The 72,089-nt window shown below is 37.7% G+C and overlaps 11 non-coding genes across 11 annotated transcripts; 2 read left to right on the forward strand and 9 right to left on the reverse strand.

The window, feature by feature from the left end:
• Positions 1-5,993: 5,993 nt before the first annotated feature.
• Trnaq-uug (transfer RNA glutamine (anticodon UUG)) lies at positions 5,994-6,065 on the forward strand. Its single transcript has one exon. It is a non-coding gene; the product is annotated as a tRNA-Gln (tRNA).
• Positions 6,066-16,003: 9,938 nt separating this feature from the next.
• Trnaq-uug (transfer RNA glutamine (anticodon UUG)) lies at positions 16,004-16,075 on the reverse strand. The gene has a single exon. It is a non-coding gene; the product is annotated as a tRNA-Gln (tRNA).
• A 212-nt stretch (positions 16,076-16,287) lies between these two features.
• On the reverse strand, positions 16,288-16,359 carry Trnaq-uug (transfer RNA glutamine (anticodon UUG)). Its single transcript has one exon. It is a non-coding gene; the product is annotated as a tRNA-Gln (tRNA).
• Positions 16,360-20,306: 3,947 nt separating this feature from the next.
• Trnaq-uug (transfer RNA glutamine (anticodon UUG)) lies at positions 20,307-20,378 on the reverse strand. The gene has a single exon. It is a non-coding gene; the product is annotated as a tRNA-Gln (tRNA).
• An 881-nt stretch (positions 20,379-21,259) lies between these two features.
• On the reverse strand, positions 21,260-21,331 carry Trnaq-uug (transfer RNA glutamine (anticodon UUG)). Its single transcript has one exon. It is a non-coding gene; the product is annotated as a tRNA-Gln (tRNA).
• A 4,196-nt stretch (positions 21,332-25,527) lies between these two features.
• Positions 25,528-25,599, reverse strand: Trnaq-uug (transfer RNA glutamine (anticodon UUG)). Its single transcript has one exon. It is a non-coding gene; the product is annotated as a tRNA-Gln (tRNA).
• A 2,223-nt stretch (positions 25,600-27,822) lies between these two features.
• On the reverse strand, positions 27,823-27,894 carry Trnaq-cug (transfer RNA glutamine (anticodon CUG)). The gene has a single exon. It is a non-coding gene; the product is annotated as a tRNA-Gln (tRNA).
• A 519-nt stretch (positions 27,895-28,413) lies between these two features.
• On the reverse strand, positions 28,414-28,485 carry Trnaq-cug (transfer RNA glutamine (anticodon CUG)). The gene has a single exon. It is a non-coding gene; the product is annotated as a tRNA-Gln (tRNA).
• Positions 28,486-34,357: 5,872 nt separating this feature from the next.
• Positions 34,358-34,429, forward strand: Trnaq-uug (transfer RNA glutamine (anticodon UUG)). Its single transcript has one exon. It is a non-coding gene; the product is annotated as a tRNA-Gln (tRNA).
• A 286-nt stretch (positions 34,430-34,715) lies between these two features.
• Trnaq-uug (transfer RNA glutamine (anticodon UUG)) lies at positions 34,716-34,787 on the reverse strand. Its single transcript has one exon. It is a non-coding gene; the product is annotated as a tRNA-Gln (tRNA).
• A 15,046-nt stretch (positions 34,788-49,833) lies between these two features.
• Trnaq-uug (transfer RNA glutamine (anticodon UUG)) lies at positions 49,834-49,905 on the reverse strand. Its single transcript has one exon. It is a non-coding gene; the product is annotated as a tRNA-Gln (tRNA).
• Between the last annotated feature and the right edge of the window lie 22,184 nt (positions 49,906-72,089).

A 72,089-nucleotide genomic window follows, 5' to 3' on the forward strand; every position in this document is an offset into this window, starting at 1 on the left:
TATAGACTGATCCACCGATTTAGGGTCTTAGGCCAAAAACCAACATTTATAATCCGATTTTGGCGCATTTATTGTCCGATGTCGCCTAAATTTGGGTCAGTGAGTTTAGTTAAGCTCCTCGACATACTTCTGCAATATGCAACAGATCTGTCCAGTTTTTTATATAGCTGCCATATAGACCAATCTCTCGATTAAAGGTTTTGGGGGCATAAAAGGCGCATTTATTGTCCGATTTGGCCGGAATTGGGGACAGTGTGTTGTGTTAGACTCTTCGACATTTTTTTGCACCTTGGCTCAAATCGGTCCAGGTTTTGATAAAGCTGTCATATAGCCGTCCCGGCCGAATTTAATGTCTTTTTACTTGTTTTTTGACTAAAATTCCAAGACGATTCACATCGTTAGATATGTTGTGTTGATCATAGAGTATCGCTCACATCTACAGACGTCGTACAGTGGGATAGACACGAAAAAAGCTTGTAAAAAACAAATAAGTTACATCGAATGCAATCGAATCTGACGGTATTGATCCAAGTATCGTTCGAATATTTCTCCCTCGCCTGCTGCCTCTTTTTATACCCACCACCATAGGATTGGATATACTAATCTAGTCATTCCGTTTGTTACACCTCGAAATATTCATCTGAGACCCCATAATGTATATATTTTCTGGATCGACTCGATATTCTGATTCGATCTAGCCATGCCCGTTCTTCCGTCCGTCCGTCTGTCAAAATCACGATGGTGGTCGAACGCATTAAGCTAGCCACTTGAAATTTTGCACAGATTATTGATGTAGGTCATTGAGGATTGCATATGGGCCATATCGGTTCAGATTTAGATATAGCTCCTATATAAACCGATCTCCCGATTTTACTTCTTGAACCCCTGAAACCCACATTTTTCGTTCGATTTGGCTGAAATTTTGCACATAGTGTTCTATTATGACTTCCAATAACTGTGTTAAGTACGGTTCAAATCGGTCTATAACCTGAAATAGCTCCTATATAAACCGATCTCCCGATTTGACTTCTTGAGCCCTTACAAGCCGAAATTTTTATCCGATTTAGCTTAAATTGCATGCGGTGTTCTATTACGACTTTCAAAAACTGTGCCAAATACCGTACAAATCAGTCTATAACCTGATATAGCTCCAATGTAAACCGGTCTCTCGGTCATCATTGTTCGGTTCCAAGAAGCTTTAATTTTGCTGGTTTGTCAGAAGTTTGGTAAGTAGAATAAAATTATGCTTCTTCAACTAACTATACTTCGTATAAATTTTTAGCAGGATCTATGGTGGTGGGTTCCCAAGATTCGACCCGTTTTGGTATGACTTGCAACAACTGTGCCAAGTGTGGTATAAATTAGTTGATAACCTGATATAGCTGCCACATAAACCGATCTTCCAATTTGACACTCTGAGCCACTGGAGCGCACAATTTTTACTCGATTTGCCTGAAATTTTGGTCAATAACTTAATGTAGCGCATAGATACATTGAAAAAGTCTTTCAAATAACTTGACAAATTCGATCCATAGTGATGGGTTCCCAAGATTTGGCCCGGCCGAACTTAGCACTCTTTTACTTCTTGTTTGTAGTTTCTATCCCACTGTGCATCTTGTCTAACTATCACTTAAGCTCTTTTATGATTGCAGTAACCGCTTCAACCTTCTTTTAATAAAATTTCTTTTATAGCCTTGTTGATGTTCGACATCACCGAATGTTTCAATTCAAATCGAAACACAATGACAACTTAAAATGGTTGCAAATTTCCACTCAATTTCATATGAAGGAAGTTTTCAGTGTTTAGACAAACAAAGTTGTTTATTTACATTTTAAAACTCCATTGAGAACTTTTATGGGAGTTTTTGGTAAGTACAAACATTGACGTTTTTCTCAAAGCTATGCTTTTGGAATTGAATAAAAATTGATGATGCAGAGATACTCTTCTTTTACGACAAGTTTGCAAATTTACCAAAATATTGGGTGATATCATTGGTGGTTCTTTCTGTGGATGTCGGATATGGAGATTGTGGAGGTACACAAGAAACAAGAAGTTTTTATACCCACCACCATAGAATGGGGGTATACTAATCTAGTCATTTCGTTTGTAACACCTCGAAGTATTCGTCTTACTTTACTTTAATTGGCTATGACAGAATATTTGTTCCACTAGCCGAACGTAGAATAGCGTTCCAAGCGCCTCGATCTTCTGCGCTCATTTTAAAATCTCTGACACAAAGTTTCGAGGTGTCTCCCACAACTTGATCTTTCCATCGGGCTTTTGGGCTTCCCGGGTTGCGTGTACCACCGTGTTTGCCTTCAAAAGACTTCTTTGCTGGAGCTTCTTCATCCATTCTGACAACATGACCTAGCCAACGCAGCCGTTGTATTTTGATGCGTGTAACTATGCTATCGTCGTCATACAACTCGTGGTTCATACGTCGCCTATATTCTCCGTTAACGCAAACTGGTCCATATATTTTACGAAGAATCTTTCTCTCAAATACTCCAAGCACTGCCTCATCTGCTTTCACAAGTACCCAAGCTTCAGAACCGTATAACAGCACGGGTAGTATCAGTGTCTTGTATAGTGTAACCTTCGTCAGTCGAGAGGTGGCCTTGTTTCTAAACTGCTTACTTAGTCCAAAGTAGCATCTGTTTGCCAGTATTATTCTTCGCTTTATCTCAAAACTGGTGTCATTCATTTCGCTTACGGCGGTGCCGATGTAGATAAAGTTACTGACTGTCTCAAAGTTGTGGTTCCCAACTTTCTCCATTTTCTTTATCTGCTCGGTTGTGCAAGGCCGAAATATTCGTCTAAGACCCCATAAAGTGAATATATTCATGATTATCTCGACGTTCTGCATTGATCTAGCCATGTCCGTCGTCCGTCTGCCGAAATCACGATAAATGTCAAACGCGTAAAGCTAGCCGCATGAAATTTAGCACAGATACTTAATATTGATGTAGGTCGTTGGTGATTGCAAATGGGCCATATCGGTACAGATTTAGATATAGCTCCCATATAAACCGGTCTCCCGATTTGAATTCTTGAGCCCTTACAAGCCATAAATTTTCTCCGATTTGTCTGAAATTTTGCACGTAGTATTCCGTTATGACTTCCAACAGCTGAACTAAGTACAGTTTAAATCGGTCTATAACCTGATATAGCTCGCATATAAACCGATCTCTCGAATTGACTTCTTGATTCCATATAAGCCGTTCTTCGACGTCCTTCTTCAATTTGGCCCAGATCGGTTCAGATTTGAATATAGCTGCCATATAGACCGATCTCTCGAATTGAGGTAAAAGGCGCATTTATTGTCCAATGTCGCCGAAAATTGGGTTATCCTTCTGCAATTTGACCCAGATCGGTCCATATTTGGATATAACTGCGATATATACCGATGTTCCGATTTAAGGTCTATGGCCCATAAATTGCGCATTTGTTGTCCGATTTCGCTGAAATTCAGGACTGTAAGTATTGTTAAGCCTTTCGACAACCTTTTTTTAATTTGACCCAGATCGGAGCAGATTTGTATATAGCTGTCATATAGACAGATCTCTCGATTTAAAGTTTTGGCCCCATAAAAGGCACATGTATTGTCCGATTTTGCTGAAATTCGTAGCTTTGAGTTGTGTTAAGCACTTCGACAACCTTTTTTTAATATGGCCCAAAACGGAGCAGATTTGTATATAGCTACCGATATAAACCGATCTCTCGATTTAAAGTCTTGGCGCATTTATTATCTGATTTCGCTGAAATTTGACACAGGCTTTTCGACATCCGAGTCCTATATGGTTCAGATCTATATTTCTATATATTATTTGGATATATTGGGTTGCCCAAAAAGTAATTGCGGATTTTTTAAAACAAAGTAAATGCATTTTTAATAAAACTTAGAATGAACTTTAATCAAATATACTTTTTTACACTTTTTTTCTAAAGCAAGCTAAAAGTAACAGCTGATAACTGACAGAAGAAAGAATGCAATTACAGAGTCACAAGCTGTGCAAAAATTTGTCAACGCCGACTATATGAAAAATTCGCTATTACTTTTTGGACAACCCAATAGCTACCAAAAAGACCAATATTTTGTTCTACAAAATTGAACAGTGGATTGTATTTATAAGACCACTCAATGTCAAGGCTGAAATTGGTTCAAATCGGACCATGTTTCGATATAGCTGTGAATTATTATAATTTTCAACAACTGTGCTAAGTATGGTTAAAATCGGTCCATAACCTGATAAAGCTGTCATATAAACCATTCGGGGGTCTCGAATTCTTGAGCCTCTAGAGGGCGCAATTTCTATCCGATTTAGGTGAATGGCTGTCATATAAACCGATCTTAAATGACTTGACTTCTTGAGCCGCTAGAGGGCGCAATTCTGCTCCTATTGAGCTGAAATTTGCACAATGTGTTCTGTTATGAATTTCAACAACTATGCTAAGTATTGTTCAAATCGGTTCAAAACCTGATATAGCTGCCATATAAATCGTTTTGTTATGACTTTTAACAAGTGTACCAAATATGGTTTAAATTGGTCGGTAACCTGATATAGCTGCCATATAAACCGATCTGGGATCTTGATTCCTTGAGCCATTAGAGGGCGCAATTCTCCTCCGATTTAGCAGAATTTTTCCAAGATATGTTTTGTTATGACTTCCAACAACAGTGCTCAGTATGGTACCAATCGATCCCTAACCTGATATAGCTGCCATATAATCCGATCTGGGAACTTGACTTCTTGAGCCGCTAGAGGGCGCAATTCATGACTTCTTGAGCCGCTAAAGGGCGCAATTCCTATCCGATTTGGCTGAAATTTTGCAAGAAGTATTTTGTTATGTCTTCTAACAACTGATATAGCTGCCATATAAACCAATCTTTAATCTTGATTTCTTGAGCCTCTAGATGGCGCAATTATTATCCGATTTGGCTGAAATTTTGTTCAACGGCTTCTCCCATGACCTTCAATATACGCGTCAAATAAGATCTGAATCGGTCCATAGCCATATAAACCGATCTCCCTATTTTACTTCTTAAGCCTTTAAAGGGCGCAATTCTCATTCATATTGGAAGAAATTTTACACAATGACTTCTACTATGGTCTCTAACATTAATTTCATTTATGGTTCAAATCGAGCCATAATTTAATACAATATAACTCCAATAGCATAGCATTTCTTTTCTTTTAACCCTTTTGTGCCTAAAAAAAGATACCGGGAAAAGAGCTCAACAAATGCGATCCATGGTGGGGGGTATATAAGATTCGGCGCGGCCGAACTCAGCACGCTTTTACTTGTTGCAGTTTTAAATTTTGTATTTTAATATTTATTTGTTTTTTTTGGTTTCTTTTCAATTATTGTAATACTAAGTAAAAATTCAATTCATTTTGTTTTTTATTTTTTTAAATAGCAAATTTATGGTTCTCATATCAAAATTTATTTTTTTTTTTTTTTGAGTTTTCTTAATATTATTTTTTTTATCTGATTTGCATTTACGATGGAAAATTAAATATTTAGTTTCAATTATTAAATTTAATTTTGCTATTAATTTTTTGTTTAATTATATATTTTTAACATTTTTGTTTTGATCATACACTTTTACGGTCTTATACACAAAACTTAATGAAGCCTTAAAATAGGTTTATTTGAAAGTTCCATAAAGGAAATTTCTCAAATAAACCTATTTTAAATCTACATTAAATTTTGTTAATAAGGCCGTTAGTGTTATAAATATTTCAACGTACCAAATTCAAAATTAAAAAAATAAATCCCCTACTCAGTAATGCCTCAGGCAACATCCCTTGTCTATAAAAAAGACAACTGCCTCATAAGTACCCACAGAGAAGACGCACATTTTATGATCACGGCATATTATTTTTAGACCAGCTACAGCTACTAAGTCTTCTGACTGGGGCATTTATTTGGGAGCTTTTGTTTGGGGGGTTTCTGTTTGGGGATATTTTTTTATTTTAAGTTGCATTACGGTTCTATGGTGTAATGGTTAGCACTCTGGACTTTGAATCCAGCGATCCGAGTTCAAATCTCGGTAGAACCTTTCTACCACTAAACCTTATATGATATTTTGAAGGTATTCTAAACTCTTTGCCTCCCATCCCATAAATCCTTTACAAATTTCATAAAATCTCCATGCTACCATTTAGATTTTCTCCTTCTCTGGCTCATAAAATGTCATCATTATTATATTACAACGTGATAAATTAGCATTTCATTGTTTATTTTAAAACTCAACTGAATGCTCTTTGCCCTCCTCCTCCTCCTCCTACCCTTTTCAAATGGTTGACAATGTGAAAAGGATATGGGCATGATACTCATGTCCTTGTTGCAGCTAGTATATCGAATTCTGTGAGAGAGATTGTGGTGTAGTTTACTGGAAGTGCAACATGTTGCTGGAAGCTTTCATACACAAGCAGGACACTCATAATACAATGTATTTAATTTCATTTATTGCTATAGTAGCCTAATTAATGCATAAATTGTTAGAGTTACTAAAAGAAGGAAGTTGTGTAAGCCGGTCAGAGGAGGAGTGATGATGAATTTTTAAAAGTTGGAGTCTGTGGGGAGTTTAAGAAATAATTTTTTTGCTAGAAGATGTGCATCGATACTTTTCTGGAAGGCCATCGTGGCGCAGAAGTTAGCAAGTCCGTCTATGACTCCTGGCGAGAACATCAGAAAGAAGTAAAAAGGCGTTAAGTTCGGCCGGGCTGAACTTTGGATACCCTCCACCTAGGGTATATGTGTAAGCCACCTTTCGCTATAATACGTTGAAAAAGTACATAATTTATACCCCCATTGCAGCTACATCGAAATATGATCCGATTTGGACTAAATCCGGCACGGACATTGAGCACGAGCATTGAGTGGTCCAATAAGTCAAAGGGCCTAACACCGCTCTCTGTCCCAATTTTCAGCGAAATCGGACAATAAATGCGCCTTTTACAGACCCAAACCCTTAAATCGAGAGATCGGTCTATATGACAGCTATATTCAAACCTGAACCTATTTGGGCCAAATTAAAAAAGTATGAAAAAGTCCCAAACTTCGGCGACATTGGACAAACAATAAGCCTTTTATGGACTCAAAAACTTCAATCGAGAGTTAGGTTTATATGTCAGCTATATCCAAATCTGGACCGATCTGTGCCAAATTGAAGAAGCATATCAAAGGATCTAACACAACTCTCCGTCCCAAATATCGGCGAAATCGGACAATAAATGCCCCTTTTATTGGCCCAAGACCTTACATCGAGAGATCGGTCTATATGGCAGCTATATCCAAATCTGGACCGATCTGGGCGAAATTGAAGAAAGATGTCGAAAGGCATAACGCAACTCACTGTCCCACATTTCAGCAAAATCGGATAATAAATGTGGCTTTTATGGGCCTAAGACCCTAAATCGGCAGATCGGTCTATATGGCAGCTATATCTAAATCTGGACCGATCTGGGCCAAATTAAAAAAGGATGTCGAAGGGCCTAACACAACTTACTATCCCAAATTTCAGCGAAATCGGACAATAAATGTGGCTTTTATGGGCCTAAGACCCTAAATCGGCAGATCGGTCTATATGGGGTTTATATTAAGATATAGTCCGATATAGCCCATCTTCGAACTTAACCTGCTTATGAACAAAAAAAGAATCTATGCAAAGTTTCTACTCAATATGTATATTTTTAAAGACTGTAGCGTGATTTCAACAGACAGACGGACGGACATGGCTAGATGGTCTGAGATTTTTACGCTTACCCCAACCTTTGGTGGTGGGTATAAAAATCGAATCAGTCCAGGCAGTACAAGTGAGGAATAGCAGTCAGCCGCTTAAAAACAACAAATAGGAGGAGTCAAATGGTTACCAGAAGGACTATTTAAGAATGGAGACGACAAGCTCAAGAGTAGAATAGTTGAGAAGTCCGACTTAAAAATAATAAAACAACCGGATTCGAAGGGTTACCAACTGAACTAGTGGATAATGGTGGCAACACTATAACAAGATATATGAACTAACCAACTTATATGCACTATCTGCCTTCAAGACAACAAATCTTATAAACACAACCTACGTTATATATATCCGCCCATATAATTTATTTCCTCCATATGACTTTTTGTTTAAATTAAATTTTTGTATAATTTTTCTTTGCCCGTTTGCTTAAATTATCCTTGATAAAAACCAATACAAGTCATTGCTCAACTTTCCGCAACTTGAAGTGTCTGCTCAACTCGTTTTTTCCTCCCCTATATGGAAAATCATGCAGCATTAGATGATAGATAACATCATCAATCATCTGTTCTGAACTTATGAATTTTAAATGATGCCATACTGTATTTACTTACTAAATTAACTTTGTATACAAAAATGAAATGATAAGTGTATTAAGGTGGAACGAAAATGATGTGTGGATATTGGTGGAAAATGAATAAAGCAAAATTAAATCTTTTAAAGAGAGCTCATTGGGCTACAGCTGCCAAAATATCGATGACACTATCAATATTATCGATATTTTATTTTTTGTCTGAATATCGATCGAGGGTTTTCATATCGATAGTCAATCCGATACTGAATGTAGCTTATAAGATACAATGCACCTATAGAGGGCGCAATTTTCATCCGTTTCGGCTAAATTTTGTACCGTAATTTCTCTAATGACTTCCAGCTGACTTTATTAAATTTGTTTTTTTTTTGTCTGTGAATTGATATTGCTTCCATATAAACTGATCTCCTGATTCTCATACCCTCCACCATAGGATGGGGTTATACTAATTTCTTCATACTGTTTGTAACCTCTTGAAATATTAGTCTTTTCGAAATATTCGTCGACATTTTAAGACGATCTAGCCATGTCCGTCCATCGGTCTGTCGAAAGTACGCTAACTTTCGAAGCAGTAAAACTAGCCGTTTCAAATTTTACTCAAGTATTTCTTATTAGTGTAGGTCGGTTGGGATTGTAAATGGTCCATGTTTTAATATAGCTGTCATATAAACCGATCTTGGATCTTGACTTCTTGAGCCACTAGAAGGCGCAATTCTTATCCGATTTGTCTGAAATTTTTCACGACGTGTTTTGTTATGCCTTCCAAAAACTGTGTTAAGTATGGTGGAAATCGATTCATAACCTGATATAACTGCCATATAAACCGATCTGGGGTCTTGACTTCTTGAGCCACTAGAGGCCGCAATTATTATCCGATTCAGCTGAAATTTTGCATGAGATGTTTTGATATGACTTTCAATAGCTTTGCTATGTATGGTTCGAATCGGTCCATAACCTGATATAGCTGCTATATAAACCGATCTGGAGTCTTGACTTCTTGAGCCACTAGAGGCCGCAATTATTATCCGATTCAGCTGAAATTTTGCATGAGGTGTTTTGATATGGCTTTCATTAGCTGTGCTAAGTATGGTTCAAATCGGTCCATAACCTGATATAGCTGTCATATACACCGATCTGGGGTCTTGACTTCTTGAGCCACTAGAGGCCGCAATTATTATCCGATTCAGCTGAAATTTTGCATGAAGTGTTTTGATATGACTTCCAACAACTGAGCAAAGTATGGTTTAAATCGGCCCATAACCTGATATAGCTGCTATATAAACCGATCTGGAGTCTTGACTTCTTGAGCCACTAGAGGCCGCAATTATTATCCGATTCAGCTGAAATTTTGTACAACGGCTTCTCCCATGACCTTCAACATACGTGTTGAATATAGTCTGAATGAAGAATTGGGCCCTCTAGAGGCTGTATTAGGCTTTAAACCTAATACAGCCTCTAGAGGGCGCAATTCTTGCTAGATTTGGCAGACATTTTACACAATGACTGTTACTATAGTCTCCAATATTCAATTCAGTTATGGTCAGAAATGAACCATAACTTGTTTTATTTTATCCTTTGTTTGCCTAAAACGAGATATCCGGAGAAGAACTCGACAAATGCGATCCATGGTGGAGGGTATATAAGATTCTGCTCGGCTGAACTCAGCACGCTTTTAGTTGTTACGTCTCATTTTCGTTTCAAATATAGATGATGGGAAATTAACCATAGTATCGATATTATCGATATTTATTTTTAAAAATGTCGAAAATATCGAATGTAACGATTACCGATAGTTCGCCAGTTCTACTTTGGGCTCTTAAATAGGGACAATTTTTTAGGGAGCTTTAGCGTATGCGGCCAGATTTAGCACATTTCGTAGTTGTATAAAGTTTGGAAGTGGTAGCTTTCAAAGATATGTTAGACTTCTTTCCACTAACGGAAGGACGAGTGGTCAGCGATTAAGCATATCAAAGCCATTACATCAATATTTCGAAATGTCTGAAAAGGAATGGCGAAGTTTGTATCCTCCAGCCACTTTTACGAGCGTTTAGGCCTACGTTTCTCGTACAATATGTATTATGTTATACTCTAAGGCTTAAATAGTTTTTAGCTTGTCCACCTAGACCAACGACTTTACATAACCCAACAAGAAATAGTCAAGGGGCATCAAATTACATGATCTTGACGGCAAACTCAAAGGGCCAAAAACTGCTCACCAAATTCATACTTCAATATGGTCATTGTTTCACGAGCTGTGTGGCACCATATATTAACTAAGTCCAACTCAGCCATTTGAGTCAAAAAAGTCGGTTATCACGGATCGATTTAGTTCTCCGTTGATAGCACCGTTTGTTCCGCGGTCCGTAAACAAAGCCACAGAGCACCCATTTCGATTATAAATTTCATCGATGTGTAGTCATTGCTCGTTTGTGGAACTCTCAAAGATGAAATGGCAGAGTATACTGAACAATTTTCACTTTAACACAAGACGTTTGGACACAACTATCAACTTGTCACCCTGTAAAATTTGGCCCATAAAAAATCACCATTTAAGTATGTCAATTCTCTCATTCTAAACCAACCTAATAAACATCTTTTTCCCCCATTTAGATGTCTTAAGCAGTTATTTAAACATAAATATCAACAACTTTTCTGAAAAACTCTTGCAATGAAAAAAGGAGGAGGACATCCTCTCATCCTCTTTTAGCACCCACCCTATTAAACCACTTTTTCCCCCATATAGATGTCTTAAACAGTTATTTAAACATAAATACCAACAACTTTTCTGAAAAACTCTTGCAATGAAAAAAGGAGGAGGACATCCTCTCATCCTTTTTTAGCATATTGTAATTGACACGAAATGAATGCTTTAAGTTCGTCCTTTTTGTTTTTGTAACCAAACATGAATGTAAACAAATCGAAAGTGGAAGCAAAAGGCCAAAGGGACATGCACAACAAATTGTGATAGCTGAGATAAATGTTGGCATGGCATCATGGTTGTCCAGAAAATCACGTCCGTCCCACACCAGAGAAAGGACGAAAAGCAAAAACACACATAAAAAGCTTAAGTTTCATTATAAATACATTTGAATAGTCACAAGGAATTATAGGGAGGAATTTTTAAAAGTTATTTTGCTTAACAAACAAATGGAACATACAATTTCGAGTAATAGTTAATAAAAAACAAGTACATTTTTTTGTAAGTGCGGCCTTGGGAACCCACCACCTTGAATTCTGTTAAAAATTCACACAAAATAAATTTAGTAAATAAGTACCAAATTTCTGCCAAACCAGTCAAAAACTAAACCTGATCTGATTAGAGCTATGTCAGGCTATAAACCGATTCGAGCCTTACTTGACTTGTATGATGGAGACCATAGTAGATGGCATTGTGCAAAATTTCAGCAAAATCGTATAAGAATTACGCCCTCTAGAGGCTCAAGAGGTAAATCAGGAGAGCGCGATTTATATGGGAACAATATCTGGTTTTAGACGATTCGGACTATATTTGGCAAATATGTTAAGGTCATAGAAAAATCACTGTGCAAAATGTCAGCCAAATTGAGTAAGAATTACGCCCTCTAGAGGCTAAAGATAAAGGTAAAATCGGGAGATCGGTTTATATGGAAGCCATATAAGGTTATGGACTGGTGAAAATTTTGGTCTCAAGAGGATGAAGAAGTCAAAACCGGGTATCGGAAGCCACAATTTTTGTTCGATTTGGCTGAAATTTTGCACATAGTGTTCTGTTATGACTCCCAACAAGTGTGCCAAGTACGGTTTGAATCGTATATCTCTGAGAGAGGATATCACTATCCTATGATTTAGCACCACCTTGTGACTGCTCTCTTTGGGCCACTTGAAAGATAAAGTGTACGGGAACTGCCGGGAGTTGATTCAAGACCTGAAATATAGAATTCGTGAGGCTACCGAGGACACAGGGCTGCAACGTAACCCAATTGCAAGGTTACGGAACTTTTCATTAAATGGATATGGTCCTCAAAGCGTGATCGTGGTGACCATTTGGTTGAAATTTTTTTTTATTATTATTATTAACGGCATACCTTCCTCTTTAGTATGAACTGAATTTCCGATAATTTATCTCAAAAAAAAATATTTTTTCTTTGTATACCTAAATAATACCCTTTATTGCAAAACCGTATATATATCTTAACCTGAACCGATTTCATATGTTTACAATACCAAGCTAACAATGCCAATAAGTAGTAAATTTCAAGCTGCTAGATTTACTGTTTTGAAGGTTATAGTGCGTTCGGCAGACAGATGGACGGACAGAGCTAGATCGAATTCAAATGTTATGACGATTATCAAGAATTCTTGAACCCTATAGGGTCTTAGACCAACACTAGGAGGTCTTACAAACCAAAAGACCTACTTATTATATACACCATTCAATAGCGGATAGGGAAAGAAATTGTTAAATTAGATGATTTACTATATTCCAAAACTGTTTAAGGTATAATTTGTATAGCCTAAAAGTATGCTCCATTAATTGACTTTTTCAGCATAAGTCATTATGGTGCATGGTATGTTGTTGTACATAACCATGGTTGCCGTTTCAATTTGAAATTGTCATCTACTTAATATTTATAAAATCTCAAAATCAATCTTTTTTGGAAACATGGTAACCCTTTAATATATAAAATATTGGGTTGCCCAAAAAGTAATTGCTGATTTTTTAAAAGAAAGTAAATGCATTTTTAATAAATATTTCAAATTTAATCAAATATACTTTTTTTACACTTTTTTTCTAAAACAAGCTAAAAGTAACAGCTGATAACTGACAGAAGAAAGAATGCAATTACAGAGTCACAAGCTGTGAAAAAATTTGTCAACGCCGACTATATGAAAAATCCGCAATTACTTTTTGGGCAACCAAGTTGAACGCTCAGTCAATTAAATTAGTCTATGCTACATTAAAAATAAATGAAATATAAATGAATTAAAAATCATTTTTCCATTTAAACTCATCTAATTCAAAGGGTTTATTTAGTTTTGCTTTTTATTCGGCAAAACAAAAAAACATGAAATTAAATTAAGAAATAAACACCAGTATTCACAAAACTTAATAGCTGTGTTCTATTTTAGTACTCTAAAGTGTAGTGCTGCGAAAATTGTATGGAAGTGACATCCATCCAACGAAGTTCTGCATAAATTACCGGTGCAGGCCAGGATTCACTAATAGAAGGTTAGGTCACTTGTTCAAATATTAAGTGAATAGGCACCATGAATATCATTAAGCATGTCAAATCTGCCGATTAAAAATGTCATCAAAAAGGAGTAAACGTAAACCAAGAATAAATGTAAAAAATGAATAAGTTGACATCTTCAATGCCAAGTACTGCCAAAAATTAAAAAAATTGTATGTCGGCTGATCACTTGGCTAAACCTTATTCAGTGAATCCTGGGTGCAGGCTTAAGCAGAGTATTCCGATCAGCTTTTCAAACTCCACACAAAAAAAATCGGCGAAACGTTGGAGAAAAATAGGCGAAAAAGTAGTACTTTGCTTATAACAGGGATCCGGAGCGGGTACCACATTTCCGCTCCGACAAAAAATTTTCCTCTCCGCTCCCACTCCCTTACATTGAAATTGACTATTTTCCAATTTTCTTCTTATACACATCATGCCCTATGGACTGATATATTAATTTTGTCATTACGTTTATCATCAAGTTAATTAACATGCTTAACAAGTAAAAGCGTGCTAAGTTCGGCCGGGCCGAATCTTATATACCCTCCACCATGGATCGCATTTGTCGAGTTCTTTTCCCGGCATCTCTTCTTAGGCAAAAAAGATATAAGAGAAGATTTGCTCTGCTATTAGAGCGATATTAAGATATGGTCCGGTTTGGACCACAATTAAATTATATGTTGGAGACCTGTGTAAAATGTCAGCCAATTCGAATAAGAATTGCGCCGTTTGGGGGCTCAAGAAGTAAAATAGAGAGATGGATTTATATGGGTGATGTATCGGGCTATAGACCGATTCAGACCATAATAAACACGTATGTTGATGGTCATGGGAGAATCCGTCGTACAAAATTTCAGGCAAATCGGATAAGAATTGCGCACTCTAGAGGCTCAAGAAGTTCGGTTTATATGGCAGCTATATCAGGTTATGGACCGATTTGAACCATACTTGGTACAGTTGTTGGATATCATAACAAAACACGTCGTGCAAAGTTTCATTCCGATCGGATAAGAATTGCGCACGCTAGAGGCTCAAGAAGTCAAGACCGAAGATCGGTTTATATGGCAGCTATATCAGGTTATGGACCGATTTGAACCATACTTGGCACAGTTGTTGGATATCATAACGAAATACTTCGCGCAAAAATTCATTCAAATCGGATAGGAATTGCGCCCTCTAGAAGCTCAAGAAGTCAAATCCCCAGATCTGTTTATATGACAGCTATATCAGTTTATGGACCGATTTGAACCATACTTGGCACAGTTGTTGGATATCATAACGAAATACTTCGTGCAAAAATTCATTCAAATCGGATAAGAATTGTGCCCTCTAGAGGCTCAAGAAGTCAAGTCCCAAGATCGGTTTATATGGCAGCTATATCAGGTTATGAACCGATTTGAGCCATACTTGGCGCAAGTGTTGGATATCATAACAAAACACGTCGTGCAAAATTTCATTCTGATCGGATAAGAATTGCGCACGCTAGAGGCTCAAGAAGTCAAGACCCAAGATCGGTTTATATGGCAGCTATATCAGGTTATGGACCGATTTGAACCATACTTGGCACAGTTGTTGGATATCATAAGAAAACACGTCGTGCAAAATTTCATTAAAATCGGATAAGAAGTGCGCGCTCTAGAGGCTCAAGAAGTCAAGACCCTAGATCGGTTTATATGGCAGCTATATCAAAACATGGACCGATATGGCCCATTTACAATACCAACCGACCTACACTAATAAGAAGTATTTGTGCAAAATTTCAAGCGGCTAGCTTTACTCCTTCGGAAGTTAGCGTGCTTTCGACAGACAGACGGACGGACATGGCTAGATCGACATAAAATGTCGCGACGATCAAGAATATATATACTTTATGGGGTCTCAGACGAATATTTCGAGTAGTTACAAACAGAATGACGAAATTAGTATACCCCCCATCTTATGGTGGAGGGTATAATAAAAATTGAAGAATATACATTTATTGAAATAAAAATAAGTATTAAAAAATATTTATTTAAAAATCGATTTTACCCACGTTTCGAACCTGCGTCCTCTTCAACGACGATCCTGTTCTCTATCCACTAGGCTAAGAAGTAGCATAAAACTCCGTTGGCAACATTCACATGATATACTTATACACAGAACATTTTTGTGTGTATCACTTAGGCCCATAAGTATGTATACACATAAATATATATGCCTATTGGCCATGCTTAACACAGCAGGCCAAGTGAATGAAAATGTTTTGAAACTGCCGATGACTGTTTAAAAATAAACTCAACGCCAGTCAACATCTGGGAAATATACGCACAACCACCACCACCTCAATATCTTCACCACTATGAAGCCACCGATAGAAGGTAGTGAATGACAGTTGGTTGGGTTATCTTTGAAATAAAAATATTTCGATTATTAGCGAAATCAATAAAACGAAGGAAACTCTTCTTTTATGTAGGTTCTACCGAGATTTGAACTCGGATCGCTGGATTCAAAGTCCAGAGTGCTAACCATTACACCATAGAACCGGGTAATGCAAGGGGAAATGTATAGCTCATAAGAAGGGAAGTGAGATAAGAGTATAAAAATAATTATGAAAAATTCAATGAATTATTTAAAAAAAAAGTATATAAAAAATATTAAAAAAAAATGTAAGAGAATTGAATTCAGTTTTCTTTTTTAACTATCAATTTAATTTTTAAACAAAAAATATGTACCGATGTATATAAAAAAGTCATTTAGGTTCTACCGAGATTTGAACTCGGATCGCTGGATTCAAAGTCCAGAGTGCTAACCATTACACCATAGAACCAGATATTGAATGCGAAAATCCTAAAAAACTTGGTATTGAAATTAAGCAAAGTCTTGGGATTTAAAGATATTTTGATATATGAGAATATCAAAATTTGTTTAAAAAATTGCTTAAAAAAATATGTTTCAACCTTTTATGTCAAAATTAAAAATAAAAAAACCCAGGTCCGAGGATCAGCAAAAATATGAAGCTTTTCACGCAGTAGAAAACTAATCGGGTGATCTGTTCATATGGTAGGTATAGGTTATACACCAATTTGGATTATACTTACTTACCTCTGTTGTTGGAAGTCATAATTGAACACTACGTTCATAGTTTGAGCCAAATAAGTTTTTTGCTCTTGAAAGTGGCCTAAGATATCAAATCAAAGGGCCATATTCAAATATAAACCGATTTGGTCCAATTGCTATCCCCAACGACATAAGGTTCATCAATAACAAGCAACTGTGCTAAATTTCAAACTCACAGCTGATTGTGATTTCCATGACACATGGACATGGCTAGATCGACTTAGAATACTGAGCCGATCAAGAATCAAACGGTTTACAAACGGAATTACTAGATTAGTATACCCGCCATCCTATGGTGATATGTATAAAAATGAGTTAAGTTCCGCCGGCCCGAAATTTTTAACGTAAAGGCTATCAAAAACGGCTTCCTAATCAACGAAAAGATTGTATCGCTCTCTCTTTCATTGGTATTTTCCATGGTACAACCAAGAGGTAGGGTCATAAGCACAACAACAAAAATCTACCACCAACGAATCTACCTTGAGGGCCAAATGCCGTAAATTGAAATGTCAAAGTGGTTTTAGAAATAAACTTTATTTTACAACCTATCTTCTTGAAATGTGTTTTATATATGTATTTTCATCATTATAATACCGTTTTGTTGGTTATGTGTGGAATATCGGATCAATGGAACATCTTTTTAAGATTTTAGAAAAATATCCCAGCTGTGATATCAAGCCTTTGACATTTAGATTCACTGCAAAATCAAAATAAAAATAAAAAAATTGTACTCTACTGTTCGCATGACTTCACCTTATAAGTGCATCCTAGGTATTCTCAAGGATTTAGCGTAGTGTGAACATCTGGTCCATGGTCAATTTGACAGGTCTAAATTATTAACACCCATTCATCTCGTCGACTTTAGATTTTAATCTCTCGAGCTTACTGTTTGTACGCTCAAAAATATGTATCTTGTATGCAATGGGAAGGAAAATCCATTTACACCGGATTAAAGCCTTTCATTAGCTGATTTGTGTAATGGGAAAACAGATGATTGAGTCATTAAAACAGATTTTAATGATTAGTTTAAACGTGATTGAAGGCTTAAGACCTAAACAGAATGAGCGCGTTGAAAAAATTTTAAAAAAGAAACTCGCAAAAGTTTAACAATTTTTAACTTTGACGACCAAAAACACTGCTTTAAGTGTGGCAACACACTCGGTTTCAAGCGTCAAAGTTGAAAATTGTTTAATTTTTCCTCGTTGCTTTTCAAGGCGGATTTAAAAAGGTGATCTCATGCAAACAGCTGTTAACAGCCGACCAAATTTGACAGTATTAAGATGTCAGATTTTTGTTGCTTTCTCTTTTTTGTTATCTTCTTTCTCACATCTTCTCTGCTCATGTACGCAAAATTGTTTGCGAGTGTTGGCAAAACGTCGATCAGCTTGATGACAAGATGGCGGATTGCACCATTTTTTTTATTGAGAAATTTAAAATTTTAATTTTTTTTTCACAATATCGCTTATGCAAAATTTTCGCGACAACTATATGAAAATGTCATCAATGCTTAACATAGTCGTGGACCCTTCTTTTAATACGTCTTGACGACGCGGCCTGCAGGGTAATCTTTGAGTAAACGAACATACTTACAAACAAATGCAGTCTTCACTTATTGAGCCGGTAAGCCACGTCTTTTACTGCCTTGTTATACCACCATAGGATAGTGGTATACTAATAACGTCATTTCGTTTGTACCACATCAAATATTGGTCTTTGACCCCATAAAGTATATTTTCGTATTTATATATTTTTGATCGCCATGACATTTTAATTCTTCGAGCGCTAACGTACGTGCCAAGTTTGGTGCGGAGCAGTCCATAACTTAATGTATTTATAAAAAACTCGACCGGAAATTAACTTAAAATGCTTGTAAGTCCTTAAGAGATGCTCTACAGGAATTAACTTGGACTTATAATCCAAAATACGGATTTTGAAACATCTTCTATTGTACCGGATCTGCGTTGCCCTTTAGGTTAAATCAGGTTGAATGGCACATGGCTAGCAACCCTGGTTACTAGCCGCTTCACCCGGAGACCTTAGGTCCATTGTGTTCACCGTAGAAGAAATTAGATGAGAAGAAGATGGAGAAAAAAAATTATGAGCATACACCACAGTATGTTACAAGACAGCAATGAAGACAGAAAAACGAAATTCAGCTAATTTTTCTTAATCATACTACTCGTATTGAGTTACCCTTACCAATGCTTGCGCGGTTGTGAGGTATTCAGCCCTGTCAAACTTCTCTAACAAGTGGTGTCGCTCTGCGGCACGCTGTTCGGACTCGGAAATAAAAAAGAGGTCCCTTATTATTGAACTCAAACTCTCACTCATCGATATGAGAGAGGTATGCTCGCTGTTCCTCAATGGAATCTATGATGAGGAAAATATTTAGCCGTTTCGGCGCTTTTCCTTCGAAACATGAAGTTCTTTCTTTAAGCAATTGGGTCATTCGACTGGACTACTCCACTGCCATCTGTTGCCTTTGCAGCCTTCCGATGTCCAGCTTCCGTGTAGTATCGTACATCTCTCGTTTCGGTTATATGAATGCAAATTTGAATTATATGCTCTAAAATTTTTAATAACCTATGGTTAGTCTCATTTTATTCAACTCTGACTCTCGGTCGAAAAATAACTTAAAATACTTGTATATCCTCATAACATAGAGGAATTAACTTGTACTTATGACTGATAATCCCATATAGTTTATCCGCAAATGACACTGAACGCCTGGATTCGAATCTTGGCATGAATATCAGCAAAAATTCTTTTCAACTGTGGCTATCCCCTCTTGATGGTATTGGCGACATTTGAGAGGTTTTCAGCCGCCTAAATCTTCTCTGCCAATTAAAGCCTAAATAGAATGAGGGCATTAAGTAGCGTTGTGTTGAAATATACAACTCTGCAAACAAATGTCTAAATTCCTCATGTGTAGCACAGAATGATGCTCGCTTTCAAGTGGCAAAGTTGAAAATTGTTTAACTTTTACGCGTTACTTTTGTGGGATTTGCGTGCAGAGTTGCATTTTTGCATCGCGAAGCTTAAAAACATTACTCAACGCCTTTATTGTGTTTCTGCCTTTATTGACACTCTACAGGCCAAAAAAGAATGAGCGCATTGAGCTTTGTTTTTGAGCGTTGCGTTAAAAAATGCAACTTTTCAAACAAATCTCACAAAAGCAACACGCAAATGTTAACGAATTGTCAACGTCTACGACTGAAATTGAGCGTTGTTCTGTTTTGCCATACATAAAGTAGTGTTTGCCGATAGTATCGATAGGAAAAAAATCAAATATCGATAGTGCCATCGATATTTTGCCAGCTCTGTTCGATAGCGTTCCACAGTGCGTACACATATTTGGGACCTACAAAAGTTATGCACTAAACGTTGTAAAAATTAATACGGCTGAGGACAGATTTCAACGTTTTGTTTACAATAAAGCGTTTTTAATTTATGAGCTGAATATTCGTTCGAATATGAGCTGAATTCTCAGAATCCCGAGCGGAAAGGTTTCTAAACACATCCCTCCCGTTTAACTCCGCTCCGGCCCACTACGAATCCTGGTAAAATATTCTTATACTAAATGAACACTTCATTAGGATAAAATAATTCTTAGAGGTCTTAACGAACTATCGATTACTTGTATATAAAAAGATATTCAGGTTCTACCGAGATTTGAACTCGGATCGCTGGATTCAAAGTCCAGAGTGCTAACCATTACACCATAGAACCGCTTAAGATAATCCAAAAAAATTTTAAACTGATAATACATAAAATAGTCAAAATTAATAGTTGCTACCTTAAGTGATTGATTAATTATAGATTAAACCCTTCTTTGGCATGAGATATTTAAAATTAGCTACCAAACAGTAGCTATAAATAGGGTCTTTGAAACACTACAAATTGTTGTTATGTTTTTAATAAAAATTCACATATGTTTATAGTGAAAGGCGAAATGTGATTAATAATGCAATCATGTAACCATAATAAGATTTGAGCATAAATTAATAGTAATGTGTTAAAATGAAAATAGAGGATGCATATTTAATGGTATTATAAGGAGAGATATTCCAGACTAGACGAATAAATTTTTGTTTAATAGGCTCGAGAAATATTGGAAGGCGGAATTTGTTTTTTATTTTAAGTTTTTGGAACAGAAATTACTAGATTATCATCAAGACAATCAGATCTTATACCACTGGCCAAAGGTTTCTAAGTTAATGGAGCTCTTCTTCAGTACCATTATAAGTAATGTCTGTCCGTCTGTTGGATTCAGGTGGATATATTAATTCGTTTTGAAATCATTTCTCACTTAAATTTTTCGGTCTGAATACCGACTTTGTCAAATTATTGTCAAACTGAATATTTTCGACAATTTTCATTTCTGAGAATTATTAAATCACCAATCAAATACCTTAACATCCAATTTTGTTTATTAAATAAACTTCAGACGATGAGAAACAAATTCCTCAGGTATTTACGAAATTTAAGATCTTGCCTCCCTATCTTCCCCAACCCGTTTTTAATCATCATTACACCACAATCATTACTTTTTAATAACAATAACCCATTAATTTTTTTAACTTTAAAATATCACTATGTATTTGCATTGAAGGTTCTACCGAGATTTGAACTCGGATCGCTGGATTCAAAGTCCAGAGTGCTAACCATTACACCATAGAACCGTTTTTGGTGTGCTCGTCCTAACTTTAACAATCTCATATAAAGGATGCATGCTATTGCTCATTCAATTTTAGGAATTGAAGTTGAACTTTTCAGTGACTTTAAATAATTCAATGTAATGTTTCTCTAACATTGACAGCATAGTTTTGCATTCGAATGATTAAAGCTGCTGCTATTAATCTTAATGTTTCAATCGACACTTAAATAATGCTGACGTTTTCATTTTGAATTACAACTTATCAGAATTGATGGTTTCTATTCTCAATGTTGATGGACCTATATTGGACCAGGACCACTAACATTTTGTAACTCGATTCATTCGCCAATTCATCGAAAACATCTGTTTTTCCTCTATAAAATCAACTGATTTCGATGAGTTCGCAGAAGTATCGAGTGACACAATGTAAGTGGTCCTGACCCCTACAACTAATCTCATCGGTCTACATCGGTTTTACTCAAAACACCGGAAAGATGGATAGACCTAAAGGTGAGGGAGGGTCTGGCACCAGAGAACTTCAGTGGTGCACAACATGAATACCTAGGATAGGTCAGTGGAGAAGGCCCTCTGCTAGAGATGGCAAAATATCGATATTTTACTTTTTTGTTTGAATATCGGTTGATATTTTTCCTATCGATACTATCAGCAAAGCTAAATTTTTTGCAAAATTTAATTAAAATAAGCGAATGTATCCTTTAAAATGCATTGCGCCTATAGAGGTCGCAATATTCATCAGATTGGCTTAAAATTTTGAACAATAATTTTTCTCATGACTTCCAACTATGTTAATTAAATTTGGTTTTATTCAGTCTGTGCATTGATATTGCAATTGGATCTCAACAGGGATGACTCGAAACTAATTGCATATGTGGACAACGTAGTGCTACTAAACTGAGGCAGGTTTCTGTCGACGATGAGAGAAATCATGGAAATGTCACTGAGGACTTAACATCTTCAAGATAGGGTCAATAGGTGTTCTCCCGGTGTACTGATAGTATTATACACAGCAGAATTATCAAGGCGGACTTAAGAATTGATAAGACAGGAGGTGGACCACATGATAAACGATCCAAAAAGGGGTACCCTCGCCGATTCTCTGGAATATACTGACAAAAACAGTCCTATAGGATCTAAACAAGGATGGCAACAAACTAGTCGTATGGGCGATAATCCGAAAAATGGGACAAGGATGAGGTTGTGTTGAAATTAGGCCACTATGGACATACATTCCAAAAAGTAACGCCGAAAAAGAAAATCTATGTCAGGAATTCCGTCCTCGGCTGAGTATCAGTGTAAGCATATTATAATTGGTAGTGGATATGATTCAGTCCAGAAACTTTGTTCCGGGTCGTCCAAGCTTCTGAATTAAGGCAATATGAATTTTGCCCTTGCTGATTTTCTCCATCAGAGCGTGTGTAGCTGTCTCACTACGTTGGGGATTTATCTGGATGACCAATGACTCAATCATTGGTCCTCCAGTAAATAGGTATCTTAAGAGTGGTAGATGGTCTGTCTGCCTGCTCCCTGTTCTTTAGACTGCGTGGAGTTTCCTGTCACTGGACTGCCTGATGTTTTAATATTACGATCTTTAACTATCCTAATCTTCCGAATCTTGAGAAATTCGGTAATGGTTCCATTCTCGGGTCCTTGTTCGTTAGTCTGTATTGAGTCTCTCGTCCCTGCACTGCCTGATTTTCCAATTTAGAACCTTTGCCTATCATAGTCTTCCAAATCTTGAGTAAATGGGCTTCTTGAGAGTAGGTGCTGGTCTAATCGTCGGCTCTCTGTTCGTTAGGCTCCATTAAGTTGCATTTCACTGGGCTGCCTGATATTTCAATATTAGGATCTTAAACTACCCTTGTCTTCTGAATCTTGATAAACTCGTTGAGGGTTCCATCGTCCCTGCCCTATCCCTTGTTTAATTATTAGGATCTCTGCTTATCATAGTCTATCAATTATTGATATAGCCGGTGATGGTTCCGTCGTCGGCCCCCTGATCGTTAGGCGGTATTGATTGTCCTGGCACTGTACTGCCTGATGTCTAGTCTTCCTAATCTTGGAAAAGACAAGTTTGGCTAAGACTAAAGGCATGGCATACTACGGGACGTACGCCATGCCTTTAGTCTTAGCCAAACTTATCACGGAGACTTGATCAATCGTCATCACAAGGAGAGTTCCTGACATAAGAGGGCGGTTCCTAATCCTTTTCAGCGACCATCTTTCCCTTACGTGATGGCTGTGGCCTCTATTTGGAAGTCAAGGTCCTCCATGAAGACTCCGGGGCCTTGTGCGCTTACTTCATTCCCGTTCCAACTTTGTCTTCCTCCGCATGGCAGTGTCTGCAGTCTCCATTGCAGGATGGCTGGTTTGGTTTTCCCAGAGTAGTTGAAAGCTGGGAGCTCGCTCTCTTTGTCAAGCTTTTAGTAATGTTATGCTCTTCGGGATATCTATTTCTTTTCCCAGCTTTCGTAGAAGTGCTTGGAATGTCGATTCTATCCCTTCCAGCATCCTGCATACTCCTCAGTCTCCTACGTCGTTCCCCGGATTGCTTTCTCGGTCTTCTTGTGAGCCTGGCATAGCCCTCACTCACTACTGCCGTCATCCCGTTGTTCTTATCCCTCGATTCGACTGCAATGACTATCTCATAGAAACTATCGCTATCTGAATCGCGATAGTGTCTATCGAGAAAGCGAGTGTCAACTTTACTTTAAAGGCTGAAGACGAACTGCGCATCCCTCTGGTTTATCCGTCTCTTCCTCATTTGTTAGTCTGACAACTCGTTGAAGCATTACCCACGAATACAGGTGCCAAGGCACTCACATCTATAGGAGGGACGGACAACTTGCTACGTTCTGATGCCATTACCGCAGCTATGGGGTCTTCGGAGTCCAATTTGGGCCTACTCCTCAAAGGTTTTAAAATTTACCTAATAGATGGTAATAGGTAGTTCCGAGATATAGATATTTTCCTTTGAGGAGCGAAATGAAAAACATGTCCTCTCCACTCAAGGGTTACTTGTTAGTAATCATTGGGCAAGGACTAACCCAAGTAAGAGGGAGTTGGTGCTCTTCACTCGGAGTTTTATATCTCCGGATTAAATATATCACCGGATGTAAGACTTATATCACCGGATTTAAAACTTCTTCTTTGGACAGTTTCGCAGTTGTTGAAGGAGGCGAAACATTTGGGCCTTGTCCTCGGTTGAACGTGGAGAGTTAGACCGAAGATTATTTGCTGGATGTACACAGCCATTGTGAGATTCGTACTAGTTTATGTGGCACTGGTATTGTGGAGGGCTACGGAAAGGAGAACCTTTACCTGGGAGTTCCAAAAGGTGCTGATACTGACTTGCGTTTAAATAACGGGAGCGTTAAGATCCAAGTTTTAGACCTCCTTTGCACATAGCTCGTCTGACTGTGATGCTAAATGCGTAGCTGCTAACCCTGACGATTATCAGACAAAATTTCCAGTGGTGGTTATTCAGCCGTTTAAAATTTCTACGCTAAGAGGAATCGCTCTGCGGAACGCCATCCTGACTCGGATATAACACGGAATTTCCTGATTATTGACATTAGAACTTGAATCATACAGCTCTCATTGATAGGACAGCAGTCGTTGTTGTCCTTAATGAAATGCTTTTGGGCAATTTTGCATGGATGGTAAATCCTTGCCGTTGAATGATATTTATCAAGCGATGATTTAAAATTGCTCTTGAATAGCTTTCTAATCTGAGGGCCAATAAGTACGCCTTGATCATTTTACCCTGAACTCCTAAGAGAATCGTTACCTAGTAAAGTGGCAAAATCCGTTGTTTTGAGTAAATTTAAAACAAATATTGTACACCATGACAAAATTTTTTGGAGCACTGAAATTTTTGATCATTTGATAAGGTGAACGGGCAGTTCTAATGATTCCAATTTCAGTATGACTAATTTTGATAAGACCCCATTTCTAGTATGTCATCCATAGATTCAATCAGTTGTCCAAACATGAGAAACTCTTGACACTTTATGAAAGCATTTCGGAACTCATTATTAGCATTCCATATTTCAGATTAAGACCTCATTCCTATATAAGTTCCATATCTATTAAATTTTTTCCAGAATCTTTCGTTTAATCTAGATCTTTTTTTCACCAATTGTTTCCAGCCATTGCCATTCCCTCAATTGGCAAAATGCTAACAACTTACACTGTATTTTAAGGTTCTACCGAGATTTGAACTCGGATCGCTGGATTCAAAGTCCAGAGTGCTAACCATTACACCATAGAACCGCTTATTTTTAATTAAAAATATTTTTTGAAAACATTCTCAAACATTTGGAAATGTCATATTCAATATTTGTATCACAAGTATAGAATGCACAATGCGTGAAGGCCTTACACTCACTTAACACTTGTATACTCAAATGGGGTATTTTTAGTTAAAGAAAAAATAATTTCAGCAGACATCAAGGAATCTCCGGCGTTGTGCACATTCATAAACAATTTAAATTTATGATCTTGAGGCGCATATACCCAAAACAAATAAAATGTGCTGGTTTCATACTTTAAACACTTTTTTGAACAAATGGCAATATTTGTTTGCAGAAGAGCGAGCACACAAGACGCCCATATCATTTGAGGGGCTATGTAAACACATAGCCCCCCTAAACGGAATGGGCGTACTTAGATAGTTCTGTGATAGTTGTGCGATATTAAACATATTTTTAAATAATGAACTTGGTTTGTGTGAATGAGCACAAAAGCCTTTGATATTTCCTTTAAACATCAAATCATTAGTTACGCTTACTACTATAGCTCCTTATCCTTTAAGCATATATGCTTTAGGTGGGTCAGAAGAGGATGATACCAAAATATCCTATTCAAAGAAGTTTCCTTTCTAATTCAGAATTCCGCCACCTAATCGGCGCAACTCAATGCTGCCCTAAGGCAATGGGAATACCAGCCTATATCCTTATTGGTTAAATCTGAATGTTATTAAAACATTAAATTTGTATCTGAGGTCATAGTATGAACTATTCTGATTCCTCCACAGAGATAACTCTGTATTAGCCGGAGCTATGATTTCGAGTAAATTTCAACTGCTTTCGGATTTTGATGACAACATGAAATGAATGGCGGGAAGACTTCTCTAATATCAATCAGTGCTGACGGATTATCATGAATTCAATCAGAACTTTTAACTTAAAATGTTTGTAACTCTTTATGTAGGGCCTGTATTATGGCTAGAAAAAATCTTAATTGTTTAATAGGCACCAGGTAGTGGTTACCCTGTAGTGTGGGGGTAGGGAACTTATTATTTCATCGCCTTACTTCCCGTATGGTGTAGGCAGGCTTCGGACTCGACGCTAAAGCTCACCTCGACCTTTGGGGGAGTGCAGACTCGAACTTAAGGGGGGAGAGCGACCTGGAATTTATTTTGAAGAATGGTTTATGCCTACACAACAGAGGGGCTGACGCCACTTTTGAGATTTCCAACAGAAGGGAGGTACAAGATCTCATTAAGGGTATAATGCAGGGATTGACTATCTTCGGTTGGGCTGTATCTGCGGAAGAAAGTTTTTCGAATCATATATACATACAATTTATAATTAAGGGACCGATTCTCATGAATACAAATAGAACTTTTAACTTAAAATGTTTGTAACTCCTTAACTAGGGCCTGTATTATGGCTAAAAAAAAAACCTAAATTGTTTTATTTTGAACCAGTTCTGCAAGTGGTGGTTTCCCAGTCGTGTGGGGGTAGAAAACTTATTATTTCATCGGCTTATTCCCGCATGATGATTGGCAGGCTCCTTCTCCTATTGTGGTTAGCGAGCTTATTCGATACTGTAAGGCTTTAAACGAGAAATACTATTCGGACTCGACACTTATGCTCACCATGACCTTTGGGGGAGTGCAGACTCGAACCTAAGGGGGGAGAGCGTCCTGGAATTTATTTTAGAGAATGGTTTATGCCTATACAACAGAGGGGCTGACGTCACTTTTGAGATTTCAAACAGAAGGGAGGTCCTAGATCTCATTATGGGTAATTTGCAGGGATTGGCTATCTCCGATTGGGTAGTATCTGCGGAAGTAAGTTTGTCGGATCATAAATACATACAATTTATGATTAAGGGAGCCGAACTCAAAAAGACCCCGAATTCAGGAACCCCAGAAAGACGAGGTTTGAGGATTTTAATATCCAAAATGATGCAATGTAAATTTCTTGTATTCGAGATTACTTCCCAATTAATGCCAACTTTATGATCCATGATATTAAAGTGCTGGCAATTTTTTATCACTTGTTACTCACAATTGAAGATTCAAATCGTTCTAACAACAATGTTTTTCTTTTTATTTTTCTTCACTTTTTTATTCATCTTACAACATCTTTCCCTATAACAATAACAATTTTTTCTTTTTATTTTTCTTTACTTTATTTCGGTTTTTTTTTTTAATATTTCTTATATGAATAAATTGTATCAAAAAGTTTTACTACAAGGTTCTATTGAAGGTTCTACCGAGATTTGAACTCGGATCGCTGGATTCAGAGTCCAGAGTGCTAACCATTACACCATAGAACCGACTCGGTCCTTGTTGGCACTCAACTCACAATAAGTCAAACCACACAATCCTGTTATATTCGTACGAATACACACTCACTTATTTCTAAGCTTAACCATTGAATCAAAATAAAAGATAGTGTGCCAGTTTTAAGGGTAATTTTTTGTTTTTATATTCGGATAAGAATATGTTGCATTAGTTTTTACCAGGGGTTGAACAAGGATAATAAGAAGAACAAACATCTTATTTAAAGGATATTTTGTTAGCTTAGTTCCTGCAAATTGAAAAATGGGGAATACTATTTTTCGTGGGGAATATAAATTTAAAATTTAATATTTGAAACATATCAACATATTTTTTAAATATTCAATTTGAGCTCTTTATATTAAAATAATGTGCGTGTGTGTGTTTTTAATTAAAAGTAAACAATAATTATTATTAAAAATTCTTTGACATCCATTTTTAAATCTCTTATCCGCTTACTTCAAGAAATTTGTAGTAATCGCATTCAAATGTTGACGTAAAAATAATTTTTGTTCAGGTTCTACCGAGATTTGAACTCGGATCGCTGGATTCAGAGTCCAGAGTGCTAACCATTACACCATAGAACCAGTTGCCCACTGTGCAATATTTTGTACCATAAAATAGCAATATGATTATATGTCGGGAAAAATTAGCTTCAAGTATTAACCTTATAAAAGTATCGAAATTAAATTTAAGGTACGCCTAATTTTGTAATTGAATATTATTACAGAATTCCTAATATTTTAAATCTGTAATTCCTATCAAATAATAATTTAATAACTGAAGCTGTACATTTATTGGCAAAATATAGATTTCTGCCAGGTTCTACCGAGATTTGAACTCGGATCGCTGGATTCAACCATTACTCTGGACGCTAACCATTACACCATAGAACCATAATACGATAGTAAAAATCTATAAAAATGTTACTTGCAACAAATTGGATGCGATATAGAAGAATCGGTTTATATTAAGGTCGTATTTTTATTTGGTGTGGTAATACGATAGTAAAAATCTATAAAAATGTTACTTGCAACAAATTGGATGCGATATAGAAGAATCGGTTTATATTAAGGTCGTATTTTTATTTGGTGTGGGTGTTATAGGGCATTATCTACGACTTATGTGCGAACCTCCAGCCAAATTGGTTACAAATGGAGACTTCTAGAGGCTGCAGAAGCTTTAACGAATGACTACTTTAGCGTTATACAAATCTGAACCGATATGGTCATTTGTAATCTGCAAAAGGTTTCACCAGGAAGAAATATCTGTGCAAAGTTTCATGCTTATAGACTTATTCGTTCTAATATTAGGTAAATTCAACAGCCGATCGATTTAGTTTACTAATACTAAGAATAATTATCTTTATATCCCTGGACCCTCTGTATACACGCATGGGTCTAAATTCGATGGGGGCACGGAGAGTCTTCATTGAATTTTTTGGCATCAGGGAGTTTTATTGACTTTCGGGTACAGCGCCTTTCGGGCGGAGGTCTTGGTGATCGTGAAGGCATTGGAGACAATGTTAATGCGGGCGGCAGTCCGATCAGACAGCCATGATATATGTGGACAGTTAGGTGGTTATGAACGCTCTGGCGTCGCGCCGCGTGAGGTCGAAACTGGTTAATAGATGCTACGAGCTTCTCCGAACCATGAGAAATGTTATCAGGCTCTGCTGGGTCCCAGGCCCTCAAGCGGAATGAAGCGGCAGACGAGCTGGCCAGGAATGGATTGCTGTTTGCCGCAGGTCTTCTTTGGAGTCGGAGAGAACCCAACTGTGATAGAGTGGAAGCCTTCTACGATGACAGCACGAATAAGGCAACCTAGTGCTGTAGGTTGTACGTGAACAGTCAGACGGTGATGAACGTTCTGGCGTAGCGACGCGTGAGATCGAAACTGGTTAATAGATGCTAAGAGCTTCTCCGAACCATGGTAAATGCTATCAAGCTCTGCTGACGAGCAGTCCAGGAATGGATCGCTGTTTGCCGCAGATCTTGCTATGGAATCAGTGAGACCTCCACTGTGGTAGAGTGGACGACTTCTACAATGACTGCGCGAATAAGGCGTGGGCTAGTGCTGTAGGTTGTAGAGTGTCAAAGGCACTGTGGCAAAACAGGACGTCGCTAATAGAAGTCCTGACCATTCATTGCAACGTCAGGTCTTTGATGTCGCGCTGGTTGCAGGGAGAGGCAGACTTCTGCAGGATGTACGATGACGAGGAGGAGTTGGAGACGGTCGACCACCTATTGTGTCACTGCCCCGCAATTCCAAGGAAAATACACAAGATTATGGGTTAACACCTCTTTTCGACCCAGGATTCACTAATAGAAGTTTAGGTCACTTGCGAAAACACAAAGTGGATAGGCACCATGAGCATCATTAAGGATGTCAAATCTGCCGATTGAAAATGTCATAAAATAGGAAAAACCGTAAACAAATAATGAATGTAAAAAGAGAAGAAGATGACATCCTCAATGCCAAGTACTGCCAAAAATTAAAAAAATTGTATGTCGGCTGATCGCTTATTGTACCGTATTCAGTGACACCTGTTTCCAACCCTGGATTCCCTCCAGGCTCTTTGTCCTCTTGTCATTCTTGAGTTCTCTAGAGACCTGTACTGGCTGATTGGATCATACTTCCGACGGTGATTATGACCTAGAAAAAAAATTAGTCATTGTTTTCTGTGTTTATTTTCTGTCTCCTATCGTTGGTTTATTAATTATTTCTCCATCTTCCACTTTCTTCTAGGGTGAACACAATGGACCTAAGGACTCCGAGTGGCTAGTTACCGTGGTTGCTAGTCGCGTGCCCTCCAACCTAACCTTTAGGGTCCCAGTTAGGTATTTCAAGATGCTACATATAAAAAGACAAGATAAGTGGGAAGTGTGAATCTATAGATCATAAATGACGCGAAAACAGGAAAGGAAGCATATTCATATCCAAAGTCTTCCAGTCTGGCTAAAGAGTGTGAGGAGCAGTCACTCGCATCCACATAAGTATCACTCGAGCACTTTTAAACGTCCACATACAGTCTCGGTATGGATAATAGTCGCAAATTCTTCGTCCTAAGAGGAGACATGTTAGAGATTCATATTCAAGGTCGCCCAGATCAGAGTTAACGCGCCTTCCCAACTTGCGCAGACAGTACTCCTGCAGATCTGGGATTTAATAAAGCTAGCTCGTCTTATCCTTATCATAGGGCCTAATGGTGTTTTATGCAGGCATCTGCAGTGTTGGCTTAATCCTTCAAGACTCTTAACCCCTCTCTTTTACATGACCGAAACCAGCATGATCACCAATTCGATTTCACGTTGTTTGGACGAGATTTCTCCCTTGGTTGGAAGTGGAGCATCATCCAAAACTTCTTCCAATCTCTGGGTCCCGACACCCGGTTGATTACATCCAACATCACACCGAGAAAAAACTACCCTTCCTGAGATTTTAGGTCTAAACCACAGCTAACTGGGACCTTACCATAGTCAAGCTGGAACCGAAGTTCCAGGGGCTCCTGACTCCCGGAGTACCAGATTAAGGACTCTGGTCCGTCTATGTAGTCCATCAACTTCCAGTTGAACTTCAAACTATTTTGGACCGGTCATCACCAACAGAAACATCAGAAAACATGTGGCCCAAACCAAAATGACTCAGAACAAGACTGAGCCAAAACTTGAATGCCACCGAAACATTCACACAACACGGCTTACATTCTGCTTCGACGAGTCTATGGGAATTTATTGTTTCTATACCGACATTCAAGAACGAGACCGTAACAATTTTTGTACGGCGTGTCGGAGGGATGTTTTGTTTGGTTCCAACATTTCGTTACCACGTGTGTGGCATGCACAAAATTGGTGCGGCATAGACACAAGTGATGCGTGTTACGCCGTTATAGAATATTCCTCCGACATCGGGCCGATATCAGTAAGATATGGCAATAAATATTAGAGATTTTCCTCAGCCGTGAGGTTCCTACAACATGACAACCCCTTTTCTTGTTTTTAGTTACGATGTCGGTAAGACCCCGAATCTGATATCGGATGATTCATCCGATTGTCGGACGGAAAACGGAAAATTTTGTTAGTTGGGTTCATACATCCACCTCAAACGAGGTGGATGTATGAAGACTTCAAAACGGTACAGTGACCTTCAGGTTATGTTAGGTTGGGAGAGGATGTCGCCAAGATTTACGTCTTAGCGCGTATGCCATCATGTGACCCATTTTTATTCCTCGTAAACTTTTCTCTGATCAGAGAGACCCGCCTGAAGGGACAGGTCTTAGTGCACTTTTCCATACCATTTCGTCGCTTTGAGGAAGGTCTTGTATTTGACTGGGTTTACGACTCTGAGTACAATAGCCTTCTACTCACCGATCTTTTCCATGCAGTCAATTAACTTCTTATCCATCATCCGACTCATCGCTTCAACCGTTCTCCTCCACCTTCCCAACTTTCACCTTCTTCATTCATACCAGCACAAAAACAATATTCATCGTTCAAACAGTAAATGTCGTACCCAGGAGGTCAATTGTTAAGGAACAACCCAAAAGAACACGAAGCCTGGGTGGCATTAATCTTCCATTCCAGACCGTGGTTGTTGTTGTAGCAGTGTGTTATACACTAAGGTGGCAGCCCTTACCGATAAAGAACTCCATCGCGTCAATCCGGTACGTACAATCATCTGCCATAGGATTGCCGGCTGCCATTGATTCAGACCGTGGTGATGAGCTATTATAAACTTTTCAACTAATGGTCCTCCGTGGAGGATTATCATATGGCCTATTACACAGTGTCATTTTTTGACTTGTCAATGTGATTAGGTTAGGTGGGAGGGCCTCGACGCATACCTCGGTTACTAGCCGCTTCACTCGGAAACCTTACGTCCATCATCTTCACTATAGAAGACCGTAGAAGAGAAGAAGAAATAGAAAAATAGATAAAAATACACCATAGAACGATACAAGAGAGCAAATAAGGATTGAAAAATGAAACTTACGCATAAGATAAGAAGAAAAAGCTCACCTTCGAGAATATGATCCAGTCAGCCAATTCAGGCCTCTACTGAACTCCAGAATGGCCAGAGACTTGAGAGCCTGAAAGGAATCTAGGCTCGAAAAGAGATGTTCACCAATTTTCCTGCATATTCTCCTTGCAATTGCGGGGCAGATGTTCGACCGTCTCCTCGTCGTGCGGAAGTCTGCCTCTCTCTGCACCCAGCACGATGTCAAAGACCTGATATTCAATTTCCAGTTACGACTGTCAAGTCATGCTTATGCGGCTAAGTGACTTCTGTGCATACTTCATACTGTACTGAAGATTACTTTTACTAGTATAAGGAGCTCGATAAATGGCACGAATGCTAAACGATTAAGCTGTTCGCCTGCCAAAGTCAAGCCTTTCTTTGCGTATTCATCCACTATATCATTTCCCGGAGTCTACCTAGTGACCGGTTCACTCGCCAAAGCCGAACCCTACCTGGCATATTCGTCCAACGTTTAATATTCCGGAAAATGTCCGAAAAACCACCTATGCGCTGTATCATGAAGATGTAGCCCATTTTGGGATAATAAATATTAGGGTTGCCCAAAAAGTAATTGCGGATTTTTTAAAAGAAAGTAAATGCATTTTTAATAAATCTTAGAATGAACTTTAATCAAATATACTTTTTTACACTTTTTTTCTAAAGCAAGCTAAAAGTAACAGCTGATGACTGACAGAAGAAAGAATGCATTTACAGAGTCACAAGCTGTGAAAAAATTTGTCAACGCCGACTATATGAAATATCCGCAATTACTTTATGGGCAACCAATAGAATCCTTCCCTGTAGACATCTATTAGATTTATTTTTATCACAAAGTTTCACGTGAACTTTCCTGGCGGCGTTGTGCCATATCAACTATTATGTACAAGTAAATGTTCATTGGGAGATATAAGGAACGACCACTCATGGATTTAAATGGCGATTATTGAAGAAAGGGTAATTATTAACAAAAATCTTTTGAAGAACGATAAGAAATATTATAAGAAGAACAAAAGGAATATGTATTCCCGGGGAATACAAGCAATAATAAGAAAGGATTATTTGTTCAACAGATCCATGAGATAGAAGGAATCGAGGTAACGATCAGGACATCTGAAAAAGTAGGGTATGATGGATTATAGAAAAATAAATCTTCTGGAAAAAGAATATGTGTTTTAAGTTGGATGCAGCAGGATCGAAGAAGGTCAATCAAAGAAGGATTTTGTTACTTTGAATTCTATGAAAAATAAATACATATCTAAGATGGGGGAATAAAATAATCAGATATACATATATGATTTCGAGGAAGGTGGATCTAATGTAGAAGGATATTAACAAGAACATGTAAGACAACCACCTTCATTTCAAAAAGAAAGATAAATTCGTTCACCACTTTCACTTTCTAGTATTTATATATATCATATTGAATGCCAAAGATAAGACGGTTCTATGGTGTAATGGTTAGCACTCTGGACTTTGAATCCAGCGATCCGAGTTCAAATCTCGGTAGAACCTAAACTTTTCCTATTTCTAATATAAACAATAGAAGATTTAAGTTTATTGTGATTATAAATTCATGTAATTTGATCTTAACGAGATGTTGTAGAGTACCAAGTATAAGGTCCGTCAATGTAAAGGAAAAATATCTTTCAGTTACATCAGCATATTTTTAGTAGTTACAGTTATATTGATATACACTACTTCTGATCAAATAAGTTATTAGCAACATATTTTCTTCTCATTTATTGGTTGTTTTAAAGCCTCTTACAGAAAATAAGTTTTGAACATGAGACCTGTTTCAAGGTTCTACCGAGATTTGAACTCGGATCGCTGGATTCAAAGTCCAGAGTGCTAACCATTACACCATAGAACCAACTGATCACCCCATTTAAAAAATTGATCATATAAACTCGAGCAAGTTAGAAATTTTTAAGGCAACATCAATTTTTTATTAAAGAATAATGCTATCGTCATACAATCTCTTTTATTTTAGTTTATTTTCTTGATTGTTTTTTATTTATTCAGCTGAAATTGTATAAAAGCTAAGCAATTCTTATTTAAATAGTCAATTAAATAATGTTGTGGATGTATTTGGATAATATATACATTAGGTTTCGTCAGAGAAATTGTATTTGGCACATTAATCAGCACTTAAACTCGTTATGACACTTAGAGGAAAATAAAATCATAAGACATCAACTTGGGAAATTATTTTATTTTATAAACCGATCTCCCGATTATACTTCTTCAGCCTCTAGAGTGCGCAATTCTTATCCGATTTGTACTACGGCGTTACCAAGAATGCTCTGAATCGGTTCAAAAACTGATAACATAGTTCCCATATAAATTGATATACTCAGATTTCTTAAGCCTAAAGAGGGTGTAAGTCTTATCTGACTTGGCTGAAAGACTTCTCCTTTGACCTCCCTCGACCCCCAACCCACTCCAACTCACCGCTCGGGAGTTTTCAAAAAGTAAGTTTCTCTTGCGCACCCTGTATTTTATTTATGTTTTTTGGGGAAGGGTTGTTATGAGGGGAAAATGCATTAGGTACTTATTCATACCATCGTCGTGTCTGCATCCAAATCTTTACCCTCATCTTTCTTACGGCTGTGTTAAGGAAAATCTTCTTCCTGCGGAGTAAGTTCCATCAGTAAAGAATACTGGTGCATCTCTTCCTTCATCTTTCTTGCGGCTGTGTTCAGGAAAATCTAGTTCTATCAGTAAGGAATACTGGTGCAACCACTAACCATTTTTAAGGTGTTCTCTTTTCGGATTACAACTTAACTCTGCAAAAAACTTTATTTTCCATTTAAATTGACCAACCTTTAGCGTCCACAAAAACACTTCACTTCATTTGAATTATTGTTAAGTGCAAAATATATATCCGCATTGATAGGCCTTAGTTCCTTTGTGGATTATAAGCCAACATAAATTTGCCTTCTGCCGGTGGTTACAAAAGTGAAACAAACAACTTCCGTTGTTTGTGCCATCAAAAGTCCATTTGTTTGGTAAATATTTAAATATTATAGGCTGATACATAAAGGGCATTCAACTCTGTACTAAGAAAGCCTGAATGAAGTGCTGGTATTTAAGTAAGGGGAACCTTTTCAAGGAACTATTAGAGTGTAGGACTTAAAGCAACAAAAACAAATAAAAGATTGTTAAGTTCGACTGGGCCGAATCTTATCTACACTCCACCATGGATTGCATTTGTCAAGTTCTTTACACGGTTTCTCTTAATAGGCAGAAACTATAAAAGGATAATGGGAGGTCATAACAAGAAATCTCCATGTATATGCGTGGATAAGACTTGTACCCTCTAGAGGCTCAAGAAGTACAATCGGGAGATCGGTTTATATAGGAGCTATATCAGGTTTTGAACCTATTAGAACCATATTTGGTGTATCTGATGGAGGTCATAGGAAAATTCCGAGTGCAAATCGGTTAAGAATTCTGCGCCCTCTAAAGGTTAAAGAAGTACAATCGGGAGATGGGTTTTTAAGGGAGCTATAGTGCATAATTTCAGCCCAATTTTTAGAGACTGAAGATGTCAAGATCCGAGATTGGTTTATATCGCTCTAATTTGGTTTTCGATGCGAAGGACAGCAAACAACCACCTCAACTTCCAATCAGCTATATCAGGTTATGAACCGAATAAATCGTACACAGTTGTTGGAAGTCATAGCAAAATACTAAGTGCAAAATTTCAGCCTATCCACTTTTTCCAAATTGAAACATTTTTAAAATATATCTGTAACTCCAAAATTGGTAAAATATTTCCAATTTGTTTTTGGGACAAATTGTGGACGCTACTGCTTCCAGAAATTGACCCGTCAGCGATGACATCTGGTCATAAAGTGAAACCTTAACATTGTATTGATTGCCAAAAAATTATTTATAGGCGAATTAGATCTGCCAAAAACCTTCAAAATGTGTTTGTGGCACAGTTATTGAAAGTCTTAACAGAACACAACATGCATAATTTCAACCAAATCTGACAAAAATTGCGGCTTGTAAGGGCTCAAGAAATTATATCAGGAGATCGGTTTATATGGGAGCTATATCAGGTTATAGATCGATTTTAACCGTACTTGGCATTTTTGTTTGAGGTCATAAACAAAGAACACTAAGTGCAAAGTTTCAGCAAAATCGGATGTAAATTGAGGCTTTCAGAGGCTCAAGAAATCAAATCGGGAGATCGGTTTATATGGGAGCTATATCAGGTTATGGAACGATTCGTACCGTAGTTGGCACAGTAGATAGTCATAGCAGAACACTATGTGCAAAATTTCAGCCAAATCGGACAAAAATTGTGGCTTCCAGGGACTCAAGAAATCTAATCGGGAGATCGGTTTATATGGCACCTATATCAGGTTATAGATCGATTTGGACCGTACTTGGCACAATTATTGGAAGCCATAACGGAACACTAAGTGCAAACTTTCAGCCACAAAAAGTCAAATCTGAAGATCGGTTTATATGGGAGATATATCCAGATCTAAACCGATATGGCCCATATACAATCTCCAACGACCTACATCAATACTAGGTATCTGTGCAAAATTTCAAGCTGCTAGCTTTACTCGATCGACCGCTATCGTGATTTCGACACACGGAAGGACGGACATGGCTAGATCGACTCAGGATGTCGAGACGATCAAGAATATATATACTTTTTAGTGTCTTAGACAGATATTTCGAGGTGTTACAAACTGAATGACTAGATTAGTGTACCCCCATTCTGGTCGAAAAGTCGATTTTTTGATAATCGATAAAAATCGACTTTTTGATTATCAGAAAAAGTTGACTTTTTAATAATCACAAAGTAAAAAGGCCTTAAGTTCGACCGGGCCGAATTTGGATACCCACCACCTCGGGTATATATGTAAACCACCTTTCGTCAAAATCCGGTGTAAAATGCATACTTTATGGCCCCGTAGCAGCCATATCGAAATATGTTCCGATTTGGGCCAAATACTACAATAATAAGTACAAGTCATTGTTCAATTGTGTATAACAAAATATTGAACTTTTTAGTAGTTTTATCTTAAAATAAACCGATCTGAACCATATACGACACGGATGGCGAAAATCCTAATATAAATCACAGTGCCAAATTTCAGTGAAATCGGATTAGAAATGCGCCTTTTATGGGGGCAAGTCTTTAAATCGAGATATCGGTCTGCATGGCAGCTATATCCAAATCTGAATCGATTCTGGCCAAGAGCCTAGCTCAATTCACTGTTCCAAATTTCGGCGAAATCGGACAATAAATGTGTCTTTTATGGTCCAAAAACCTTAAATCGAGGGATCAATCGATATGACAGCTATATCCAAATTTGGACCGATCTGGGCCAAATTGAAGAAGGGTGTCGAAGGGCCTAACGCAATTCGCTGTCCCAAATTTCAGCAAAATCTGATAATAAATGCAGCTTTTATTGGCCTAAGACCCTAAATCGGCGGATCGGTCTATATGGGGCCTATATGAAGATACAGTCCGATATAGCCCATCTTCGAACTTAACATACATATGGACAAAAAAAGAATCTCTGCATAGTTTCAGCTCAATATCTCTATTTTTAAAGACTGTAGCGTGATTTCGATAGACAGACGGAGAGACGGACGGACATATCTAGATCGTCTTCGATGTTTACGCTGATCAAGAATATATATACTTTATAGGGTCGGAAATCGATATTTCGATGTGTTGCAAACGGAATGACAAAATTAATATACCCCCATCCCTCGGTGCTGGGTATAAAATAAAGTCGAAAAGTAGACTTTTCAATTTTACTTTAAATCCCTACCATGCAACTGTTTATTTGTAGAGCTCACTCTCGTATAAAACAGCCCGTGGCAACAAATCAAGTTTCGCGAAATGCTTTTTTATTATACCCTCCACCATAGGATGGGGGTATAATAATTTCGTCATTCTGTTTGTAACTACTCGATATATTAGTCTGAGACCCCATAAAGTATACATATTCTTGATCGTCGTGACATTTTATGTCGATCTAGCCATGTCCGCCGTCTGTCTGTCCGTCCGTCCGTCTGTCTGTCGAAAGCACGCTAACTTTCAAAGAAGTAAAGCTAGCCGCTTGAAATTTTGCACAAATACTTCTTATAAGTGTAGATCGGTTGGGATTGTAAATGGGCCATATAGGTCCATGTTTTGATATAGCTGCCATATAAACCGATCTTGGGTCTTGATTTCTTGAGCCTCTAGAGGGTGCAATTCTAATCCGATTGGAATGAAATTCTGCACGAAGTATTTTGTTATGATATCTAACAACGGTGCCAAGTATGGTTCAAATCGGTTCATAACCTGATATGGCTGCAATACAAACCGATCTTGGGTCTTGACTTCTTGAGCCTCTAGAGGGTGCAATTCTAATCCGATTGGAATGAAATTCTGCACGAAGTATTTTGTTATGATATCTAACAACGGTGCCAAGTATGGTTCAAATCGGTTCATAACCTGATACAGCTGTCATATAAACCGATATGGGGAATTGACTTCTTGAGCTTCTAGAGGGTGCAATTTCTATCCGATTTGGATGAAATTTAGCACGAAGTATTTTGTTATGATATCTAACAACGGTGCCAAGTATGGTTCAAATCGGTTTATAACCTGATATAGCTGTCATATAAACCGATATGGGGAATTGACTTCTTGAGCTTCTAGAGGGTGCAATTTCTATCCGATTTGGATGAAATTTTGCATGACGTATTTTATTATGACTTTCAACAACTGTGCCAAATAAGGTTCAAATCGGTTCATAACCTGATATAGCTACCATATAAACCGATCTGGAATCTTGTCTTCTTGAGCCTCTAGAGGTCGCAATTATTATCCGATTTGCCTGAAATTTTGTGCGACGGATCCTCTCATGACCATCAACATACGTGTTTATTATGGTCTGAATCGGTCTATTGCCTGATACAGCTCCCATATAAATCGATCTCTCTATTTTACTTCCTGAGCCCCTAAAGGGTCCAATTCTTATTCGAATTGGCAGACATTTGACACAGGTCTCCAACATATAATTGAATTGTGGTCCGTACCGGACCATATCATGATATCGCTCTAATAGCAGAGCAAATCTTTTCTTGTATCCTTTTTTTGCCTAAGAAGAGATGCCGCGAAAAGAACTCGACAAATGCGATCCATGGTGGAGGGTATATAAGATTGGGCCTGGCCGAACTTAGTACGCTTTTAATTGTTTTTGATTTACCTAAGATGATCATCATATACATGCCGCTGTCACTTTACGCAATGCCGCTCTTGTTCGGCTGCGCATGTATTTGTGAGTGTCGTATGCGATTGTGCTGGCGTGTGTTTGTTTAAAGCTGTTTATGGCATAACCTTATAACACAATGACATGCTGTCACAACGGTCAAGAGACAGAGACAGGTTATATAGTGGGCGAGGGAAAGCACGAGGTGTGTGAGTTCAGGGGAACGAGCATTTGGAGTGGGTAAGTCTTATCCTATTTGGTTAAAATTGGTGCCAAGTATGCTCCCATTTAAACGGATCTCCCAGCATCATTTCTTAAGCTTCTATAGAGAGCAACTCTTTTCCGATTTATCTAAAATTTTGCACATGATGTTTCGCTAAGGTTTCCAATAGCAATGCCAAGTATAGTTTAAACACAAAATAGCTTCCATATGAACTGATCTCTCTATTTGACTTCTTGAGCCTCTTAAGCCTGTCCATGACCTTAGGTATTGAAACGCCTCGAAGAAAATTATATACGCACCCTCCACCATGAGTGCCCGCTATAATCCACTATTTAATTTGTTAATATATTTGACACATGTCCTTGGGTGGCTAACAAGCCATCAATTATTGACAAATTTAATCATCTGTGTTATTACGGAGTTGCATGTCAAAGATTTTCTTTAAAGCTTTCATGTTTAAATAGTCATTAACAGAATATTTCAAAAATAAAAGTAGTGCCAAGGCAAGAAGAAAAAGGACATAGCAGGTCCTTTAGCTCTTTGTAGGACATTTCAAGCATATTGCGTGTTGGAATGTTGTTACGATGTTTATTCAGAATGTGCTTCTCCCCCCCATAGAATGTAATGTGAAAGCTATGGCAAGTAGTAGTTGGAGTAGAAATATTGTGATTTAGTGATTTCATTATTGGAATGGTTTGGAAAAATGGTATGCAAAGCAATATACGGAAACTACATCGGGGTCAATGTCCTTAAACGTAACAGTTGGATAGGATGGTTTTGCCACTGATATAATTATGTACACGCACAAAAGTCAATAAAATATTTAAAATAGGCAAATGACCTGTAAGGACAACAAATTTTTGGAATATTTAAAAGTCTTCCGGATATTTAAGTTGTGAGAAAGGTAAGAAGAAAAGACAATGAAAAAACCCTTTTTGTCGAAACCAATTTTCAGGCAGTTTAATCTGCATAGATAGGTCTTGCTCGAGTAAGGATATGAGTGTTTATAGTTGTTGAAAGGAAACTACACAAAATAGAATGTTTGGGTGATGCGAATTTTTTAAATAATTTTTTTTATTTTCTTAGACTTTTTTATACCCCTCACCATAGAATGGGTATATACTTATCTGGTCATTCCGTTTGTAGCAACTCGAAATATTGATCTAGGACGCCATCTTATATATAAAATTCAATTTGTGTTTGTTTGTCCCGTATTTTTAAATTTAAATTTTCGCAGATTGTGTAGGTTAGCCTGGAAGGAAACATAGGCTGTATAATTTTTTGATATCGGGAGGGGCGGACCCTCCCCCTTACCCCAAAAGTACTACCTAAAAATAAAAGTTGACCGATCGGGACAATATGGGATTCAAATGAAAGGTATTCCAGAGTAGAATACGAATTTCATAATAAAGGTTGGGTCCTAGTACCTGGGGGGTACCGCCCCAGCCCCAAAACGATTTCAAATAGGTTTATTTGACGATCATGACAATATGGGACTCAAATGAAAGGTATTCTGGAGTAGATTACGAATATGGTCAGGAAGTAAGAATAGGGTTTATAATTTGTTGATAACGGAACCAACCAAAATCAAAAGTGGACCGATAAAGACACTATGGGTATTAAATGAAAAATATTTGGGAGTATTAACGAATCTGGCATACAAATTCATGTCGAAGTATAGGGGGTCACCACACCTCCCCACAAAAACGCCCAAAATGGACACATTAGCCAATCACGGATAAATGGGACTCGGTTTGTTTGTTCCGTATAGACTGAAAAACGGCAGAACCGATTTTCTCGAAATTATTGCATATTATGTAGGTTGGTCTGGAATTTTTCGATATCGGAAGGGGGACGGAACCTCCCTCTTATACGAAAAACACAAACCAAAATCAAAAGTGAGCCCATCAAAACAATATGGGTATCTAAAGAAAGGTATTGGAAGTAGCATACGAATATGGTATTAAAATTTGGGTCAAAGTACCCATTGGCCCGCCCCAACCCCAAAACTTCCCCAAACTCACATATTGGACGTTCATTTCAATATGGGACTCGAATGAAAGGTACGGGAGTAGATTTTGAATCTGGTATACAAAATCAGATCGTAGTATAGGGGGTCACGCCACCCCTCAAAAACGCAATTAAACCCATTATGACTATATGATACTTGGCTGAACCGATTTTTTTTAAATTTTCATAGATTGTGTACGTTGTCCTGGAAGGAAACATAGGCTTTATAATTTTTAGATATCGGGTGGAGGCGGACCCTCCCCCTTACCCCAAAAACGCCACACATATCCGAAAGTGGTCCGATGGGCACAATAAAGGTATTGGGTCCAAGTACCCAGCGGAATTTGGAAGTGCAGCACGAATTTGATACCCATATTTGAGCCGAACTGTCTGAGGTGCCATCCCTCCCCTAATGAGAACATTACCCTAAGGAAGAACATTTCCACCAGGAACCGTGAAGGGGCAAATTCTCACACATCAATGAGTGTTTTCCGATTTAGGTTAAAACTCAATGATAAGGGACTATTTTTAATAGCTGAGTACGAACGGCGTCCCGCAGTGCGACACCTCCTTGGGGAAAATCTTTTAAATGACCATGCGCGGCATTGTACTTCGCAAATGTCGCCAACCACAGCTTTGTCCGATGTTCTCGCTAGGATTAGAACGCTTTCAGGGTCATGTCTACAATGGCACGAATTAAATATCCGCGTTAAGGGCGGAGTGTCCTCATCATAAAAAGATATAAGAGGGTTAAAAAAGGCGCAGCGGAGCGGGCCCGGTTCAGCTAGTAAAATATATATATATTCTTGATCGTCTCGAAATTCTGCTTCGAACTAGCCATGTCCGTCCGCCCGTCTGTCAAAATCACTATAGCGGTCGAACGCGTAGAGCTAGCCGCTTGAAATTCTGCACAGATACTAATATTGATGTAGGTCGTAGGGGATCGCATATGGGCCATATCGGTTCAGATTTGGATATAGCTCCCATATAAACCGATCTCCCTTACAAGCCGCTATTTTTTCCGATTTGGCTGAAATTTTCCATATAGTGTTCGGTTATGACTCTCAACAACTGCGCCAAGTACGGTCCAATTCGGTCTACTAGCTCCCATATTTTAGCGAAATCCATGGTGGTGGGAGTTTTTTAGATTTTATACCCTCCACCATAAGATGGGGGGTATACTAATTTCGTTATTCTGTTTGTAACTACTCGAAATATTCGTCTGAGACCCCATAAAGTATATATATTCTTGATCGTCGTGAAATTTTATGTCGATCTCGCCATGTCCGTCCGTCTGTCTGTCGAAAGCACGCTAACTTCCGAAGGAGTAAAGCTAGGCGCTTGAAATTTTGCACAAATACTTCTTATTAGTGTAGGTCGGATGGTATTGTAAATGGGCCATATCGGTCCATGTTTTGATATAGCTGCCATATAAACCGATCTTGGGTCTTGACTTCTTGAGCCTCTAGAGTGCGCAATTCTTATCCGATTGGGATGAAATTTTGCACGACGTGTTTTGTTATGACATCCAACAACTGTGCCAAGTATGGTTCAAATCGGTCCATAACCTGATATAGCTACCATATAAACCGATCTTGGGTCTTGACTTCTTGAGCCTCTAGAGTGCGCAATTCTTATCCGATTGGGATGAAATTTTGCACGACGTGTTTTGTTACGATATCCAACAACTGTGCCAAGTATGGTTCAAATCGGTCCATAACCTGATATAGCTGCCATATAAACCGATCTTGGGTCTTGACTTCTTGAGCCTCTAGAGTGCGCAATTCTTATCCAATTTGAATGAATTTTGGCACGTAGTATTTTGTTATGATATCCAACAACTGTGCCAAATATGGTTCAAATCGGTTCATAACCTGATATAGCTGCCATATAATCCGATCTGGGATCTTGACTTCTTGAGCCTCTAGAGGGCGCAATTCTTATCCAATTTGAATGAATTTTGGCACGTAGTATTTTGTTATGATATCCAACAACTGTGCCAAATATGGTTCAAATCGGTTCATAACCTGATATAGCTGCCATATAAACCGATCTGGGATCTTGACTTCTTGAGCCTCTAGAGGTCGCAATTATTATCCGATTTGCCTGAAATTTTGTACGACGGATTCTCTCATGACCATTAACATACGTGTTTATTATGGTCTGAATCGGTTTATAGCCTGATATAGCTCCCATATAAATCGATCTTGGGTCTTGACTTCTTGAGCCTCTAGAGTGCGCAATTCTTATCCGATTGGGATGAAATTTTGCACGACGTGTTTTGTTACGATATCCAACAACTGTGCCAAGTATGGTTCAAATCGGTCCATAACCTGATATAGCTGTCATATAAACCGACCTTGGGTCTTGACTTCTTGAGCCTCTAGAGGGCGCAATTCTTATCCAATTTGAATGAATTTTGGCACGTAGTATTTTGTTATGATATCCAACAACTGTGCCAAATATGGTTCAAATCGGTTCATAACCTGATATAGCTGCCATATAAACCGATCTGGGATCTTGACTTCTTGAGCCTCTAGAGGTCGCAATTATTATCCGATTTGCCTGAAATTTTGTACGACGGATTCTCTCATGACCATTAACATACGTGTTTATTATGGTCTGAATCGGTTTATAGCCTGATATAGCTCCCATATAAATCGATCTCTCTATTTTACTTCTTGAGCCCACAAAGGGCGCAATTCTTATTCGAATTGGCTGACTGTGTAAAATACACAGGTCTCCAACATATAATTTAATTGTGGTCCAAACCGGACCATATCTTGATATCGCTCTAATAGCAGAGCAAATCTTTTCTTATATCCTTTTTTTGCCTAAGAAGAGATGCCGGGAAAAGAACTCGACATATGCGATCCATGGTGGAGGGTATATAAGATTCGGCCCGGCCGAACTTAGCACTCTTTTACTTGTTTTTTTTTTTAAATTTACTCTTCAAATTCCACAGCATGTTGATGTTTTTGTCCCTTAAATGGTTTATTCGTTGATTATTTGACTTAAGCTGTAATTCATTCATGTCGAATAACGTCACTGAAACATCTACCTACTATTATTACTCTACACAGACATTTGTCCTTTGAACCCTTGTCAGAATTATGGTTGACAGTTTCATAGCAAGGATATCAATGGTAGCCTGGATAGCATTTTTCCCATACTGATTCATTTCAGGTGTTTTAATAGAGTTTTTCCCCCCCTAAAAAGCAAAAACACATAAAGTTAAATAAAATAATTTCACATTCACCATGCTATTTTGTACCTTTAACTTTTTTGTCCTTTTTGCTGTTGACCTACAATTTAATAAAAATGTTTCCATCAGAGATCATCAAATGCGAAACATTTCGTCTTTTTGGGCTATTTTTGCTATTGCCTTTATGGCGCTTGGGAAAATGTCAAGCGAAATTTATTTTATGAGAATTTTTCAATGATTTATTATTTGAGGGCACAAAATGGGATTGTGTTTGGAAGGCTTTAAGGTCTTATTGGGTATAAATAAAGGATGGCAAGGATAAGCTTGTAAATGATTTGTTAAACTTTAAGGATAATGTAAATATTATAACGATTTCATAGCATGAAGGAATTTTGTCCTTATATCCTTCTCCATGTATGCGATTTGGAATCTTATATTGGTTAAATAAACTAAAATTTTCATTCGCTAGCATTTAAAATTTCATATAAAGATTGCAGTCCAACAATATTGGCCAGGCAGGTAATGGCACCTTACATTTCCGACACGCTATACCACCACTACAGCTCATCGCGGGGGCTCTTGACAGCTGGTTTTCACCCCTGTCACGATACACCCCTCCATAACCAACCTGAATGCCACGGACTCCTCCATAACATACCAAATTGACGCTAAGCTAAGTGAAGCGGACGTACCGTTGACGTTAGGAAGTCCACAACACAGATACCCCGGCCTCAGAACGTACCACAATCTGACCTCGCCGATGCACGATTACAGAAGATGCCAACCTTCCAGTCAAATAAGGTTGAACAAAAATGTTCTCAGTTAATTCCACAAAGGATAACAATAATAGATTTTGTCTAGCTACTAAAAATAAATGTTGCTCAACTTGGTAATATTAACTAGCGATACCGAAAACAACAAAATTTGTCCTTAGGATGGCGAAGAAGGTGATATTAACAACGAACTTACCACCCACCCACTAGAGTGGTAGGTGAAATCAACAAAAATAGACTACTATTGTTGAAAGTTTTAACATAGAAAGAAAACATTGAAAGTGGGTAAAGTAAGCTTGGCTAAATAAGGCTAAATAGGAAAACTGAAATTCAGCCTGGCTGAATAAGGTTTTCCCATAGGAAAACTGCAATTCAGCCTGGCTGAATAAGGTTTTCCCATAGGAAAACTGCAATTCAGACTGGCTGAATAAGGTTTTCCCATAGGAAAACTGCAATTCAGCCTGGCTGAATAAGGTTTTCCCATAGGAAAACTGCAATTCAGCCTGGCTGAATAAGGTTTTCCCATAGGAAAACTGCAATTCAGCCTGGCTGAATAAGGTTTTCCCATAGGAAAACTGCAATTCAGCCTGGCTGAATAAGGTTTTCCCATAGGAAAACTGCAATTCAGCCTGGCTGAATAAGGTTTTCCCATAGGAAAACTGCAATTCAGCCTGGCTGAATAAGGTTTTCCCATAGGAAAACTGCAATTCAGCCTGGCTGAATAAGGTTTTCCCATAGGAAAACTGAAATTCAGCCTGGCTGAATAAGGTTTTCCCATAGGAAAACTGAAATTCAGCCAAGCTGAAATTCAGCCAGGCTGAATAAGGTTTTCCCATAGGAAAACTGAAATTCAGCCAGGCTGAATAAGGTTTTCCCATAGGAAAACTGAAATTCAGCCAGGCTGAATAAGGTTTTCCCATAGGAAAACTGAAATTCAGCCAGGCTGAATAAGGTTTTCCCATAGGAAAACTGAAATTCAGCCTGGCTGAATAAGGTTTTCCCATAGGAAAACTGAAATTCAGCCTGGCTGAATAAGGTTTTCCCATAGGAAAACTGAAATTCAGCCTGGCTGAATAAGGTTTTCCCATAGGAAAACTGAAATTCAGCCTGGCTAAATAAGGTTTTCCCATAGGAAAACTGAAATTCAGCCTGGCTGAATAAGGTTATCCCATAGGAAAACTGAAATTCAGCCTGGCTGAATAAGGTTTTCTGATAGTAAATAAGGTTTTCCGATAGTAAAACTGAGTATTTTTTTAATATTTATATTTTTTTTTTTAATTTTTATACCCAACACCATAGGATGGGGGTGTACTAATCTAGTCATTCCGTTTGTAGCACCTCGAAATATTGTTCTGCGACCCCATAAAGTATATATTCTTCATCGTCTCCAAATTCTGCTTCGAACTAGTCATGTCAGTTCGCCCGTCTATCGAATCACTATAGCGATCGAACGCGTAAAGCTAGCAGCTGAAATATTGCAATATATACTTCTTACTGATGTGGGTCGTTGTGATTTGCAAATGGGCTGTATCGGTTCAGAATTCTTAAGCCCTTAGAAACTCAATGGAACAATGACTTGTGTTATAACTTTCAACATCCATGGCAAGTCTCGTCCAATTCGGTCTATAAACAGATATAGCCCCCTTAAAAAGCGGACCCCGATTTGACTTTTTGAGCCCTTAGAATTCTAAATTTTCATCCGATTTGTCAGAAATTTGGAACAAAGACTTAAGTATAAACAGGTATAGCCCCCATATAAACCGATGCCCAGACTTGAGGTTTTGAGTCCTTAGAAGCCTTAATTTTCATCCAATTTAGCTAAAATTCCTATCTTATGACTTATAACATTCATGCCAAGTTTTATCCGAATCGGTCAATATTGTGATATATGCCACCCCTTATCCCGATATGACTCCTTAAGACCAAAATAATTCAAAAACAAACTCAGTTAATAATGATACATTTTTAGCGGAATGTCGGTGGTTACCCAAGATTCGGCCAGACCGAACTTAGCACGCTTTTACTTGTTAGTAAAAATTTCTGATCCTAATTTGCTTTTAAAAATTAATAAAAGATTGAGGTCCAACCATATTGGCTGGGCTGGCAGTGGCACCACACTCCGGTATGCTATCCCACTACTGCTTACCGCGGGGACTCTTGGCTGCTGGTTTTCACCCCTGGCCCGTTGCACCCCTCCTTAGCCAACCTGAATGCCTCGGACTCCTCCATGGCACCCATATTGACGGCAAGCTTAGTGCGGACGTTCCGTCAACGTTAGGAAATCCATCACACAGAACCCCCAGCCTCAGACCATCCCACAATCCGACTTCGCAGAAGCGCGATTACTGAAGATGCCAACCTTCCAGTCGGAGTTTGGTAAGGCAGTTATTAGTTTAAGCAGCAATGAGGCCCGCTGTCACATCGAAAAACACACACACAAGTCTAAAAATAGATTGTGTTCAGTCAGCTATAGCAGGCAGCTCAAGCAAACCACCATTGGGCTCTACTTTCTGTTTTGTTGATGTCAAACACACAGAGGCACACATAAAAACTACATTCGCTGAACCTACTGTTGTTGCACACACTGAAGGCGCTACAGCTCTTTGAGTGAAATTAGAAGTGAGAAATAACAACAACCTAATTCACATATTTATGCACCTAAGCTGTTTTCTAAAAGGCAAAATGATTACATATATTATAGAACTCTACAAAATTTGCAGAGAAAATTGAAGATTTTTTTTTTTATTTTATTATTTTATAAAAAGTATAATTTTATGTGTAGAAATCTGTCTTTTTTTTTGTCAAAATTTAAATTTCTCAATGTTTTGTAAAAATTTTAATTTTTTCAATATTTTTTAAAAATTTAAATTTTTTCAATATTGTGTTGATATTTTAATTTTTTTAATAATTCGTCGAAATTTTAATTTTTTCAATATTTAGTCAAAATTTTAATTTTTTCAATATTTTGTAAACATTTTTTTTATCATTTTTTTAATGAATTTTGATATATTGAAAATTTTGCTATTATTTAAAATTTTATTTTTATAAAAATGTTGTCAAATTTTATCTTGATTATTATTTGAAGAAAAATTTTTCAAGATTTATGGCCATTTTAGAGTAAATATGGACACAATTTTATTTTTATATATTTTCTTAACTTTTTGGCCTACAGTTTTGGTTTTGGTTTCTATTATGCATGCGACGTATGACCATTATCTAGTATATCTTTCCTAGAAAGCGAATCTTACGATTTAACTTCTTATAAGCACTTACAGTTCTTAATTCTTATCCCATTAGCTATGATTCTGCATAATGATAACGGCTTTGGCTTCTGATTATTATGTTAAAATTCTTAAAGGCAGTAAATAAATCAAATATTAGCCCCATCGCGTTGTTTTACTTGTTTACATAAATTCAGTTTTTTAAATGAAAAAAAAAAAAATAATTTTAAAAAGAAACGCTTTTCCAGGTTCTACCGAGATTTGAACTCGGATCGCTGGATTCAAAGTCCAGAGTGCTAACCATTACACCATAGAACCGCTTAACGGACTCGCAGCAAATTAACAGTTTTTTTCGATTGCTCTCTTTGTTTCATACAGCCCGAGAGCATTAAACGATAAATCTCTCTCACTGCCAACACACACAACACAGCACCACACAACGGCAGCTGTTTGGTAGTTGGTAGAAAGTGAATGCCCCTTGGCTAGATCGTTTGAGATAACAACAAAAACATCAACATTCACACAAGGGATGGAAAAGTCAGTACTTAGGTACTTTTTCACTTACTGAAGTACCGTAGTGCCCCCACAGTCAAGTTAATACAATTTATTACGAAAATTTTTCATTTTTAAATGAGTTTAAAACCCCGTTTACACTGCCCATTAAATCCGGGTTTAAGGCTCTCGTCAGCTAATTTTATAAAGGGAAAACAAAGAATCGAGCCATTAAATCCGGATTTAAAGAGCATTATAAACAGGGTTTAAATTGAACCACAGACAAAAACTAGAAAGAAAAATCATCGACTCTTTTAATAGGCATCAAATACAAAGATAAGAGTTAAACGAAAACAAGTAATAAGGCATTCAATTCGGGCGTGCCGAACTTTGGATACCCACCACCTCGGGTATATATATAAACTCCCTTTGATTGCAATCCCGTGAAAATTGGATAACTTATGTATCCAAATTCGGCACGTACATTGAGTGGTCTAATAAATATAAGTCACTGTGGAATTTTGTATTTCAAATTTCAACAAAAACGTGTAATAAATACAGCTTTTATGACCTTAAGACCCTTAACCGGCATTTCGGTCTATATTATAGCTTTATCTAAATACAGTCCGGTTTGAACCATACTAAAGTCGGATGTGTTGGAAAGCGTAAAACTGCTCACTGTTTCAAATTTTAGCGAAATCGGTTAAAAAATAAAACTTTTATGGGCTTCATACCCTATTATCGAGAAATCGGTTTATATAACAGCCATATGTAAATATAGACCGATCTGAACCATATTTGGGTCCTAAATTGGGAGGCGTAAAACTACTCACTGTTTCAAATTTCAGCGAAATCGGATAAAAAGTAAAGCATTAATGGGCATTAGACCCTTTATCGGCAGATCGGTCTATATAGAAGCTATATCCAAATTTGGATTTATTTAACCCGTTCAAGAACTTAACCAGCGTTCGTCAAAAAGACGTATCTGTGCCAAATTTCAGATCAATATCTTCATTTTTGAAGGCTGAAGAGTGATTACAACAGAGGGACGGACAGTCACACGGACATCGTTAAATCGTTTTAGAATTTTACGACGATCGGACGACGGAAATTGATATTCGATGTGTTGCAAACAAAATGACTAAATAAATATACCCCCTATCGAACGGTGGGTATAAAAATCAAGTGAAGAAAGAATTTGAAAGGAACTGTGTCTGAACAATGAATATGATTTAGCTTGTTTTCAATTTCAACGATGTTCGAGCTATATCTAAATAAATCTGAACCGATTTCAACCAAGGTAATAGAAGCTTCTAAAGATGTTCAACGGCTTTTCACCAAAAACTTTTTCGGCAGGAAGAACAAATAACATAGTTACAATATGGGAGCTGTATCCTTTAATAGATCGATTCAGACCATATTGGACACTATGATGAAGGTCATGGGAGAAGCCGTTGTACAAAATTTCTGCCAAATTGGATAACAATTGCGCCTTCTAAAGGCTTAAGAAGTCAAGATCCAAGATTGGTTTATATGGCGACTATATCGAAACATGGACCGATATGGCCCATTTATAATCCCAAACGATTTACCCTAATTAGAAGTATTTGTGCTAAATTTCAAGCGCCTAGCTTTACTCCTTTTAAAGTTTGAGTGCTTTCGACAGACGGGTGGACGAACATTGCTAGATCGATTTAAAATGTCATGACGACCAAGAATATATATACTTTATTGGGTCTCAGACGAATATTACGAGGTGTTAGAAACGGAATAACGAAATTAAAATACCCCCATCCTATGGTGGAGGGTATAAAAATTAGCGTTATTGTATTTGTGTGTATGTACCTTATATTGATAAGATATATAACCATGTGAATTCATATAACCCACCACCTTAGGACGGTGGTATACTAATCTAGACATTCCGTTTGCAACACCTTGAAATATTGATCTAAGACCATGAAAAGTACATATATTCTTGATCGTCTCGACATCCTGATTCGATCTAGCCATGTCCGCCCGTTTGTCGAAACCACGATAGCGGTCGAACGCGTAAAGCTAGCCGCTTGAAATTTCGCACAGGTTCTTAGTATTGATGTAGGTCGTTGGAGGTTGCAAATGAACAATATCGGTTGAGATTTAGATATAGCTCCCATATAAACCGATATCCCGAATTGAATTCTTGAGCCCCAGGAGGCTGCAATTTTTGTCTGATTTGGCTGAAAATTCGCATGTGGTGTTTTGTTATGACTCTCAACAACTGTGCTAAGTACAGCCTAAATCGGTTTATTACCTGATATAGCATCCATAGTTTAGCAGAAGCCATGGTCGTGGGTTCCCAAGATTCGGCCGCCCGAACTTAGCACGCTTTTACTTGTTTTATGTTCCTTTTTATAGACGATTATCTTACTGTGCCTTTAATTTTAGTACAAAAATATGAAGTTACAATTTTATGCCAAAAAGTTCCTTTTTATTACTTTTTGAAGAAATGAATTTTCCATCCCTGGTGCACACTGCTACTAAAAGGTGGCGTATATATTTAAATGCGCTAAAAATAGTTTTACAAAAGACCATGAGTGAAGAGTGAATGCTAAATGCCTTGCCATGCGATTGGATTTGTGAGTTAATACGAGGTAGGAGGGGTTGAAATAGCTTTTTATACCCTCCACCCATAGGATGGGGGTATACAAATTAAGCAATCACCTTAAGATCCATGGTTTAGGGTATATAAGATTCGGCCCGGGCGAACTTACGCGCTTTTAGTTGATTTTTATTGCAATATATAAGGTAATATAACATTAGACCCTAATCCATTGTATGCCAGTGTTCATTACCTGTGCATGCATGTCAACTTGGCAACTTTTTAAAACCTGCTGTTGCTTATTTGGTTCTCTTTTGTTGTACTTCCATTAGCAGGCAAAGGAATTTTAGGCAATAATAAATATTCAAAATAAATAAAAATTCATATTCAGAAAAATAAACAGAAACATTTTTAAAAGTATTGGAAGCAATCAGGACTTCCAAGTGGTGTAGGTATATCTTGGAAATTACAATAAAAAAATTTCTATTTACTTTTTTGGCATATATGTAGAATAATTCCTTTGCCTGTACATTATCCATGTCCTCGCATGTTGCACAATACATGTTAAATTTACTTCTTAGATTAGATGTCCTGTTAAAATAGGGCGTTCTTTGTTTGTCAACTCAACACTTTTGCGGCGTCTAGCTATTTCTGTACATGCATGGAAGGGTGAACTATAAGGTTTTCCCGTCATTCTGGTATTAGTGTTAGAATTGCGGCTAATTGTTGAGGACAATTATGACATGGCTAATGGTAGAAAGGCAACAGTTAACAGCTTACAATGACTTTCATTTATTGTAACAGGCAGGCAATCATTGTTTGGAAGTATTACAAGCGTTGATTACCGGATTACAGGTTATTTTCATTGTAAAGGGACATGGCAATTAAGGTCAACTAAAAAGGTGAATGATGGCAGGTGAATGAACAAACAATGTTTTTAAAACAAATAGCTGTCTTGGGTTATAGGTATAAAAAATGATTTTGAAAAACTAAAAAAGGTTCGTCATAGAACGAACGTTAATTCAGCCAGTTTTATGTAAATATTTTTTTATTAAAATTTTTCATAAAAATTTCTAATAAAAGATTAAGGTCCAACCATATTGGCTGGGCTGGCAGTGGCACCACACTCCGGTACGCTATCCCACTACTGCTTACCGCGGGGACTCTTGGCTGCTGGTTTTCACCCCTGGCCCGGTACACCCCTCCTTAGCCAACCTGAATGCCTTGGACTCCTCCATGGCACCCATATTGACGGCAAGCTTAGTGCGGACGTTCCGTCAACGTTAGGAAATCCATCACACAGAACCCCCAGCCTCAGACCATCCCACAATCCGACTTCGCAGAAGCGCGATTACAGAAGATGCCAACCTTCCAGTCGGAGTGTGGTCAGCATAAATGCCGCTATAAATTAAAAGACTCTGCTTTGAATGGCTAAAAATAGACACACAATAACAGAGTCATAGTCAGCGATAACCATAGAACTTGCATATTCATTTCCATTGTGTTACCCACTGACATTATTTAACATAGGTACACCCATATGAAACATGATTTAAAGGTTTGAATGTGTACACAATGTCATAATGAGCAGATACAATGTTTAGATACATGTTTACAAGACACCCCATAAACAAATAAAGCCAACATTTTCTTTGTCAAATATTTTTTGACAACTTTCTTAAGAAATGGGTATAATATCAACAAAATTTTAAAAAGAAGTAACTGCATAAGATTGGGCATTTCCTAGGTGGATGTGCTGCGTGGGTGAGTGATGTGTGCGCCGGATTCGCTGTGTGGATTTGTGGACTAATTTATTATTCCTCGTATACAGCGGATTTGTGGACTAATTTATTATTCCTCATATACAGCGAAATAATAACTTAAATTAGAAAAGGAGGTAGCCCAAAACGAGAAGGAGATATAAGAAGACGGTTAGAGTCGGGTTTCGATATGTAGTACAAAGGTTAGGCTTTTATTGCGGAGGAGAGAGAGATGGGTTTGTGTGCTCACCCTGCCTGTGGTTGTAGAGCAAATGAAGCTTTAAGAATTGATAAAGGCAAGTGAGCTGAAGTAATAAAATTATGACAAACCATTTACAATCTATTGGGTTGCTCAAAAAGTAATTGCGGATTTTTTAAAAGAAAGTAAATGCATTTTTAATAAAACTTAGAATGAACTTTAATCAAATATACTTTTTACACTTTTTTTCTAAAGCAAGCTAAAAGTAACAGCTGATAACTGACAGAAGAAAGAATGCTATTACAGAGTCACAAGCTGTGAACAAATTTGTCAACGCCGACTATATTAAAAATCCGCAATTACTTTTTGGGCAACCCATTATTACAAATTAGTGTAAATGGTGAAAAATATGATGTCTTATGAAATTTAAAGTAATCTATTATTTAAAAATTAAATTTTTGTTTGTGTTCCGTATAGACTCAAAAATGGCTGAATCGATTTTCATGAAATTTTCACAGATGGTAGATTTTGAGCCCCGATAAAAATAGGGCACTAAATTTTTCAATATCCGAAGGGGCTTTCCCCTTACCCGCATTTTCAAAAATTGTCAGATCTCAAATGAAAGGTATTTATAGGTAAAATACGAACCAACCCCAAAACACCCAACAGGACACCTTTACCGCTTTGGACAATATGGATATAAAATGAAAGGTATTTAAAATTAGAGTACAAATCCGACATAAAAATGTATTCCTGGGTACCTAAGGAACCTCCTTACCACCCAAAACTCGCCAGCAGGACATACTTGCTGATTGGGACAATATGGGACTCAAATGAAAGGTATTTGGGTGTTAAATACTAATACGGCATAAAATATTGGGTCCAAGTCCCTGGGAGGTACTACAATTTTTAGTATCCAACGGCGGGCGGTCCCTACCGATTGAACGAAATTTTTTACACCACCATTATTCCGATACAAACTAATCATCTATGATAACACCAACAAACACTTAAACAGTGACAATCACTTTTTATTGTGCACTTGAATGTTCATTGAATGTTACTGCGAACCACTTGCCAGATTGGCCTACACCCCAGCCAGGGGTCGGTTCGTTTGCTTTGTCTGTTTGTGCTCTTTTATTTCGATCTTCTAAACCTTTCCGCAATTTTTCGAACATATTCCATTGAGATCAAATTCAGTGGTTTATATTAAAAGTATAACATAGTATAGAACTTATTAAAAGTGAGGCAAGTGTGTGCTGATGTTAAAAAAGAAATTTTTAAAAGAAAGTTTTGGAAAATTTTCGATAGAGGTAAAATTTTCCCAAAGTTTTATAAAATACAAAATTTTGTTAAAAATTTTGAGAACTAAAAAAGAGCCAATCTTTAGAAGTTTTCTATATCATTAAATTATGGCAATAATATTTTAAAAACTTTTAGAAATAAATTTTTATAAATTTACTAGGAATAAAAGAAATAAAATTTTGAGACATTTTCTATAAAAACAAAATTTTTGCAAATTTTTCTATAAAAATAAAGTTGAAAAATTTTTTTATAAAAATAAAATTGATAAATTTAAATAAATAAATTTTTTGGCAAAGTTGTATACAAACTCCCAGCAAAGACTTAAACTTTGTAAACTTTTCCATAACTTTTATGCTAGCTAGCTCTTTAACATTTTGAATTGATTCTTCATTAAATTTGAATATGCTCCATTTGATTTTAATGTCAATCAGTTTGACTACATACAAATGTTACAACGACAAACCCCATTTCAGAGTCAACTGCAGAATCATAATGGCTGGAGACAACTCCATGGATATGGCGTCAAAAACGAACATTCAATTTGGATGCTGCATTTCATTGAATTTACCCTTCATGCCACATGACAACTGACTTGTTTGTGGTGGCAGAACAAAGTATAAGCTTAAACCGGCGAGTGTGGATGCATTGAGGAATAAATAGAAATAGCCAACTCTATAGGGCCTTTAAGAATAAATAAAAAATTAGAGCTGTCATTCCTTTTGCAGATAAAACATAGAACCTACGAAAAAACGTTATACCTCAAAAATCGAAAAAAATTCTGGGTACTTTATAATCTATCGAAAACTATGATCGAAACTTAAAATGCTTGCATCTCCTTCGAACTACGCTCATTTTGTTGAATTTGCGCCAATCGTTTAAGTGCGAATTCGTTGAATTTGGCAACACAACGACGATGGGAACACCATAATACGACAACACTGTCGATAGTAGATCTATGTGTGTGAATGACTGTGTGTGTGTGCCTCGCCAGGGTATAAAAATGCGAGCACAGGGTATAAAAATGCGAATAACCGAGAGCAAGCACAAAAAATATATTTTTTTTAAACATTGACAAATGTCCAAAGAAATCAATTACGGAACTAGTTTGTTGGAATTAGAGGGAAGTACTAGATCCAGGGTCAACTGGTTACTCCAATGACAAACCCATGTTAACTTCACCAGTTGTTTAGACTGAAACACTGGGAACTAGTCCTGATTGCTTTGTAGCTAGTGAGTAAACAGGTTTGGAACTAGTGGCTGCCTGAGTAAACACTCTTCTGCTCTCATAACCTCGTGACCTCGGCTTCGATACCACAACTGCGACCTCGTCGGTGGATCCTCCCGCTGTCGCCGCTAGTATTTTTCACACCGCGGTCACCATCGGCTGTAATACAACAACTGCGCCCTCGTCGGTAGGTTCCTCCGCTGTCATCGCTGGTCCTTCTCCCACCAATGTCTCCATCAGCTGTGTTTTCGCGATGTCCCCATCGCCGGTTAAGCCCCCTACCGGTCTTTTTCTCACCGCGGTCGCCATCGGATGTGATACCACAACTGCGCCCTTTTCGGCTATCCCCCGCTGTCGCCGCTGGTCGTTTTCATATCGCGGTCGCCATCAGCGCAGTGCAACTACGGAACTAGTTTGTTGGAATTAGCAGAAGTAATAGATCCAGGCTCAACTGGTTACTCCAATGACAAACCCATGTTAACTTCACCAGTTGTTTACACTGAAACACTGGGAACTAGTCCTGATTGCTTTGTAGCTAGTGAATAAACAGGTTTGGAACAAGTGGCTGCCTGAGTAAACACCCTTCTGCTCTCATAAACTCGTGACCTCGGCTTCGATACCACAACTGCGCTCACGTCGGTGGATCCTCCCGCTGTCGCCGCTGGTTTTTTTCCCACCGCGGTCACCATCGGCTGTAATACAACAACTGCGCCCTCGTCGATTGGTTCCCCCGCTGTCATCGCTGGTTCTTCTCACACCGATGTCTTCATCAGCTGTGTTGTCACGATGTCGCCATTGCCGGTTAATGCCCCCAACGGTCTTTTTCTCACCGCGGTCGCCATCGGATGTGATACCACAACTGCGCCCTTTTCGGCTATCCCCCGCTGTCGCCGCTGGTCGTTTTCATATCGCGGTCGCCATCAGCGCAGTGCAACTACGGAACTAGTTTGTTGGAATTAGCAGAAGTACTAGATCCAGGCTCAACTGGTTACTCCAATGACAAATCCATGTTAACTTCACCAGTTGTTTACACTGAAACACTGGGAACTAGTCCTGATTGCTAGTGAATAAACAGGTTTGGAACTAGTGGCTGCCTGAGTAAACACTCTTCTGCTCTCATAACCTCGTGACCTCGGCTTCGATACCACAACTGCGACCTCGTCGGTGGATCCTCCCGCTGTCGCCGCTAGTATTTTTCACACCGCGGTCACCATCGGCTGTAATACAACAACTGCGCCCTCGTCGGTAGGTTCCTCCGCTGTCATCGCTGGTCCTTCTCCCACCAATGTCTCCATCAGCTGTGTTTTCGCGATGTCGCCATCGCCGGTTAAGCCCCCTACCGGTCTTTTTCTCACCGCGGTCGCCATCGGATGTGATACCACAACTGCGCCCTTTTCGGCTATCCCCCGCTGTCGCCGCTGGTCGTTTTCATATCGCGGTCGCCATCAGCGCAGTGCAACTACGGAACTAGTTTGTTGGAATTAGCAGAAGTACTAGATCCAGGCTCAACTGGTTACTCCAATGACAAATCCATGTTAACTTCACCAGTTGTTTACACTGAAACACTGGGAACTAGTCCTGATTGCTTTGTAGCTAGTGAATAAACAGGTTTGGAACTAGTGGCTGCCTGAGTAAACACTCTTCTGCTCTCATAACCTCGTGACCTCGGCTTCGATACCACAACTGCGACCTCGTCGGTGGATCCTCCCGCTGTCGCCGCTAGTATTTTTCACACCGCGGTCACCATCGGCTGTAATACAACAACTGCGCCCTCGTCGGTAGGTTCCTCCGCTGTCATCGCTGGTCCTTCTCCCACCAATGTCTCCATCAGCTGTGTTTTCGCGATGTCGCCATCGCCGGTCTTTTTCACACCGCGATCGCCATCGGCTGTGATATCACAACAGCGCCCTCTTCGATTATCTCCCGCTGTCGCCGCTGGTCGTTTTCATATCGCGGTCGCCATCGGTGCCTCGTCATCGCATTGCGTCACCGCTTGCCGAATCCCCCCCTCAACCTGTCGTGGAAATCCAAAGCAGTACTTTTAGTGTTTAGAGTTAGTGCAAGTGACTCTACAATAAATGTGTGCTTACTCTGTAATAAATGCTGTGTAAAGAAACTAAAACAAACTTTCTCTCTCTGATAAACAAAATAAATGTTTGTAACGACCCTGAACATCCTGATTTCAACCCCAGCTTCAAAGCGGTAACGTGTCGTTACAACTTCCATCTGGATCTGGAACAGCTACTCCAATTTGATTTAATGAACACCGACAGGACGCAGTTCTTATACAATATAAATAATAGTTTGATGCAGACTTCTGCCCTGTCATCCGTCGTCCTTATCAAGTACAACGTAAAATGCAACGAATCATTATAAATTGATTAAAACTGATATCTACAATTGTGGTTAGCTTATTACTAAAACAATATCAAACTTAAAATGCTTGTAACTCTTAAAAAACGCCTATAATTCGGGAAACGATCTATAGCCCATGGGATTGATTTTTGCTTTGAGTATGACATCGTATTGATTTTTGTTTCTGACTTCCATCTGGACCTGGAAAAGATATTCCAATATGAGCACCCACAGGACGCAGTTGTTATCGACAATAATTGATTTTATAGATGAAGGCTTCTGCTCTGGCTTCCGTCTTCCGCAAATAGTACGATTGCATTCAATTCACAATGCAATCGGAAGAACCCGTCAACCGCGATCCAAAGTGAGGATCAAAATGTCGGCTTCCTTGAGCATAGCATGTTATTTGTTTATACAAAAATTTTTAAATGTTTTCTTGGGCCCTTTAAGGGCCGACTCTTACTTCAGTTCAGTTCCTTCTTCCTTACTTTCTTACATATGTTCATTTCTGTTAGTATATAAAGTGCAGTATGAATATGGTTGGTTCTATATACACACGCTCACATTCTCTTAATATTGAAAGGAGTCAACAAAAGGATCATTTCAAACAAATCAATGTTCCCATATAGATTGTCATATGACAGTTTGTTTACAACTATTGTATGCTCATGCTCAACAATAATTTGTTGAACATGGAGATTAAAAGTGTCTCTACTAAAGTCATTTTCTACAATTGATTGTGTGGTGAACTAGAGCTATAGACAAAAAATATATGTATGAAATATTGATAAGGATATGTAAAATATTGTTGGATTAGAATATTTGAATTATTGTAGAATATTGTTAGAATATTTGAATTATTGTAGTTACTAAAGTCATTTTCTACAATTGATTTTGTGGTAAACTAAATATGCATTTGTATGAAATATTGATTAGGATATGTGAAATATTTTAGTTATTTAGGTTGTTATTTAGTCGGTTGAGTGAGGTTAATACTAAGACTCCATTCGTTGTGGCTAGTCTTCTTTATTCTGCGGTATGTCTGTATGCCCACACATCCTAGAAACGCAATTACTTTTTGGGCAACCCATATTTGTTATTGTGTTTTCTGAGCCCGAAATATAAAAGGCAACCCTCGTATTGCGCCAACAGGTGTTTAAAGCTTCAGAAGGCTCCCTAAAGCTTGCGTTGATAGGTTACGTATCATTTCATAGGCGATTTTATCAAGTCTCGTTCAAACCACTATAGGATGGGGGTATACCAATCTAGTCATTTCCGTTTGTAACACCTCGAAATATTCGTCTAAGACCCCATACAGTATATACACTGTCGAACAAAATGCAAACTTTGCCCATGAACATTCCACTAAGGAACAGGGGCAAACTTCTCACATATCAATGAGTGCAGTCCGATTCAAGTTTAGCTCAATGATAAGGGGCCTCCTTTTTATAGCCGAGTCCGAACGGCGTGCCGCAGTGCGACACCTCTTTGATGAAATGTATTACGTGGCATAGTACCTGTGTGAAGTGGTGTGGTGTTAACGCGAGGACGTCAAGTGTGAACATCTTTACCGACAGTAAAATTGACATAAGGGCAATAACAACCAGGACGGTAAGGTCACGAACAGTCTTGCCGTGTAAAAAGGAGATTAACGCCTTCTATGAGGATGGTAAAATCCGCATCGTTTGGGTGCCGGTCCATAACGGAGTAAGGGGAAATAAAAGGGCAGACGATTTGGCGGTGAAGGCCAGAGGACTGCCGGCAACAAACTTGGGTAACGCGACGACGCAGTCCGAGTTAAGGTAGTGGGCGACGAATGCGCATGCAACATTGTGGAATAGCGAAACGGTCGGTAGGACGGCGAAAATCCTATGGGGGGATCTAGATCGTGAGAAGGCTAAGCTATTACTAAAAGCAAACAAGAAGGAGGTCAGTATAGCTATTGGTATCATAACGGGACACATAGGACTACGAGCTCACTTATGTAAAATCGGTGCGGCAAATGATAGCATGTGTAGGGCATGCGGGGAAGATGATGAGACGTTGGACCATTTCCGTTCTCATTTCTCAGCCTTCTCGTCTAACAGATACCGGCACTAAGGTGGAGACACAATACCAGACATGAACCAACTTAGGGGAGTGGTATTGAAAACAATTAAGGATTTTGTAAGTAGCACGAAATTCCTAACTTAAAATTTCCTTTTAGACGTTACTTTGTAGTTTTTAGAGCGCACAACAAGCCGATTACTGGCTTAGGTGTATGTCTATAGTGACATGGGGCGGATTAATGTCTGCACCCTCTTTTCAACCTAACCTATCCTAACCATGTGGCAGAAAACGTAAGACGACGAAGCTTCAGGATGATCATATTGTAATTCTAGCAAAGAAAATTTCTTTTAGCCAGAGATATAAAGGAGAAGCAAGAATTAAATATTTCGACTCGAACTGTCCAAAGAAGACTTAATGAAAGGGGTTTAAAAAGTGCCTTCGCTAAGTAAAAAAGATTGGCTTTTGGAAAAAAGTACATAAATATGCCCGAATCATTTTGGAATAAAGTTAGTTGGACAGATGAGTCAAAATATTGGGTTGCCCAAAAATTAATTGGGGAGTTTCTAAAAGAAACTAAATGCATTTTTAATAATACTTAGAATGAACTTTAATCAAATATACTTTTTTTACACTTTTTTTCAAAAGCAAGCTAAAAGTAACAGCTGATAACTGACAGAAGAAAGAATGCAATTACAGAGTCACAAGCTGTGAAAAAATTTGTCAACGCCGACTATATGAAAAATCCGCAATTACTTTTTGGGCAACCCTATATGAATTAAAGAATTGCAAAAATCGGAAAAGAATGTGGTGTGAACCAACACAAAGGCTAAAATCGGCTATACATACTGTAAAACATGGTGCAGGAAGCCTCATGGATGTTTTTCCTCTTCAGTAGTTGGTGACTCATAAAAATAGACTCTAAAATGACTGAAGAGCACTATGTAAATATTTTGGAAGAAAATCTTTATAGCAGTTCGGAGGAATTGGTCTTGGGGGAGTTCATCTTTCAACAAGACAATTACCACAAGCACACCAGTAAGGTCGCTAAAAAATATTTTGAAGATAACAATGTTGAAAAATTAGAATGCCCTGCTCAAAGCCCCGACCTAGACCCCATAGTGCATCTTTGGGCTATCCTAGATGACAAAATCCCTATGGAATCCAGATCAACTCTTCAAACATTTTGGGAAAAAATGGAGTGCAAATGGAGGACAATTCCAACAAATACTTTGAAGAACCTTGCTTTAAGTATGCCGAAAAGATTGAGAAAAGTCATAAATAACAGAGGAGGAGCAAATAAATCCATAATTTATAAACATTTGAAGGCAACAAATATTGGGTTGCCTAAAAAGTAATTTTTCATATAGTCGGCGTTGACAAATTTTTTCACAGCTTGTGACTCTGTAATTGCATTCTTTCTTCTGTCAGTTATCAGCTGTTACTTTTAGCTTGCTTTAGAAAAAAAGTGTTAAAGAAGTATATTTGATTAATGTTCATTCTTAGTTTTATTAAAAATGCATTTACTTTCTTTTAAAAAATCCGCAATTACTTTTTGGGCAACCCAATATATGTTTCAATCAAGAGATTAAAAGTATTTAAAACCGCACTTTATTTTGTCCGACAGTGTATATTGTTGGTCGTCCCTGTTGTTCTGAGTCGATCTAGCCGAACGCGTAAAGCTAGCCGCTTGAAATTTTGCACAGATACTTAATATTGATGTAGGTAGTTGAGGATTGTAAATGGGCCATATCGTTTGAAATTTGGATATAGCTCCCATATAAAACGATCTCCCGATTTGACTTCTTGAGCCCCTGGAAGCCACAATTTTCATCCGATTTGGCTGAAATTTTGCACGAAAGGTTCCGTTGTTACTTCCAACAACTGCGCCAAGTACGGTCCAAATCGGTCAATAACCTGATATAGGTGCTATATAAACCGATCTCCCGATTTAACTTCTTGAGCCCCTGGAAGCCTCAATTTTCATCCAATTTGGCTGAAATTTTGCACATAGGGTTCCGTTATGACTTTCAACAACTGCGTTAAGTACGATCCAAATCGATCTATAACCTGATATAGCTGCCATATAAACCGATCTCCCGAAATGACTCTTGAGCCCCTGGGAGACGCAATTTTTATCCGATTTGGCTGAAATTTTGCACATAGTGTTCCGTTATGACTTCCAACCACTGTGATAAATAAGATCCAAATCAATCTATAACCTGATATAGCTCCCATATAAACCGATTGCCCAATTTGACTTCTTGAGCCCTACAAGCCGCAATTTTTATCCGATTTGGCGGAAATTTTATGTTATGCGTCTCAACACTGTGCCAAGTACAGTGCAAATCGGTCAATAACCCGATATAGCTCCCATATTTTAGCAGAATCCTTGGTGGTGGGTTCCCACGATTCGGCCTGGCCGAACTTAGCACGCTTTTACTTGTTTTCAATCAATTAATTGATAATGAATCCTTTTTTCCTTCAACCACTGCAAGTACTATAGCATATCACAAAGTCGTTATCATATCACAATCGACCTTTTAAGTATTATGTTCATCATGATTACTTGTTACACTTGCCTTCACTTGTCATCCTTTTTATCCTCCTCCTTTTGTGTTGTGTCATTGTGTACGTATTAATACTAATGCAATTGTCCTTCGACTTGGCTGAAGGGATTTAAAAAGGATCAAATGTCTTTATTTTACTTTATGGGAGCGACACTGAAAACAGAGTCCATTACAGCATGCAGCGGAAAATCTCTTCCTGCTGGTGGTGGTGTGGCTAATGCTAAAAAAGAAGACATTGTGCAAGGCTACAGTATTTGCATTTTATTGAAACGCTATAACACTGAGCGGTACTTTTTAATCCCTATAAAAGAATTTAATGAAATCAATAGTAAATGTATTGTAAAAAAGAAGGATAATTCCACTGCCATTTGTTTACACCAAACATAATGCCAAAACAAATCCTTCCTTGTCTTGTTCTTCTCCTTTGCCAAAATTTCCTCATTCCCAAATTTAATTCTTCTTTTCATTTCCATCTACGATATCTTTCTCCACGTTCTTCATTAATTATGTCTAGCTTTAGTTGTTCTGCTCCTGGCATTCGATTTTTCTCCCTGCCACCAATTTTTAAAAATTTGCGGCTAAAAATCTATCAATCATAAGAAATTAATCTCATTTTTCTCTTGTCCTACTTAAGGGAAAGTCCTTGTGGCAGTTTTACACTTCATTAGTTGCGTTTTCCTGCTCGCTCATCAAGTTTGAAGAGATTTGGAGAAGAAAAAAGTTTATAAAGACACTTCAGAATTGGGGGAGTTGTTTACAGCTACCATTTGCAGTTCATTTAACAAAAGCTAAATAAAGCAAAGCGAACAAAGTATGCCTCACAAAAAACATTTGGATAAAAAAAATTGAAAAAAATTACATTTAAAAATTGGGTGCCTTACGATTACTACCTATAATTAATTACTCCAGACTGGTGATAAATGCAAGAAATATATGCCAAATGAAATTAAAAAAGGATTCACCAAGTGTTTTAGGAATAAAATTTTTAAAGCGCCATCTGTTGTCTATATCTATATTACAACATATGAGGTTGGTTTCTAGGGTAAAATATATACTTGAATTATTACTTAGCAACGTCACCTACCAGCTTACTGAAACCAGTTGTGAAAAGTGAGATATAGGTGGCGTAAGTAAAAAATTGGACAGAATATCACAAAAATGTTCTCAACATACAACATTTTTAAGAAATTCTATCTAAAGACAAAATTTCTTAAATCTATACAATACACTCAGAAAAATTTGTTTGTAAAAACAACAAAAATGTTTGCTGTAACAGAAGAAAATCTGCTGAAAATGGGACAGCAGTAATTTTTTTGCTAAAACAGCAAACATTTTCCACTGTTTTCAAATGGTAAAAAGTTAAAGTTATTTTAGAACAATTGTTCATAAATAATTAGTATGAATCTAATTCTTGAAAGTGTAGTGTTCTAATTTAAACAATTGATATAAAGCAAATGCTTCAATTGTTGTTTAAAAATTCAAAAATGTTGTTTGGATTCATTCAAAATAATACAATTTACAACATACAGTGTTTGCTGCTATCAGCGGACTAATTTCTCCGGGTGTAAAAACAAAATTTTTAAAAAATTTTCTCTGAAGAAAAGATTTCTATGAAATTTTCTCTAAAGACAAAATTTCCAGAAAAATGTTCTCTAAACTTCTATGAAATTTTTTAAAAAACAAAAATTACTAAGTAAAACCAAAATTTCTAAGCAATTTTCTCTCAAAACTAAATTTTTACGAAATTTTCTCAGAAGACTGACATTTCTATGAAATTTTCTCTAACCAAAAAAAATTCCAGGAAACTTTTTTAAAGGACTAACAAGAATGTGTGGTTTCAGAACCCTTTGCCATTGGAAGTTTTAGTACTCCTTCTTATAGGAAAGGGTAGTTGGAGTACCCTTTTCAATTATAAATTTAAGTACCACTTCTTATAGGAAGGGAAAGTTTTAGTACCCTTTTCATTGGAAATGTAGGTACCCCTTATTATAGGAAAGGAAAGTGTTAGTCCCTTTCCCACAGGAAAGGGTATGGTGAGCACCCTTTCACATAGAAAAGGGTATTTGTATTCCTTTTCCAATAGGATCGGCTATTTTTAGTACCCTTTCCCATAGAAAAGGGTAGTTTTAGTATCCTTTCCCACAGGAAAGGGTAGTTAGAGTACCCTTTCCCACAGGAGAGGGTAATTTTATTACTCTTTAACACAAGAAAGGTTAACTTTAGTAACCTTTCCTATAGGACAGGATTATCTCAGTACCATTTCCCATAGAAAAGGGTAGCTTAAGTACCATTTCCCATAGGAAAGGGAAGTTTTTGTGCCCTTTCACACAGCAAAGGGTAGTTTGTGGTAGGAATGAGTTATTTAAAACTATAATAGTAAAGAGTTCTTTAAGTACACTTTCCCACAGGAAAGTTAAATTTTAATACTATTGCTTACAGGAAAAGGTAGTTTTTTAAAACAAAGGGTAGTTCTCGTACCCTTTTCCAAAACAAAGGGGTGTTTTAGTACACTTTATCAAAACAAAGGGAATTTTAGTACCATTTTTCAAAACAAAGGGTAGTTTTTGCCTCTTTCCCATAAGAATTAGTTTTAGTACTCTTTCCCATATGAAAGGACATTTTTAACACCCTTTCCCACAGAATAGGGTAGCTTTATTACCCTTTCCCATAGAAAAGGGTAGTTTTAGTATCCTTTCCCATAGGAAATGGTAGCTTTGGTACCATTTTCCATGGGAAAGAATAATGTTAGTACCCTTGCCCATAGAAATTGGTAGCTTGAGTAGCCTTTCCCATGAGAAAATATAGTTTTAGTACCCCTTTCCCATGGGAGAGGGTAGCTTTATTACACTTTCCCATAGGATAGGGTAGTTTTAGTACCCTTTCCCATAGGATAGGGTAGTTTTAGTACCCTTTCCCATAGGAAAGGGTAGTTTTAGTACCACTTTTCACAGAAAAGAGAAGTTTAAGTACGCTTTCCGATTTGAAAGGGTAGCTTTAGTACCATTTCCCACAGAATAGGGTAGCTTTATTACCATTTTCCCACAGGAAAGAATAGGTTTAGTACTTTGCCTATAGGAGAGGGTAGTTTTTTTACTCGTTCCTATAGGAAAGGGTAGTTTTAGTATTTTTTCCATAGGAAAGGGTAGATTTCCCATAGGAAATCCAGCCTTTCCCATAGGAAAGGGTGGATATAGTACCCTGTCCCATTGGAAAGATAGTTTTATTACTTTTTCCCATAGGAAAGAATATGTTTAGTACCCTTTCCCATAGGAAAGGGTGGTATAAGTACCCTTTTCCATAGGAAAATATAGTTTAGTAGCCTTTCCCATGGGAAAGTGTAGTTTTAGTACCGTTGCCAATAGGAAATTAAATTTTAAAACTACTACTTCTGGTATCCTTTCCCATAGAAAACGGTAGTTTTAGTACCCTTGCTTAAGGGAAGGGTAGTTGTAGTACCCTTGCCCATTGCAAAAGGTAGTGTTACTACCGGTTCCCATATGAAAGTAGTTTTAGATCCCTTTTTCAACGGCGTGGGCAGTTTCAGAATGCTTTACAAAGGAAAAGATAGTTTTAGTACCCCTTTTCAAAGGAAAGGGAAATTTTAGCACCCTTTCCCATTTGGAAGTTTAGTTTTAGTACCTATTTCCATAGCAAAGTGTAGTTTTTTTACCCTTCCCCATAGGAACGTGTACTTTTAGTACTCTTCCCATAGAAGAGGGTAGCTTTAGTACCCTTTCCCATTGGAAAGTGTAGTGTTGGTACCCTATCCAATAGGAATTAGTACTCTTCCCATAGGAGAGGGTAGCTTTAGTACCCCTTTCCCATAGGAAAGTGTAGTGTTGGTGACCCTTTCCAATAGGAAAGGGTGGTTTTAGTACCCTTGCCCATAGGAAAGTATTGTTTTGGTACCTTATCCAATAGGAAAGGGTATTTTAGTATCTGTTCCCATTGAAAAGGCAGTTTTAGTTCCCTTTTTCATTGGAAAGTGTAGTTTTAGTACTTCTACCCAAAGGAAAATGTTGTTGTAGTACAATTGTCTGTAGGAAAGGATATTTTTGGTACCCTTTCCCTTAGAAAAGGGTAGTTTTAGTATCTCTGTTCATTCAAAAGGATATTTCTACTATCCTTCTCATTGGAAAGGGCAGTTTTAGTACTCTTTCCCATAACAAATGTTAGTTTTAGTACCCTTTCCCGTAGAATAGATAGTTTTAATACCAATACCAATAAAAAAAGTGTAGTTTTAGTACCCTTGCCTAGAGGAAACTGTAGTTTTAGAACCCCTACCTTTAGAAAAAGCTAGTTTTGGTACCCTTTTCCATAGGAAAGAGTAATTTTGGTAAACTTTCCCATGGGAAAGTGGTAGTTTTAGTACCTTTTCCCATAGGATAGAGTCCTTTCCTATCCCCAGCAGAGTACTTATCCGTACCTTACCGCCGGTTGCGAACGTAATTTAAACATCAGTCTCGAAGATTCCCACCTAGGGCTTACCCAGAAGTATCCCACCGAGGACTAAAGTATTTATCAAGGTCTCTATCCCCGAATCCTCTGAATACTTTCGGTGATTGTACAAAAAGTATAAAAGAAACTCAAATATAATTTTTTTTAATAAATATTTGTGTGCCTTTAGTTTTAGAATAACTTAACGATAAGTAAATGCTAAGCAAATGTACTAATTGATAATAAATTAAAACAATATTGTATTTGGAATAAGTAAGTAGGTATATATGTACATATGTGAATATGTATGTAAGCCGTGTTTCTTGATTGCCTTTTTGCATCTAATTTCACATTTGTGTTGTTTTTGTTTCTTTTTTTTTGTTTTGCTTTTTGCATAGCACATTCAGTGCGATTAGTGCCTTGACCGTAACCTTGATGCAGTCCAAGTGAGATTAATTTTAATGTTTACACAAATGCCAACAAGAGATGTTGAGAATACAAAAAGGAAATTAAGGCATGGCACACATGTTTTAACATTAAACACCATAGAAATGGGGGGAGGGGTACAAAAGCTTGGTCATTCCCTTTGTAATATCCAGGAAATATTATTATCCAAGAAATTTCCTCTAAAGGCGAAATTTCTTTAAACATTTCCATATGATTTCTTTATATTCAAATTTCTGTGATTTTATTGTTGACCTATGGAATTTTATAACGTTGTCTTCTTGGTTTGGCTCGAGGTCATCGAACAATTTACAAAAACAGGTGTAAATTGTTCGAAATTTTTTTTTTTTTTTTTTTTGTTTTATTAAAGGTCTTTAGAATACTTTTTTTTTTGAAATTTGAAAATATAACTTTGTCTTCTTGGTTTGGCTCGAGGTCATCGAACACTTTGCAAAAACAGGTGTTGGTGTTTTATATAATTGTTTTATTTGCAATTTTTACCAATATTTCGACCACCGCCGGTGATCTTCATCAGGGGTTTTTTTTTTACCAATATTTCGACTACCGCCGGTGATCTTCATCAGGGTTTTAAATTTTGAAACAAAACAATGGACTTTTCATTTACAGCGCACAAGTTCGACTCGCTGTAAAGGAAAAGTCCATTGTTTTGTTTCAAAATTTAAAACCCTGATGAAGATCACCGGCGGTGGTCGAAATATTGGTAAAAAAACCCTGATGAAGATCACCGACGGTGGTGGAGATAACATCGGGTTTATATAAACCTGTCCCATTTTTCAAGCACTGATTTAGTGTTTTTCTCAGCTTCTGCGTTTGCTACCGTGATCTAATTCAAATCCCTTGTTGTTCAACAACTACCTTATCTTTAGCAACCTTCACCTATCAATAAATGTATCAAAGATTGAGATAGGAAACAATGAAGAAATTTTTAATCAATGTAACGATACAGTCATAGAGGTTTTGAAAAAAAAAATCTTAATAAAAAACTACTATGGGGAGCATTTCTTTTCAAACTTGTAAAAATAGAAAGTGTGCTATAACCGCCCTTTCAGTAGAAAAGGGTACAACAACTAACCTTTAATTAAAACAAATTTTTCCTAAGGGAAAGGGTACTAAAACTACACTTTCCTAAGGAAACAGGTACTAAAACTACCATTCCCTAAGGGAAAGGGTACTAAAACTACCATTCCCTAAGGGAAAGGGTACTAAAACTACTCTTTCCTAAGGCAACGGTACTAAATCTACACTTTGCTATGGGAAAGGGTATTAAAACTACGCTTTCTTATGTGAGAGGGTACTAAAACTACCCTTTCTTAAGCGAAAGGGTACTAAAGGTACCTTTTCATACGCGAAAGTGTACCAAAACTACTCTTTCTTATCGGAAAGGGTACTAAAACTACCCTCTTCTGTGGTAAAGGGTACTAAAACTATCATTTCCTATGAGAAAGGGTACTAAAACTACCCTTTCCTATGGGAAAAGGTACTAAAATTACGCTTTTCTATCGGAAAGGGTAATAAAGCAACCCTCTCCTATGGTACTAAAACTACCCTTTCCTATGGGAAAGGGTACTAAAACTACGCTTTCCTATGGAAAAGGGTACTTAAACCTTTCCTATGGGCAAGGGTACTAAAACTAAGCTTTGCTACATGGAAAGGGTACTAAAAGAACCCTTTGCCATGGCTACTAAAACTATCCTTTCCTATGTGAAAGAGTACTGAACTTGCTATGGGAAAAAGTACTAAAACTACCCCTTCCTGTAGAAAGACTGCCATTTCTTAAGCGAAAGGGTTTTAAAACTACTCTCTCCTATGGGAAGGGTACTAAAACTACCATCTCCCAATTGAAAAGGTACTAAAACTATCCTTTGTATATTGAAAGGGTATTAAAACTACCGTGTCCTATTTGAAGGGATACTAAAGCTTCCCTTTCCTATTGGAAATGCTATTAAAACTACCCATTATTATGGGAAAGGGTACTAAAACTGCTTTTTCCAATTGAAAAAGTAGTAAATCAACACTTTCCTATGGCAAAAGGTACCAAAAGTACCCTTTTAAAAGGTAAGGGTAGTAAATCGAGCCTTTCCTAAAGGAAAGAGTACTAAAACTACCATTTGTAAGGGAAAGAATAATTAAACTACCCTTTCCTAAGGAAAGTGTACTACAACTACCCTTTCCTAAGGGAAAGAGTACTACAACTAACCTTCCTAAGGGAAAGGGTAATAAAACTTTCCTAAGGGAAAGGGTAATAAAACTACCCATTCCTAAGGGAAGGTGTACTAAAACTACTCTTTCGCACAGAAAAGGGTACTAAAGCTCTCCTTTCCTATGGGAAAGGGTAACAAAACTATCCTTTCTTAAGGGAAAGTGTACTAAAACTAAGTTTTCCTAAGGGAAAGGGTGCTAAAACTGCCCCTTTCTAAGGGAAAGGGTTTTAAAACTACCCCTTCCTAAAGGAACGGGTACTAAAACTAAACTTTCCAAAGGAAAAGGGTACAAAAACTACCCCGTCATAAAGGAACGGGTACTAAAACTAACCTTTCCAAAGGGAAAGGGTACTAAAACTACCCCTTCAAAAAGGAACGGGTACTAAAACTAACCTTTTCAAAGGGAAAGGGTACTAAATCTAAATTTTCCAAAGGGATAGTGTACTTAAACTACCCCCTCGTAAGTGAAAGTGTACTAGAACTACCCTTTCCAATGGGAAAGGCTACTAAAATAGTTATTCCTAGGGAAAAGTATACTAAAACACATTTTTTATGGGAGAGGGTACTAAAACTACCCTTTCGTAAGGGAACTAAAACTACCATTTCCTAAGGATAATGGTGCCAAAACTAACCTTTCCCAAAGGAAAGGGTACTAAGACTGTGCTTTTTTATGGGAAAGGGTACTAAAAATTCCCTTTCCTATCGGAAGGGGTACTAAAATTATGCTTTTCTATGGAAAAGTGTAATAAAGCAACCCTCTCCTTTGGGAAAGGGTACTAAAACTACCATTTCCTAAGAGTATTGGTACCAAAACTAGCCTTTCCTAAATGAAAGGGTACTGAAAAACCTTTTCTATCCTTTTCTAT

This window comes from Stomoxys calcitrans, chromosome 3, assembly GCF_963082655.1.
Source record: "Stomoxys calcitrans chromosome 3, idStoCalc2.1, whole genome shotgun sequence".
In the NCBI taxonomy this organism is placed as follows: domain Eukaryota; kingdom Metazoa; phylum Arthropoda; class Insecta; order Diptera; family Muscidae; genus Stomoxys; species Stomoxys calcitrans.